Genomic DNA, 72,089 nt, shown 5'->3' with positions numbered 1-72,089 from the left:
GGGGCATCTGTATATCCTACAATGGAGTCCCCTATGATGAGAGCCCTGGAAAGTGTGTTTGCTTGCCTTAGGGGCTTAGTGTTTGGGGCTGCGCTGAGACTGGCAGTATGCATGGTGTTAGGTGGTGTTTTTCATAGTGCCTTTGGGCTTGCTGAGGCACAGCTTTGACAATGGGTGGTCTAGGCAATCTTTGTTGTTTAGGAAGTTTGCTTTTAAATGCCTCAGCATACATTAGTCTATGTATGTGTTGTGTGCTATATGAGGTGAGTGTTGTGTGCCTGGTTTTGACAACCTGATGTGCACTTGTATGTGAGAGTTTAGCCTCCAGTGTCATTGTGTAAGTACAACTATCGCATACTGTATCTGCTTCTTTAAAGAATAAATGGTTGTCAGTAAACATGAGACAATTGCTACCTTGTCTTCGATGTCCATTTCCACCAAGCCAGCTACAGAGAATTTAGAAAATTTCATAGAGGTTCATAGGTGATTGCACATCCATAGTGTCCAGTCCTTTGATTGGTGAGCTACAAGGGTATGGGGTATTGAGGTTAGAAGACTATTAAGGGTATTTTGTTGGCTGCATACTAAAAAGGATGCTTTAGTGGGGCAGATTATGCTAAACAGCACTAAATTCTGCTACCTTTAATGTTTGCATAATAATGGATTCTACTAAATCTGTAGGTATTGCCACTCGATGCCCAACTAGCTGCTCTAAGCTTATTGGCATGCAAGGTATTTGCTCTATATTGCTGCTTTACAGATTATGGACTATGCAGCAGTAACATTTTGTTTTCTAGGTGTTTGCTACTGTGCAGGGCACTGCTAACCCACACAAATGTGCAAAATTTAAAGCAGCACAGAAAAAAGCAGAAACCTAAACAATGAGCCTTCTGAACAATAAAATAACTACACCATGAGTCCTTTTGTATTTTTCCCAACTCAGCCAAACCAAGCAAATGCCTCTTACCACAAGATGAATAAACCATAGATTCATCTATTGGTGAGGCCACATCACCACCCTGTATTGGGAGTAAAAGTCCACCCAGGATGGAGACAGACAGTCCTACTGTGACTTCAACTGTGGCTCAGGTATCTATGTCCTGCCATCATTATCAGCCCCTACACAAGTGCCAGCATCAGCCTATTGTCCTGCCCATCTCAACAGGAGTCACTGAGCAGTAGCTGGCCCTGTACCTACACAACAAAAGATTTGCCAGAATGAACATGACTACTTGTATTAAAACTGTTTCCCACAGGCATCCATGATAGGGGTCTCCATGCAAGCTGTACAGTACAATCCCAATCTACCTTTTCTGCTATCCTAATGTGGCAGGATATCTTATGTTCCTGTAACAAAATATAACAAAAAGTATTCAACATGTGATGTGGTCAGCCTAACTGCACTGGCGTTATAAAGAAATCTCTTGAATTAGGGTTGCCACCTTTTCAAATGGCCAAAGTGGGACATTTTCAGTACAAACATCAGATTTTACAGGCTGACACATACCCACGGTCAGTACAAAGGATATAACTTAACTTTTTTGCCTAAATAAAAGCTTATTCTTGTAGCATTTTAGTTGCTTATTCTGTTTCTTATAACATTTAGGTATTTTAGATACAGAATAACTGATCTGAAGTAGTTAACTTCATTTGATCAGCAACCTGTGGGTATCGGATCCGACCTGGATCCGAGCTGGCAGCTTTCCAAGTTAAAGATCCGAGCTCTCAGCTCCTCCCTCTTACCCATAATACCCTGCTACCTCCCTCCAGTCCTCAGATCTCATTTGCCGCGGCGTCTTGAAGCATGAGGGACGAGCTCTTGGCTGTTTAGGTGAGAGTAAATTGGGAAAATTTCTGTCAAATTTGTAGCACTTTTTGTGTGTGTGTGTGTGTGTGTGTGTGTGTGTGTGTGTGTGTGTGTGTGTGTGTGTGTGTGTGTGTGTGTGTGTGTGTGTGTGTGTGTGTGTGGGTGTGTGTGTGTGGGTGGGTGTTTCAGACCCTTAGTTAAGTTAAATCATTTTTGGTTCTTTTTAATTGAAATTTAGTGTGTTCCCCTTCCCCTTACTGTGTGTGTTAGGGTGTGTGCGTGAGTGCCATGGCTGAGGGCCCTAAGGCCATTTTTTCGAAATGCGCTGAGTGTGGTCATAAGCTGTCCCCAGTGGATGGTCACACTTAGTGCGTTCTTTACCTGGGGGTAGCCCATTTAACATCGGGCTGCCAGATTTGCGTGGCCTTTAAACCCCGGGCTCTGAGAGACAGGAGGAACAAGCTAATCCTGGCAGGACCCTTGCTCGCGGATTCTTCTTCCTCCTCTCCCTCAGTGGCGCCAGTCACGGCTGTGACTGCCCAGCCTTCAGCCCCCCCTTTCCTGGCTGGGACTCAACCTCCCGCTGTTTCCCAGGAAGAGGGGGACTCTTCTAAGAAAGAGAAGAGGCACAGAGAGAGGGAGAAAGAGAGAGATAGACATAAAAGTCACAAGCGGCGGGCTGAATCAGCCCCTTTGGCCCCACCGGCTAAACTGATCTGTTTCCCCATGAGGGTTTCCAGGTCTTCCCCCTCTCGGCTCCACTCTCCACATTTCTCTCCAGAGCCGGAGGAGTCCCTGTCACCTTCGAGGTCATCTAGGCGGCCTTCCCAGCCTGCCTCAGCGATTTCTTCTAGGTCTACTAGGAGTCTTTCCGACGCAGATATGGACCAGATGATGCATCGATTCCTGCAGGCCCAGATGCAGATGGGAGTGCTCTTGCCCCCCCCCCCCTCCGGGAGGGAGCTCGGCCCCTTTCTTTGTACCCATCGCTCCTTCTCCAATCCACTATTGGGTTTCGGAGGTGTCAAATCCGAGTAGTCTTGGAGCCAGGGAGTCGGTGCCGATAGTAGTTACTACTTCGACGCCGGCCTTACCCTCGAGTTTATCGGGTCATTTTTTGGACCCGATCTCTCGGGGCCGAGAGCCAAGCTTCGGATCCGCAGGGGTGAGTGTGTCTTCGGCTCCATTGTGGTCGGAGCACACTTCCCTTTCGGGTCCGATCACGTCGGCTCCAGCGCCGGTCCTCACATCGGAGCTGAGCGGACTGCTCTTGGAGCCCGGGGTGAGTGGTTCACCTTCAGCCTTCGATTTGGTGGAGAGGTTGCTGTCGAAGAGTTCGAAGTTCCCGGTTCCTGCTACGGATCCACCCTTCATTCCCTCGCATATGGGCCTGTCTTCCATCATCCGGCCCCAGGGACATCCTGTGTCTGCACCCCAGTTAGTTCCTGTAGAGGAACATGACCCCGTTGGTCAGCCCTCCATGGACAGTCCCACCAAGGAGGTCCCTCACAAACGAAAGTGTAAGAGGAGGCACTTGGACTCCCCCGAGTCCCTCACGGAGGACACAGACTTAGAGGAAGGGGAAGGTTCCCCCAGGTCACCCCTCAAGGACGTCTCCTTTGAAGACATTATGGAGATGCTGCGCATTAGAGGGGAGTGGTCAGCCCAGAAACCTTCCTTGGATGAGTCTGTGTTTCTGGAAGCATTTGATGCAGGCCCGTCTACCTCTTGGGTGTTCCCTCCGGCTGACCCCCTGGTAGACCTGATTACTACCAGGGCATGGAAGGAGCCAGACACTGTGGAGACAATCCCTAGGAGACTGGATAAAATCCTTAGCCCCTCGCAGACAAGCCGGCGTGGAATAAAGGTTCCACGGTAGATGCCATGGTGGTGGCGCCTGCCACCAAGAAGGAACTGGCGCAAGAAAGTTCATCGGTCCATCCTCCTGATAAGGATTCTCAGATGATGGACTGCATTGGAAAGCGGATGTTTGCTTCAGCCACCTTTTCCATAGGGGCGCTGAATTACCTGGCACACATCATTAGGCTTCAGTGAGATCTGATAAAAGACTACGCTGGGTCTCCCCCAGAGTCCATGGCGGCTGAGGACAAACGAACCTTCTCAGCTTGCATGGCCACTCTAAAATCGATATCTAACACTTCTATGCGGCTTCTCTCCCATGCTGCGGAGGGGGCAGCTAGACCCAGTGGAGCAGGGGTTGCCTTGCGGCGCCACACCTGGCTCTGACTTTGCGACTTTGCGGAACCCTTCAAGGCATCCTTCATGAACTCTCCCTTTGACGGTTCTATGCTGTTCAGCAAAACCGTCCGCGATACGCTACTCCAGAGTGAGAAAGACGGGAAGATGCTGTCTGCCGTTGGAATCCGCTTCTTGGCTCCTCAAAGCTCCTTCTCAAGGAACCAGAGAGGACAAAAGAGATGTGGTTCCAGAAGTCTCAGCAGTCCCGTCCCGCTCTGGACCCTTCGTCCTTCAGAGGCAGGGGTGGACAAGATGGACGCCGGCCCAGAGGCAGAGGGGGGCCAATGAATTTTGGGTCGAGAGACCCCTTCTCCGACCGACCTGTGCAGCAACCCTGAGGGGTTGCCTGACTGCCCCTCTCTGGAGGCAGTCGGGGGCGTTTTTCAGAGTATATAGCAAGTTGGGAGCCCATTACTACAGATCGCTGGGTGCTCCGAATAATATCCAGAGGTTACTCTATCCCCTTCATGAATCTTCCCCCTCTAGGGAAGCACCTCCCCAATGTCCCACTCAGTCAGAGGGAGGCTGTGGCTTCAGAAATAAAGAAATTGCTAGAAAAAAAGGCCATCCAGCACACCCCCCCCCCAGAGCAGTCCGGGTCGGGCAATTACTCCAGGTTTTTTTTGGTGCCAAATAAGATGGGGGACTTAAGGCCAATTCTCAACCTGTCACCTTTGAACCTGTTCATTGCCAAAGAGAAATTCTGGATGGTCACTCTACAATCTACTCTCCCCCTTCTGCAGGAGAATGACTGGATGTGCTCCATAGACCTCAAGGATGCGTACTACCACATTCTCATGGACAGGCGATCCAGGACGTTTCTCCGCTTTCAGCTGGGGGCCAGTCATTATCAGTTCTGGGTCCTTCCGTTCGGCCTCACCACAGCCCTCAGGGTGTTCACCAAGGTCATGGCAGTTGTGGCGGCCCACCTGAGACTTCAGGAAATTCAGGTCTTTCTGTACCTGGACGACTGGCTCCTCACTGCCCCCACCAGGCATCTACTGTGTTCTGTCATGGATTATTTTTTACTCTTGGCCCATCACCTAGGCATTATCATAAATTTCAGGAAGTCATCTCTTCATCCTGTTCAAGTTCTGGATTTCACAGGGGCCAGAATAGACACACTTCAGTCCAAGGCCTTTCTGACAGCGGACAGGCTCCGCACCTTATCACTTCATGTAATAGTGCTTCTACAGTCCCCAGCTCCACCCACAGAATTAGTCCTGAGAGCCCTAGGATCCATGGCGGCAGCCATCAGCCTTTCACCTCTTGCCCGTTTGCACATGAGAGTTCTTCAATGGACCTTTCAGGTCCAATGGTCCCTCCTTCTGCATCCATTGGATACACCGATTCCCCTCAGCAGGGTTTGCAGCTACTCCCTTCTTACATGACATTTTTTCAACGGCTACTTGGGCCTCTTCTCATACCTTCATTTCACACTACAAGCTGGATCTGATATCCAGAGGGAGGGCAGCCTTTGGCTCCGCAGTGCTCCGGAATATTCTTCCTTGAGGACCTCCCAGGTTTTTTGGTAGCTGGGGACTCTGTCCCACAGGTTGCTGATCAAATGAAGTTAACTACTTCAGATAAAGAAGTTATGTACTCACCATAACTTTCCATTTGAGTAGGTAACTTCATTTTTCAGCAACCAACCCCCTCCCCCCTTCCCCCTAACCTGTTTCGTGGTCATAGTCCTGACGGAATGTCTTCCTTCTGTTAGGCATCAGGTTAGCATTTCTCTTTTCGAGTATGGTTTGGCTGTTTGTTGCTTGATAAGTTGGAAAACTTGATCTGAGGACTGGAGGGAGGTAGCAGGGTATTATGGGTAAGGGGGAGGAGCTGAGAGCTCAGATCTTTAGCTTGGAAAGCTGCCGGCTCGGATCCAGGTCGGATCCGATACCTACAGGTTGCTGACAAATGAAGTTACCTACTCAGATGGAACGTTATGGTGAGTACATAACTTCTTTTTTTATGCAACTATTACATAAAATATAGGAAAACATTTTGTCCTAAAATCTCAGGACATTTGCCATTTTTACAATTTTTTGTCAGGACACAACTGCCCAAAGAGGGACTGTCCCTTGCAAAGTGGGATAGGTGGTAACCCTATCTTGAATGTGGTAAAAAACTAGTATATTATCCAGAGAGATGTGCATAAGTGGATCCATCCTGATGTCAAGATTCACTCCTCCAGGGATGACCTAGTACTGTTGTCTCCTTGCAAGGATGTCAAACCTCATCTGGCAATGTTAGCCTGCTGCTCCCAAGTGCCTCCCTCCTTTATGGCTAACAAGTCAACTGCTGTGGAATGTGACTTTGCCTTGACAGGTCATAGCAAATCTGTAAGACAGTTATGACACTACTGCATCCCTCTCCCACCCCAGCATTTATATCATTAACCACTGTCTGTGACGCCTGGTCCTATAAAAGTTTGTTCTCACTCTATCTCCAGCAGACACCACCCATGTTTCCTAAGTGCCGGCAGCAGGATATAATTTTTAGTAGGGCTGAAATTGTCTTGCCTCTTCTGTCCACCTCATCTTCTAGACATGCAGACACATAAGAAAACATGACACAGAGCTGCAGACTGTATATTATGGGGATTTGCAGAAGGACAGACACAGACAAACATTTGAAGGGTTTATGGTATAGCTGAAGGAACACATGTTGGAATACATACAGCATATGTACTTGCCACATAGTGCTACATATGCATTCCCCACACAGGTCTTCTAATTTGTGAGGAGCATCAGGTATGCATAGCATAAAGCAGTCATGTCTGCTGCTAACATTAGCCTAGATTAGGATAAGTAACCAAACTGATTTCAAGCTGAGGTGTATATCTAAGTAGACAAGATCTTCTTCTGGATGAATAATCCATACAAAAGTAGTTTTCAAAAGTCCTGCTTATTCCTTGTGTATATATATATATATATATATATATATATATATATATATATATATATATATATATATATATATATATATATATATATATACACATATATATATATATATATATATATATATATATATATATATATATCCATGGTTGCTTCAAAATCAGCTCCTCCTACTGCTCAAGTGGATAACTTCCTACTCCTGAATAGTGATGAACAGTGTACACGACAGTCTCAGACATCCACCATGCAAGATGACTCAACAATCCCACTTGTTCTTCAGTGACCTGGAGTCCAAGATGAAGATAAAAATCTGGATTAGGATAAGTAATCAAACAGACTTCAAGCAGAAGTGTCAAGCTATGAAGACAAGATCCCCCCCTGGAGAAATAAGGCAACTGAAAGTGGGGGAATACCCATGTGTAAGCATAGGACTGCTATATAAACAACCCTTGGCAGCCTACAGACCCTGGACCCATCCCAGTTTGGCTTTGCTGAGGGAAGGTTTTGTCTTATCAACCTGGTAAACTTTTTTGTGAAGTTTACTAAGGTTATGGATGAGGGGTAAATGGTGTACCCCACCTACCTTGACCTGGCCAACACACTCAGTGCAATACCCTACTCAGGTATTGCTGACAAACTCTCAGAACTAGGCATAAATCCCTACATAACTTGCTGGATTTCTGGCTGTCTCACAGACAGGACCCAAGAAGTCAGGATTGGTGAGACCACCTCCACCAGGAGACCAGTCACCAATGGGGTATCCCAGAGCTCAATGTTGGGACCACTCCTGTTTAGCATCTACTTCTTGGAAATCAAGGTTAATGTCAAAGGCCTGTGGCTCACAAAGTTCACAGATGACTGTAAATTGAGAGCTATCATAGATTCCCCTAATGACACCAACATCTTACAAGAGGGTCTAACAAATAAATGGCTGGTGCCAAAGCCACAGTGTAAAACTCAATGCAATGTAATTCATTATAGTGCTCTTTGGAAAGTAATCCACCCAAGCTAATTACTACAGTGATAAAACACCCCTAAGAGCTGACATGTTAGTAGGGATCAGGAAGCATATATAGACAGTAATCTGGCCGTCAACCAACATGCAGCCAAGATAGTAAGAAAATCACTCTGTCACCCAACTCATAAGCAAGGGTGTGACATCCAGGTCCAAGGAAGTTATAGTAGCACTCTACTCAGCTTTTCTCAGACCCATTATTGAGTACAGTGCCCCCTTTAGCACATACTTAACCAGGTACTTGTTGAACATCCCTTCTAAATAAGACCTAATTAATGTTCCTACCTTTTTTGAAAACAATGGATGGGCCAGGATCCAGAAACTTGCTCGTAAGTTTATTACAAGACAAAATGGACCATTCGTCACAAATTATCCTTTTAATATGATGGGGATCTTTACTGATCCTGGCCCTCCTTTTATTTGCAAATAAGATAGGAACATTGGATCTTATTTAGAAGGACTTTATAGAGAGGCTTGGTACTGATAAACGTGGACTCCCTTTCTGTACCTTTTGTGAGTTCATGAGCTGCAGATATTTTTTTCATCTGTCCCAGTAAAAGTAAGAAATATAATAGTATGGTGACTGGGAACTGTAACAGTGAAGAGATTGTTTGCAGAGCCCAGTGCTGCAAGTGTCAATTTTTTTCTTAGTAGGAAAAACTATTTCTAAGTTTAAAAGGAAGATAGTCCAACACATGTCCGAAATTAAAAATAGACTAAGCAAGAATCCTCTTGCAAAGCACAGCATTGAATAATCATCACTTCACTTTTCAAATTTCCAATATGATTGGGATTGATCCACTTGAGGGGAACTATAATGCCATTCTTGAAAAGAAGGAGCTGTAATGGCAAATTCACCTTCAGTGCCTACAACCTGCCAGGACATAATTCTGCTTGTTCGATTATGTGCATTCTTCACCTTAGGAAACTAGACCACAAATTATTTTATTAATGGTTTTGACATGATGTGTTTGCTCCTTTCTTCACTTTTCTTGGACATTTATTATGCCTGATTTTGATGGCAATTTGCATTTTTTCAACACATTGTTGATTTTCTTCCTATTTTTAGCGTATGATTGATTTTATAGAAACTCAGTTTAAACAGTAATCTGATGAAGCCCTAGGGGTGGAAGCACTTTTCCTTTTCAGTTGTTTTTAATACACTTATGATTACAGTTTTTATTTTGATTGTATCTTTATCTGTGATTTTTTTCATATTGCATCTTTTTCAAAGTAACTATAGTGGGTGCTGTTTTTCTATTCACATGCCTGTTGTCACACACACATGCAAACACAGACACACACTCTTCTTCACTTCAGCTCTCTGATTTTTAGTTTTAATTCTTTTAAGTTTTCTAGTTTATCACTCCTTTTGGAAGTATCTTGTTGTCACCTTGGTGCTAAATAGCCTTTAGTGAAGGGAGTTCTGAGACCCATTGTTCTTGTCTGGAGACAGCCTAGAAGTTAATTACTAGTTCTGCACTTCAGTTTATTTGTTTTATTAATATGCTTTCTGTTTTTTTTTTATTTTAGTTTGGATTGTAAAAATTACTTGTGTTACGTCAGGCTAGCTTTTAGTGATAGGCTAGGTTCATTAAATTAATATTAGGTTATTCCAGTGACCAAGCCTGTTTGAGTTTTTTCTTCAGTACCTACCTTCATAGAAGAGGAATTAACATCTGAAGTTTTGGACTGTTTATTACTGTTGCTTAATATTGTAACATTTAAGTATTTTTATTTTTCATTTCTCACAAATAACAAGGTAGTGAAGTCAGTCCTCTACCTTAAAACTGGGTACAGCTCTCTCTACAGGTTATTGAAAAACAATCTATACCTAGTACATAAGACATTTTCAGATCCAGCTCTGATGGATTTTTTTCATGTCCACAAAGCAAACAACACTAGATCCAAAGACCTGAACTTTGCCTGCAACATAAATAAGGTCACACCACTATTGACTTAACTGCCCATCGACAGGAAGCAGAGTTCATTCCTGACCCTATTCAAAAAGAAACCTTGATCAATGGATAGGAAATTGCAAATTCACCCTTGGTCTGGTCCCCATGTCTCTGATGAAAACAGGTCAACAGTAAGCAAATGAATGCCTTACTAGCATACCCCCCACATAATCCTTAGCTACCTCTTTACTAACATACCCTACCATACAGGCATTCAAGGTACTCTGGGACAAAACTGGGTTGAGTTGCACAGCTAAACTTGTAAATACCCTGGTGGACTTTAGCCTAGTTTATCCTGATATCTTGGACTGTCTTGTTCATAGGTTCATAGGTTTTTACTAGGCTAATGACCACAATGGCCTTTTTAAGCTTAGCCATGCATCCCAAATCTCTGACAAGTTTTGATACCCTTGATAAGTATAAGCATGGGCCTGGGAGATGAACCATTTACAGGTTACCTGTGTCCATTAAAGCATAGGTGCCAAACCAGGGATGGATTTCCAGTTTCCCATCCAATTGTCAAAGTTGTACTTGAATTGGGTTAGGGAGGAACTCTGCTTCACATAGATGGGGAGCTTGATCCAGAGACAGGGTAGTCTCTGGGATACATACCTATCTTTCCAACAGGTCCTATTTATATCACAGGCAAGGTTTAAGTCTTTAGAATGGGTAATTCTGGTACTGTTTGTTTTGTGGATATGCAGGAGGTCCATCAGAGTGGGGTCTGACAATGCCCTGTATGCCAGGCATAGATCTCCCCTCAAAAGCCTGTATGAGACAGATTGTTGTTAATACAATCTGCATACGTAGGCACATATAGTCATAGTGTGCATCTAAGGTTGACAGAATCAGCTTATCATACACATTCAGAGTACAGTACCTCCTCAGAGCTATAACAAGTCTGCAAAGTGCTGCTGTTCCTCCTTATACTGCTATCTAGATAATCAACAGAATTTGTCAGATCTACTCAACTTAGCATGCAGAATGGCATTGTGTTTCTAAATGCAGTGCAACTTTATACCTGTTTGCATGACACATAGATTAGGTCAACTTCATGCATGTCAGTAAGCTGCTTTATTGTGCTGCCATGCATCTGTGACTAAAGTGCAGCCTATTGCCTATGCTCACTTCTGGCATCCCATGATGGCAAGGTCATGCTGGAGATTTGTGTAAGCATACATATCATACTATTTCACAACTACACTCTGTGCTAACCATGACTCAGAAATCTCACTGTAGGTGTGATTCTTTTTTCAAATATAATTTTTATTTCTTTTTCCACATTTTTTAACAAAAAATATAGTACAGTAACAGAAACAGAGAAAATATATAGCAAGGTACATGGAAATATCTAATGGCATTCAAACATAGTGACATCTACATAACATAATAACATCATTTTATACTTACAAAGATAGCTTAAGTTGTTGAAAACTTTTTACTGTATATATACATTGGTAATATAAACAATCCTCTAGTAGAATTTTTAAGTCTTATTAAAGTCTTTCTTTGAGTAAGAAAACCGATTATTTAAATAGTTTTTCTAACCTTAATAGTACCTTGTTAAAAACTATGTACAGTATATGCAATTGATGTCATCTTTGATATTCAGTATGTTTGCACTTAGTGTATCTTTTCTATTCTATTATAGGTATGATTTTACAACATTTAGATTCTTATGTTTCCCCTTGTTTATTAAGAATAATAAAGATGTTTATAGTCCCTTATCTGTATTCTGATTTCACCTTAAGATTTCTATAACCATTTTCCAATATTTCTAGTAGTACAAAAGTTTTTTTATGGCTTCTTGTAATTAATTTACTTGCTAGTACATATTTCATAGCCATTCTTTTAAATTCGTCCCAAGTAATATTTGTCCTATATAACCATTTTTGAGCTATATATGATTTTATCATTGCACACAATGTTACTATGATGTGTTTGTTTTCATATGTATAAATTGTGGGAAGTATATGAAGAACTTCAATTTCACATGACAGGGTAGATTTAGGGCAGGATTCACGAAGGCTTGCATGGAGTGTAAGAGACGTGCAACACTCCATGCAAGCCTCGCGATCCAGGAACAGCCCTAAACTCCGTGTAAGAGACCAGCTAAAACATCTCTTACACGGACTGGGCGTGGACATGCTAAATACCTCACTTGCATCCGAAAGGTATGCAAATGAGGTATATTAGCGATCCACGAAGCAGAAACCAGTCCGTGTAGGAGACGTTTTAACTGCAGAAATGTACTCAGTTGACAACTGAGTACATTTCTGCAAAATCCACAACGGAGCGATGTCAGCTCCAAAAAAAGGTTGCATATGATTCAGGCAGCATGCCAATGGCCAAATATGTGGCCATTGGCAAGATAACCCGATGCAAAAATATTAAAAATATGTTTTTTTTTTTTCGGCAATCGCCGATGTTTAAACCCAGCGCAGCCCCGCGCAAACGGGCTGCGCTGTATAAAAACATAAAAAAGAAGGTTATAAACCCACAAATGTGGGTTTCATGCAATACATGGAATGACAATGCAGGGACCAGCAGACCAAAACCAACATGGCCACCGTGTAGTGGTTGCTAAGGGGGGAAGCTGAGTCTAAGACATGTAACTAAGCATTAGTAGGCAATCTCATGTAAATGAGGGTTAGGATACTGAATCTCACAGTCACATACCAAATGAGCACGGTCTGAGTAGTGTAAGAGATACAAAAGGGGGAGGAATAGAGTAGGAGATAGGTGACATCACAGGGGGGAATGGTAGAAAGAAATGCAGTTCATTGGAGGCCAGTGTAACATGACAGATGACAGGCACAGATCATGGAAAGAGGTGTGCCACTAGATAAGTCATGGAAAGACAAGAAATGGAAGGTGTACACTGTTACCTACACCAAAGTTTCTTGCTGGCCGTGCATGCGCACGTGTGCGCACAATGAAGCGCGAGTAAGGCAGTGTGCGCGCGTGTAAGGCAGTGTGAGCATGTGGGAGCGTGTTGGGAGAAGTTTAACACTGTTTGCGCGGGTGTGCGCGTGTAAGGCAGTCTGAGTATGTTGGAGGCTGTTGGCAGACGTGTAACGGTGTTTGCGCGGGTGTACGCGCGTTTAAACCTGAATAAGTAGATTCTTAACCGTGGAAGCACGTGTGCGCGCGTGTAAGCCACTGTGAGCGTGTTTCAGATAGTATGCAAGTTGCTCCCCCCTGAGGAAACAGAAAGGAAAAAGGAAGCAACAGAATTAATAGGAAGCTAGCAGGGATAACTGCTGAAACTAGCAGGTGAAAATAATTAGAAGCAGGCAATTACACAAGCAGAATAGTAGCCCAGCCCAGCACTTAAAACTCTGCAAACAGTAGTGCAGGATGTTTTCATTAAGAGACACTGCAAGACAGGAGTAAGCTAATAGAAGTGAAAACTGAAAAAGCTAAACTCAGAGCAGAAATGTTAGGGGCTGCCATAGCTGTCATAATGAGACATAGGCGACTTGCTGAGGGTGGTGACAATGCAGATGGTGCCAGACAACCCACAGTGAGGAGACGGAGAAGAGTGTACAGGCCCAGGGTCACCTACCACGGGTTACATGAGCTGGAGATAGTAGAGCGCTATAGAGTGGACAGAGAGCTCCTGCAGCAGATTGTCGAGCTGTGCAGGCCATGCCTCACACACAGAACCAACAGAGGGGAACCCATCCCAGTGGAAACCAAGGTATGTGTTGGCCTAAGAATACTAGCAACAGGTACCTTCCAGAGACCAACTGGCGATATGATGGGGATATCACAGGCATCAGCCTCCAGGGTACTACACCAGTTCCTGGATGCCATGTCAGCACATGTCGGTGATCATGTATATTTCCCCAATGCCCGTGAGGTATTGGCCAGCAATATGCGTCTCTTCCAGCAAATAGCGGAATACCCTGAGGTACTGGGTGCTATAGACTGCACGCACATACGCATCAAAGCACCAGCAGGTGAGCGGGGTAGGGCCTACATAAACCGCAAGGGCTTCCCCTCCATCAACTGCCAGGTCGTGTGTGATGCCCAGGGCATAATAATGAATGTGTGTGCTGGCTGCCCTGGGAGTTATCACGATTCCCACATCTGGCATTTGACGCAGCTGTACCAGACATTTGCCAATGGGGACATCCCACACGGACACCTAGTGGGGGATGCAGGTTATGCACTGGAGCCGTGGCTGATGACACCCATCAGAAACGCACACACACCTGAACAGGAATGCCATAATGAGGCACAAGCACAAACACGTAATGTAGTAGAGCATGTGTTTGGGCTGCTCAAGTCACGGTTCCGGTGTCTGGACACATCTGGTGGAGCCTTGAAGTACACACCAACTACATGTACCCAAATCGTCATGGTATGTGCTATGCTACATAATATGATCTTGCAAAAACAGTTGCAGCAGGACCAGCATAGGGCCGGGCCAAACAGCCCCCCACCATTGCCAAGGCCATCACAGGCAGAGCGTGACTCGGAGGAGGAACAACCTGAGCCTGCCCCAGTAGGCAGAAGAAGGCGTGCCCAGTATGCCCTGGCCTTGGCAAAGAGGCAAAACATAGCACATACACTGGCACAGTAGGAACCCTGGGAATGATACCCCTCTCTGACTCACTCATATAGTAACAGGGATGCCTAACATGACACAACCTGCTCTCAAACATGTACAGGGAGTGTAGTATGTGCATCCGACAGAGACAGCCCTGCAGCACCACCTGAGGCATGATTGCCATGTGTCAAGCAATGTAACATCATCTAGTATATGCAAACATGAAGACCCTGCCTAACATCTCACCCTCACCAAGCATGATGCCACACTATGAAGACAAGAAGATCAAGTACAATAATCGGCTGAAGTAATGCAGTCAGTCAAAGGGGAGCCAATGTGTCACAGGCTGGGAAGATATGCGGAGTCTGACATGATGCACCACCTGCTAGGGGTGGCATGCACCTAGCATGCCATGCCCCATGGATACTGGCAAAGGCTGTCAGTACCCACAACATGCCCTGAATAGGTAAGTCGCAAAACACACTCCCAACCTCATAGGTTCTACAAGGGATAGGAACCTAGATGTAACACTACCCCATGACAGATGTACAACAGCAAGATGTGTGCAGTGTAAATGCACACAGTAAGGAGAATGTAGATACCAGTCCTGTAATAGAGAACTGGGCAAGGCTCACAGCAGCACCCTAGCACTACCAGGTCACACCTCATACTGTGCTGTACAGCCGCAAAACATGGAACAAGCTACAAAAGGAGGGTGACTAGCAAGAAATGGCAAGGATAACCACACCCCCATGTTGGTACCACAACAAGAAGCAGCATGGAATAGCCATGGTCAAATACCAATGGCTAAAACTGCCTCGCAGTAGATAGCCTGCTGCAGACCACTGTCCTAATACCAGGAACATCACCTGGCCTATGTCAGAATACATGAATATATCAAGCCCCCCAAACCACATTATATTGCTCGACTGAAAATACCCAGACAAACACCGGTAGTATCGTACTAGCACCAACACAGTAGGGGAAAATTACCCAGATGCCATAAACCAAACTGCCCAGGAACAATGTACTACCCCTACAAGAGGGGTAAGCATACTGGATGTGATAATCAGCAACATGTGTACTGGATGGCAAGATGAGAAGTGTACCCCTCACTGGTAAGACAAGACCATAGAGTAAGCACACTGGAAATACACACCGACCCCAGTCCCTGGCCAGAATACCACAGTGCAAAACATGTGTAAAGTATAGGTTGCAGCCCACAAAACCGATGTTGAATCCAGAAAAGGCCCTGTGCAAGTGCAGAACATGGGACACACCACAGAACATGTTATACAGGCATTCCATGAACACAGCCAGGAATGCTTGGAGTATGCAATCACAAATAACAACAACACACAATGCCATACACGCAGACATCTGGCATGTTGGGCTCCAGCCATTACCAAACCATGCAAGAGAATGAGGAAGATACCACACGATAGAGCAAACATAAAAAGGGAAGTAATCACTGACCAGTAGTATGGCAACAACATATGTCCACACATACAATCCACTAAGTTCAGCCACAACAAGTATAACCTATGAATCCAGAGGAAATGTGACGCCTGTCCCAAGTACACAGACAACCACAACACCCCCGAATAAATACAAACATATGTGATAGATGCATCCATGTATCCAAAGCAGAGGTTGAGCTCCAACAAGCCAGTACTGTCAACACTAGTCAGGAGGAGAAGGTAACCACATACACCACGAACCCAGTCCCACATAGACCTACCACAACTGTAAACCAAACACATAAACACAGACAAATATGCCCGGAGGCCTCAATTACAAACACACCACACCAACAGACGCCTCCAAAGTAGATCACAAGCAACCACAACCTTCAAACATAGCACATGCAACGAATAGTACGCAAAGCTGGTGTGCCAAACAGTCACAGGCCCGAAGGAGAAACAAATGCCTGATACAGTCGTAACAGCTGTCCCACTCACCAGACTGAACAAGGGAAAGGGTAGAGTAAGCTGCTTGTAGGTAGCCACAAAATGCCACGTAACACAAGTACGCAGGTCACCCCAAAGCAAGCAGGAATATGATGCACTTAATGTCCATGCTGGGGTGAATTACCTGAGATGTACCTCCCTGGTCACCAACAAATGAGACATGTATGGTCCCTCCGAGTATGTACCCCAGGGCGGGATGACACTGGCTGTGTGCAGCATCCAACCCTCACCAAGAATGATGCCACAGTACAAACACAGAATGCTCATGTTTAACAGCTGGCACAGTTACAGCTGTCAGTCCAAGAGGGTGTAATGTGTGTCTGCTGGAGATGTCAAGCATGACAAGCCATGCTGCTGTTCCAGGGATGGCTTGCACCTGTCACCCCTGGGCGTCTGGATACTGGATAAGGCCTTTTCCACCTCCATAGAGCCGTATGTAGGCAAGGCCAAAAAGACTACCCACCACCCTAGAAAACATAAGTGGTAGGAAACATAAGGGTAATGCTGCCCAATGCCAGATATGTAAACTGCAATATGCATGCCCCTGAGGCACTTCCCATTATGGAGAACATTGATGTCTGTCCAGTGACAGAAGCCTGCTGCAGGCCTAGTGATACCACACCAGCACTACTAGGTTATACCACATACCATGTGTTATGGCCCCAACACCTGCACCAAGACATCAAAGGAGGGGAGTATCCATATGCAGCACAGACACCCATATAGCCAGGTAACTGACAATGCACAAAGCAGCGGACACCACCCATGTGCACATAACTGTAGTCAAAACTGCTGTACAGTCTGTAGCATGTGACAGACCACACTCTCACACACAAGAACCCCAGCCAGACATCCGAAGACACTGGACAGTATGGATGTCCCACCAAATACCAGACAAGGTACACAAAGTACCACATAGGTGTCAAACCATTATGTATGCAAGGAGTCATCAGGGACCTAGGGACACAGGTCGACATTAATCTGTCATGTGACAGCCACAATGCCAATGTGGCTATGAAGACTGTTGATACTGGACACCGTATCATGAAAGGATTCACACCAACATCAACAGGGGTCACTGTGCCGCTGTACTGTCCCCTTATCAGACCCACAATCTAGTACAATGACTCATATGGGATGTACCATACGTAACACCTGCAGCGGTTTGGAAGACTTCATAGTTACCCCACCAACAGGATAAAGGGTGCGAAATATATGTCATATGCTGCCTGGCTGTAGACACCCCATCTGACTGCAGCCACACACTGCCTACACAGAGGCATTGTATGTCCGTTGTACCAGGCCATGTCCAACACAGGAGTAATGGACATGCTACACCACAGGAAATCAAAGCCATTGGAGCTGTGAGAGTCACAGATGTCAACCTCAACACATAATGAAATAAGATGTGCTGGAGGGACAGATACATAACCCATAGGCCCCCCACACCCAGAAACAGGATCCCAATCCATGGTAGGCAGAGCCCTCACTGACACCCCTCAACAGGAATATTGCCAAGTGGATGGATGACCGTACATGTATACTGGGGGTCCCCACTGTGTCACGACTAGACAGAGGCACAGTGAAGAACCTCATAAATGGCCATAATTAAACATAGCAAGGGGTGGCGAAAGACACACACACTCTAGCTAGGCTTACCAATGGCCTAGGGTGTCTAGCCTACTATGAACCCATGAACCTATGAAGATACAACACGTACAGGACACTAAGGATAATCACAAGGCTTACCCAACTGATGGTAGGAGCCATGTTGGGCATCCACAGATATGCTCCGAATCACACAGATATTACAAACAACATACCAAACACACACACATATTGCTAACATACAACCTGTCAGGTGCAGTGCAAACCCCCCCCCCGAGTGCAAAATACCTATCCCAGCAGATGGTCCCCTGACATTGCAGATGCTGAGGTAGCAGCCATCATCTGCAAAGCAGAACACACAGCAGCAAAGGTATGTGACGGTGTCCTGTGCTGAGGCCAACATGGACCCCAAGAGTAATGGAATGCAAAATCACACTACTGGCCAATGTCAGCCTTACCACAGGGTATGTACCCAAAGAGCAGTGTACAACAACAGTGGTCCATCACAACAAAGGGGTTGCCTGAATAGATACTCCAAACTAACACCCCAGGATCCTGACAAGCTTGTTCTGTACAGCTATGGAAAGGATCAGTATGTACCGCAGACAGAAGGCTAATGTGGACCTACTGATACCGGACCCGACACACTGTGGCTGTTGTAACTGCAGAACTGGCCCCTAAACATGTCTGACCCATTTGAAGCAGTCATTAAGGTCAGTGATGAGGGCTATGTGGTCCACACAGCGTAGCTGGACCGTGCACATGCTTCTAGACCATACCGTATGTGTTCAGTATGGATATGTTCACCAGCTTAAATATACACCCCTATGTCAGTAGAGGGGTTGCAAAGCAGACCAAGGACAGAACTGACATGGTCAGACATGCTGCATCCATGCCAGACTACAAAGCGGATATGAGTGGCATCCCACAAGGTCTGGTCTTGTCCCCCCCACCCCCATTCTGTATACATGTCCCATAGGTATAGGCCAACATGGAAGGACTGTGACTGAGCATGTATGCAGAGGAGTACAAACAGCCCACCGTATCCGACCCCCAGCTGACACAAGAAACCCACAAAAGGGCCACCCACAAACAAACAACTGTAGCCATAGCCAAGTCAGCAAGCTAATCGCAGAAATGTGTATAGACAACCACTGTGGATATACAGTAAGTGCCCACAAAATACCACGCAGGTGTTAACCCATGAGGCACCTAACATGTAATGTGAGACCTGGGTACAAAAGGTGATAAATAACCTGCACTGGACAAACATGTGTCTGTAGTGTTCGCAGAAACATGTACCATATACCCACCCAAACATGAAGGCTGGCAGATGTAGATAAGGGGAAACCACTCTGGCTCTGCAGCCATCCTCCATCAGCATCACAACTGACTACAATAGCCCTTGTGGGATATACCGCAGCAGACACCTCCAACGACTGTAAAGTCCACAACAGTACCCCACCAGGGGTAGCAAAGAGCCTGAACAGATGCCATGTGTTGCCTGAGTAAACAAACTGCAGCCCCACACACGTCCATCCTTCCCGGCTACAGGAAAGCTGTGCCTGATGTATGATGCCATGTCCAACCTGGAATGAATGAACATGTTGCACCTTGTACAATCTGAATGGCAGTGAGCTATGCACATGAGAGACCTGAACCCCAGCACTGACATACATAGGACAAGCTGTACAGAATGATCCATAACACAGAAGGCAACCCCACACTGCAGTAAACTCCTGGTACAGGACAGCCAGAGTGCCACATATCGACACCCCTCTAGAGGCATCCTGATGAGTGTATGGGAGATGGTAGGCTACCCTGGGTATCACTGTTATGTCAGAGGTAGACAGAGGCACAGTATACCAACCATGACATATGTAATGGCAAACCCCAGTTACAATGTGTGTCAAAGGACAAACACACCCTGTGACTACCATCAGCAATGGCCTACAGAACATCACTAGTGTTTGCCAATGCCCACCCATGTTGTGGAATACACTAGCAATGTTGGACGAGCCTGGTGTAGGTAGTCCATATCTGAACATATTGCAACATGGTCATATGTGCACAACTGGCCCCTACACAGTCTGTCGTGCTCACTATGAAGATGTCAAGCAGTGATAGGACTAAAGCCCAGGATACTGTCCACTACAGTGAAATACCGAACCAGTACACTATACGGTACTACAGTGGTAGGTCATTATGAAAGTATGTTGAGAACTGTCTGCAAAGTATCCCATGCAATTCCTGCAGGCACAGTATAATCCCTGTTGTGGCAAACACGAAGCAGTTGGCCAGTTAGTACACAACATGACACCCAGCACACAATCATAAACGTGTAATAATGATGAAGGTCACACACACCCAAATATGTGTTGGACTTCAGAGTACAACATATGGAAAGCTCACACTGGGCATGCTCGCACACTTTGATAAATGAGGCATATGTCAGACAACATAACATGGAAAGGCTGAACTGGGCATGCTCACACACTTAGGCCATATCTCTGTGTAGCAGTTGGCCACACATATCTGGTATTTGTACGTGTCAGTCCAGGAACCAACCACAACACAGCAATCAGCCCAGTGCACACAGTAAATGACCACAGAGACATAAGTGATATAGTGGATCACCGTCATATGCAAACATCTGCCACAGATACACAAGTTGGTCATAGGAACAGGGAATGCTATGGCAATAAAGACCTGCAAACAGTAGAACAGCACAACAAACATTGTGCATCCGACAATTGAACATATGGGTGTAGAGGTCAATACTAGGCTTCTTGCCCCAGGGAATGGCAGCTCAGCCAGAGTGTGCTTGGCATCTGCATCCCCAGGATAGTAGGCTACCATGCCACTGTACAGTATGTCACAGAAGGTGACATGTGAGGCTAGTGAGCTGTGCCTCTGTCAAGCAGGGGCACCGTGGAGGTCTCAGGGATTGAATGTGCTAAGCCACAGCCATGTTGTCGGTGTGTGCTGTGAGAGGGTTGCTGAGGATCTCTGACAGTAGGTGTCCATCAATAACAGACTGAGGGGAGCCCTACCTGCATTCTCTGGACGATTCCACTGTCAACACTGTGTTGTAATGAGTATGTGTGAATGAAGTGCCGTGCTGGAACCGTCCACAGATGTCCTCCCTCTGTGGGCTACAGCTCTGCAATGTAATAGGTCGCTCTGTCTGTAGAACAGCGCATATATGGCCGGTGTACAGCTGACAGGTGACTTGTTGTGGAGCAGTCATGGGTATATGTGGGATAGCATGACCAATGCAAACTGTACACATGCTCATAGGATGCAAGTGTCAAGGATTATGCTGAGTGGCCAGTATAGTCCTCCAGCATGGGCCCACTGAAGTCATCCACCCCAGTCTACACAAGTGTAGAGTCTGCTTGTGCTAAACACAGTTTGTGTGCAGTGACAACCTTGCCTGGGGGTGGAGATGAGATATGGATGTCCAGGGAAAGGTGGACATGGGCAGGTATCAACAATGGTGGTGTACCTCTGGTGTGGAACAGTGAGTACCCACGTTGCAGATGGACAGGTGCAATATGTATTAACCCATGTGGCTGTGGTGTGTGGTTCTGCCATAGCACATGGACCCACAAATTGTAGTGGTGGTAGGGTAAAGTGGTAGAGGCCTGAGTAGTTCTCACACACAATATGCCTGTACCTGATGTTAACAACTGGAATGGTGTATGTAAATACCTGCATATCCTGGCACTGTTCCCAGGGAAGCTAAGTGTGTGTCCTGGATGTGGGTGTGGTGTGCTGGACTGGTTGTGTTGTGTGTTACAGGTCCTGTGGTCCCAAAGCATGGTATAGAACATAACCTGCCAGTGCGATGTGCACATCTGACCCTGATGTAGGTGGCTGCAAATGCATATACATGCTATCCCCCACCTGACAGGTAGTATGACATCTACAAAGCTCTGTGGAAATGAAGATGTCAGCACCCTAGAAATTCTACAGGTGCAGAACAGATGCCCAGTAATTCGGATAGTGCGCTCTGCTAATGCGTCACCCTCAAGTGTCATAATATAGTTAGGTAGGGGTTCGAATCCTGCAAATGCTCAGTGTGTGTGTATGTGTGTGGGTGAGTGGGGTTTGTGTGTGTGAAAGGCTGTGAGAGGGAAATGTTCCTTTTGGCAACTGGGAGAACACACTACAGGATGCACACCCCCCTTTCTAAACACAGATGATGTCAGCACCCTATAAGTACAGCAGGAGAAGGGAAGCCTCCCAGTAATGCGAATAGCGCTCTGCTAATGCATCCGTCTCAAGTGTCATAACATAGTTAGGTAGTGGTTTGAATCCTGCAAATGGCAAGTGTGTGTGTTTGGATGAGGGGGGTTATTGTGTGTGTGTGAATATGTATGAGGGATGTGCCCCTTTTGGCAACTGGGAGAACACACTACAGGATGCACACGCCACTTTCTAAACACAGATGATGTCAGCACCTTATAAGTACAGCAGGAGAAGGGAAGCCTCCCAGTAATGCGAATAGCGCGCTCTGCTAATGCATCCGTTTCAAGTGTCATAACATAGTTAGGTAGTGGTTTGAATCCTGCAAATGGCAAGTGTGTGTGTTTGGATGAGGGGGGTTATTGTGTGTGTGCGAATATGTATGAGGGATGTGCCCATTTTGGCAACTGGGAGAACACACTACAGGATGCACACTCCCCTTTCTAAACACAGATGATGTCAGCACCCTATAAGTACAGCAGGAGAAGGGAAGCCTCCCAGTAATGCGAATAGCGCTCTCTGCTAATGTGTTTTCCCTGCGTATCGTAATGTAATTAGGTAGGAGTTTGAAACGTGTAAATGACATGTGTGTGTGTGCATCTCCGTATGAAAAACATGTTAGTTTTGGCAATCAGGTGAACACACTACCTGATGCACATTACCCTTTCAAAGTACTGTTGTTGTCAGCACCCTATAAGTATAGCCAGAGATGAGGAACTATCTAGTAAACCGAACAGTGCGCTTTGCTAATGCGTCCCTCTCACGTGTCATGACTTAGGTAGGTAGGGGAATGAATCCTGCAAATGGCAAGTGTGCATGTGTGTGGGGGTAGTAGGGTGTGTGTAAATGCAAGTGTGAGGGAACAGATCCTTTTGGCAAATACTACAATACACCAGATGCTGCATACTCTACCAGTAAACACAGGGGATGTCACCACACTATCAGCACAGCCAAACAGGGCTAGTTGGCTAGTAATGCCAATAGTGTGCTCTGCTACTGTGTCTATTACCATCGTCAGAGTACAGATAGGCATGTTTTGGTAACCCACAACTGTCACGTGTGGTTGTGTCACACAGTATGACCTTGTGCGGGTGTTTGTACATAACAATGCATGCCATTGCCTAACCCAGCAATGGCATTGCACACATGATGTATGTGTGTGACACATACACATAAATACCTGTGACCTGCAGTGGTTACCATGTCTGACACATGCTTTGTGTGGATAAATGGTATTAGCAATGTATACCAATATGACTGTGTCTTACTGTGCAGGGTCCGCACGTGGTATGTCCCTATACAGTGTGGGTGTCTATGGTGAAAGACCTACAGCAGGGGATACACATCTGGTCTGGGCCATATAGTGTACATGTAGTCAATGTACAGGTGCTGCATGTTCCCACCTGTTGTGGTAGTGGTAACATGTCATTCCACTGCAATTCGGTGACCACATGCTGTGAACTCTTCAACTAGAGTGTTGTAGCTACAGTAATGCTCGCACACAATGTTCGGCTGGATGCAGTATGGCCTTATAAACACAGTTCATGGGACTGTCATATTGCCGGTGTTGTTATGGAGGATAGGTGGTCTTCCTGTGTATGTGAGGGTTGTGTGTGCCATGCTATGAACCAGATAGCAGTCCGACACACTGTCAGCTGCACATGAGTAGGCCCTGATGGTTTGTGCTGTGCCAACAACCTGGAGGTGTGTGTATCTGTGTTAACTTGGGATACCACCCCCCTATCCATGTGTGTTACATGTGTAGGGGACGACAGGCATGGTATGGGGCATAACCTGTCAGTGATGGGTAACACCTGTGAGCCATGAATCATGCATCCGGTACTGCACAGACATTGCAGTTCACCGTGCTGAGGGCAGTGTCTGCTGCATGCATCCTCCGGTGTACACTGCTGTTGTTGTGTAGCAGCACTGTTAGTGTCCTAACCTGTGTGATACCCACGGAGGTCGCTATGTAAACCATGTCCTGCAGCATAAGGCAGTATGTGTGTACCAAGGAGCCTTGCCAGTATACATCGGGCCATGTGTGTCACATGCAAGATGACCCGTGAACATCAATGTGGCTTCCCTAGCATGTAAGCACACGTTGACAGCCAGTGGATACCCTATGAATGACAGTGGAGACTGAGCATAATGTAGACATACAACAGCCTTCCCACATATAGTGGTAGAATACCTAGGGAGGGTATGTTGGCAACCAACATCAGGCTCATACTGGCCTGTGCCACATGATGAGAGATCCATTCTATGTTCCCTATCATGTAGTCCAGGGAGGTATGTCCCAGGCAGCCACACTGGCATGGTCAATGAGTGAGTCATATCTGTCCATGCCTCTGTCTGACCTGTATGCATGTGTGCTGTGGTGGACCATAGTGCCCCTGAGTCATATCACTGTGACCTTCACCAGATACAGCCTGTTGAGCGGGACCCCAGTGCAGCACACGTGACAGGTACCTCACACGTCTGTAGCAGGTGTGTTGTGTAGCTCTACAGGCTGTGGGTGTGTGGCACAGGGGATGTGCATGCCATGTGTGGCATGTGCTCTGTTCCGACGGAACATATGCCTGTGTGCCAGCTGCGGAGGTGTGTGATGCCCAGGCAGGCTGCTAGTCTGAGTCCCCACGTATGCCCCAGTGTGTTCAGCATGCTGTCAGTGTGTGTCAATGTCTGACTGGTATTGTCGTCACTGTAATATCTTGTATTAATTTATTTATTTATCCTACATTTGTTGACTGGGATAGCCCAACTGGATGCATGTCCATTTCCAGGGGAGGCCCGTGGAGACAAGCTACGAGGGTAGCAGATACAGCATTACAGAATACTAGCATTACATAGTACAAACAGATTATTTACAGAGATTACATAAGTAAGCAAGTCAAACATGTTCCACAGGTTAATGTTAGACCTGAGCACAAGCCAGGATTAAATTGAAATTACACAGTACAGTGGTTCACAGAAGTTACACATTCGAGTCAGCCAGGCTTGATACATTGACATAGCCAGTTACGTGACAAATGTTGTATGAGTCTACTGTTAAATGACCTAAGGTGGACATTAGGGTAATATCAGCTGGAAGTGAGTTCCAGGATCTACTTACAGGGTTTGCAAAGAGAGAATCACCAGCTGTGTTATTAAACTCGCTAGTTTGAAGTTGTACATTGTTAGAGGATCGAAGCGGTCTAGGATTGTTATAGGGGGTGATTATAATTTAAGTGCAGGAGTATTGTCTGGATTATAGAGGGTTTATAGGCCATAATCAGTTGGTTATACTGTATTAGGCTGGGTATTGCAAGCCAACCAAGCTGATTTAGATTGATGCAATGATGTGTCCTAAAAGGCGGGCCAGTGGCAAACCTGGCAATGTGGTTGTAGCAAATCGAGTGCTTGTTAAGGACAGTCTTGTTCATATGTGAGAGTAGAGGGGATGCATACAGAAGGGCTGAAACAAGGTGTGAGCGAGCTATGGCACCTTTAGCTGGAGGGGCTAGGAAGGCTTTAATTCTGTAAAGTGACCCTAGCTTTCTATTGATGGCTTTGCTAATCTGGTTAACATGTATGTCACATATGAGATTATTGTCTATGATGACACCTAATAGTTTCGGAGATGGGTCAGGGGAGATTATTGTGCCATCAGTTGATGTTATGGTAACGGTGAACGTGGTAGACCTACGTGTTGGTGGAATAACAGCAGTTTAGTTTGATTGGGATTTAGGATCAGATGATGTTCAGAAAGCCAGTTTGCTATTGTATTAAAGGTGGTCTGGGTAGCTGACCATAACTCTACTGGAGATGTGGCTGAGCAGATCAGAGTAGAGTATACAGCATATTGGATACAGCTGACTTTTGGGATGACAGTATAACGGTCGTTAATGACGATGGAGGACAGCAAGGGCCCTAGGATAGAGCCTTGTGGTACTCTGAGGGTGTTAGGTAGAAGGTTAGAGGGTTTGTTCTGCCAGAGGCCGGCCTGCTGTTGACCATGCAGGTAGGATTGACACCATTGGAAGGCTCCAGTATCTAGACAGTCTGTGCAGGGTGTGGAGTCCAAGTTGGTGATCAGCCATATCGTATGCCTTTGAGTTATCCAAAAAGAGGGCTGTGGATATATAATTAATGTTGCAAGTATGGCTTATGGTGTTAGTAAAGGCTAGGAGGCCTGACGTAGTGCTGTGATGAGGACGTAAGCCATGCTGAGTGTCTGCCATAATGCGAGTTTGGATTAGGTGGTGCATGACTTGTCTATGATGAAAGTTTCCATAATCTCTGCAAGTGGAGAGAGTATAGCTATTGGCCTATAAGTGGAGACTTCAGTAGAGCTGCCTCCTGTGTGAAGTGGGATTACATATGACATTTTCCAGATGGTGGGAAAGTTAGCAGTCTACAGAAGCACTGTAACTCTGCATTGCAGGTGTAAGCAGTGTTCCAGGGGACCCCAGGTGAACATGCATGCAAACAAAGCTACAGTACACAGGGCTGGAAGTACTGCATTATACAACAAAGAAGGGGTAACAATAACAGTAAGTAACAATGCAAATATGTAGGCACTATCAACATGTACCCAGGTATACGCAGCACAGATGCCCATGGTAGAACCGATATTATGTCATACTTATTTGTGATCTGGACAACATTGGTACTGCACACATATCTAGATGCGTGAACATACACATGGTATAGTCGTTGTGGGCATCTTGACACCATTACTGTACATGTCCACCATTGCATATCACTACTTGCGTTAGCTTTCCCCCTGTGCTACCCATGTATGCGGCTATCTGTTGACAACGTTACCACCGGCATGCAATTATGTGCAGCTGTTATACTTTGGTATGTACTATGGGTGCAGATAACAATTCAAGACATTCATACAGTTACTACAGCAGGCATGCTGGGGTACACACACAGTCATAGCAGCACACTGTACTGTTACCAACATGATACTACTAATACACGTCTATGTAGTCACCCTGTGCATCAGCAACGTGTTTACCTGTTCCCGCAATGATGTTGGAGATTGCAGGAGGTGGCACAGTGTCATCATATGCACAGGGTGTGGATTAGGTATGCCTGAGTCAGCCACTGATACCACCAATTAACATGTGTGTGTATGTGTGTTGGTGAGGGGCAGCAGTACAGGGTGGGGCGGTGTTGGTGCAGTGTGTGCATGTATGTGGTTGCCCTAAGTGTTAACATTTCGCATGTGTGTATGCACGCACACAGTTCCACCTCATGGCTGCCATATACAGGGGTTTGTGGACAGCCACAGACTGCACCTGGCAGGCCATACAGATCAGTGTCTGTGTGCACGGACACAGTACCTGTGCCTGGCAGGGGTGCTACGAACCGTATCCAGTACAAAGCCGGACTGGGTACTGTCATCAGAAGTGGGGGTGTGTTGACTGGACACATGTCCCTGTTGGGACTGTCCAGAGCCATGTGCACGTGGTCTCCTGGGGCGTTCCGATGACAGCACAGACCCTGGCACTATGGGGGCGTGCGCGAGCCTGTTGCCATCCACGCCGACTGCCAGCTGCTGCCGGCATACGGCCACGTCGACGCCGCAGACGCCCACCATTGCCCTGGCTCATGGACATCTGGTTGTGGAACTGCTGTAATATGTCCCCACAATGTCTGTCTATGACATCGGTGAAGTTACGGATAGCATCCGCAATGTCACGCATACTGTCTGTCATGGCTGTGCGACATGCTCTGAGCTCCCTCAGACCCTGTCTGGTGTACCTTTCCATACGTGACTGAGCCTGCATGACAGTCCGAAACATAGCTGAGGTTGACAGACCTCTTTGGGCACGTCGGACAGAGGCAGTACGCCCACGGATGCTCCCACGAGAACCCATGGGCAACTGTCTGTGTGGTACCATCGGAGGACCCTGCCCATGGCTGCTGTGTGGGGACGCATGTGCCACAGGTACCACATTACCCTGGTCTATGCCCGCTGTATCCTGTCCATCACCTAAGGACAATGGTTACAAAGGATGTATAGGCAGGATGACTGTGTGCAATGATGGGGTTGACAGCTGTGTACTGTCAATTGGCTGACCAATGGCAGACCCTGACACACCTTCCTGTACCATTACACATATATCATCATTACCAGTATCCGTGGCACAGGATTCAGGTTCCCTGCTGCAGGTCACCAGAGCAGCCCCAGAACCTGTGGGATGAAGACAGGAAACACAGTTTACAGTCTCCAGACATTGTTACCAGTGATGAACTTATACACACATGCACACATGGACACATGCACACAGGCACACATGCACACATGCACACAGGCACACATGCACACGTGGACACATGCACACGTGGACACATGCACACATGGACACATGCACACATGCACACGTGTTCACATGCACACATGCACACATGGTCACGTGTACACATGCACACATGCACAGATGCACACATGCACACATGCACACGTGGACACAGGCACACATGCACACGTGGACACAGGCACACATGCACACATGCACACGTGGACACAGGCACACCTGCACACATGCACACGTGGACACAGGCACACCTGCACACATGCACACATGGGCACAGACACACCTGCACACATGCACACATGCACACCCTGCAGTATACACACAGAGCACTACTGAGTTACACTACTGTTACTAGCATTATCAGGACTATTATAGGTTATGTTAAACACACTCACCAGCATGGATGGCCTGTCTCTCTGTAACCCTGGGGGGACCTGCAGAAATGATGAGATTAATGTCAGTGGGCACATCTGTGCCATTGATATTGCATATGATACAGTGTACAGAACAGTCAGGTGTACATATGGCATATTACCTGCACGCTCCATGTCGTGCTGCTGTGTGGAACCAGCCTCCATCATAATGCAGGTGTACTGCTGTTGGTGTTCTGGGGCTGGAGCCACACCACTTAGGAGTAGCCCCTCCGGTCTGGTGAGGGGGGGATGTGTGGTCACCCCACCTCCTGTGGCGACCTGTTGCCTGTGGATATCTGATGCACGCTGCCGGACACTTTGGATTAAATCACTGCAGTGATGTCGTACCTGCTCATATGTCCTGTTATGCATGCCAATATCATTTACCCTACGGAGAAGGTCTTGCCACAGTGCGGCCCTCTCCTGCTGATTCTGACTGGTGCGGGAAAACAGGATGTCATACTCCCGCACCAGGCTCTGATGGATCTCCTCATCTTCCGCCACAGAGTAGGTGGGGTTACGCTGTCGCGCCATCTCCCTGGAAGAGAACACAGACAGGATATCAGCAGACCATGTCAGCAATATATGGCACACATACTATACATGATACTCATGTGTAGTGATATACTACTACTCCCATATGTTGCATGTGTGTGTCGTGGTGGATACACAGGTACATGGCCAGATATCAGTGCTCAGCCAGCACCTGTGCAACAATACCTGCCACATTCCACACAATGTAGTAGCATGCCCCATCGGTCAGCACACACTGACAGGTGCAATGCACAACCTCACTCTGGGGGTTCATCCCAAGGTACTGTATGTGGGACACCGTCCACTACTGTGATGTGGACAGACGTTACTCGGCCTGGATATACATATCCCACCACCACCACCACCAGCACAGTAGACTACTTTGATATGTATGTGGTTAGACAGTTATTCACTTGCTGGGACTGGGATGGTATCCATGCAGCACACTGGGCCAGTGGAAGCCACAAGCCACACTGCTGACCCCTTTGCAAATGCTTACCACGGACATGCTGCGGATTGCATGACACTTGCACACACATGTCTAACCCAGACCCTATGCACAAAGGTTAGGCATCCTGTCCGGTGGACCCCAGACAGAGGCAGATTGTATAACAATAGCAGGAGGCTACTGCAGGACAGAGCACATTCACATTAAGGGTAGGCATCTGTGGTCAGCACTGGTACTATGCTACAGTCCATCATAACAACAGCCACAGCCTACTCTGGGAGGGAAATGGACAGAAACACTATGGATGACCACAAGGCCTTCTTCAGTTATGTTACACATATGGACCACATGCCTCAGATATGCTCTGTGTTAATCCACACCTACTTAACATTCACCAAACACATGCATATTGGCAACAATCCTGCAGACATGTTCGGTGCACATATCCCCCCTCCTTCTCCCCCACCTTTGAGATATTTATCCCGGCTGGATGTAACCTCCCTAGCATCGCACATGTCCAGGTGAAGGCCGACCTCAGCAGAGGAGAACACACAGCATCACTGTGACCTCGTGGTCCCCTTGGATGTGTGCTACCAGCACTCTGAGAGGACATACCACCGCATGTAACACTGATAGTTTATCTTGGCCGTGCTACAGGATATGTAACTGGACAGTGGCATACAGCAACAGTGGTCCCACAACACTAAGGGGGCACCTCGACTGACCCTGGGAATTACCACATCATATGCATAATGGGCCTGGTCTGCTACGCTATGGAATTATGCAGTATGGGATGCATATGCAGTGACATCAGGTACCTGCAGACACTTGTTCTCAGCCAGTGTGCCTTTGGGATGGGCTGATCCTGACTTTTGGGCCTGGCTGACATTTCAAAGCAGTCACTACAGCCATTGCTGGGCCAACGCACAGACACATGCTGCCAGGATCCTGGCCTATGACTGCTTGACATGTGATGTATGGTCATCCCCTTTTGGTGGAACTACGTACACACAACATATCACATGGACATACCTATGGATACAGACCTATGACACATTTGGAGGGTTCACAGTATGCACACTATTAACCTGCTACTTTGCATTACCTCTGTTTGTCGCAGCTGGTTGCGTTACCACAGCTTCTGCTTGCTGCTGCTGCTACTGTCAGTGCTGACAGCTTCAGGTTACAGAGAGTCACAGTGTCTGGTGTTTTTTTTTTTTTTTTTGCTCTCTCTCTCTCTCTCTCACTTCTCGCTCTCCCTCTGTCTGCTTACAGACAATGCAATGAATGTATTGCATGTGGGGAGTGTTAGCACTGGATGCTTTTGTAGGTATCTGCATAGGTCCATGTGATGGCCTCTGCACCAATTGTAAGCCAGCATTTGCTAATTGCATACAGCCAGTTGTGTACTGATTGCAGTTCTCACTGTGATTTCAGGTCAGTGCTATAAAAGGGTATGTGTGATAGGCGTTGCCCTTTCAGATTGTGAGGGCGGGGACCATGCTGGTATGCTGTGGACAGTGTTCTGTGACTGTAAAGGTTAGTATCTCTCTCATGCTTCAGGCTGTGTTGTATATTCACAATTCTCCATTCCTCTTTCATGTTCCCTGTAGCAAGTGTGTATGCACATTGACTCCTACAACTATATATATATATATATATATATATATATATATATATATGTGCATATGCATACATATATCTATGTACTTTAACTGACCTTATTATCTACAGGCTGCCAACTAGCATGGCTGTTTCTTTTCACACACTACTATTATGGAAATCCAGTAGTTTTGACATTTATTTTAAATGACATGCTTTGTGTACTACACATCCTATATTCCCTTTACATTCATCCCTACTTTTACAGGTTATATTTATTTTAGCACAATGTTTTTGTATAAGAGTCATGGCTTAGTGGTAGGTTGTACAGACTAGTGTTTCCAAGGTCCTGGGTTCGGGACTGACAGTGGAAGTTTATTTTTCTTTTGAACTGAGTACAGGACCTATCAATCACAGTGACTAAGGCACTTTTAAGCAGTTGTAACCGGGCTAGCGCTGGTTTGCGCGGAGCTCACGCATGTGCACTGGCGGTTAGCTCCGTGCACACCCGCGCTATTTTCTTTGAAAGAAAAGAAAATGGGGAGACAGGAAAGTGGTGAAAAAGGGGTCACAAAGAGGGTAAGACAGTAGGGAAACAAGCTTGGGATGTGCAGGAGGGATGTAGGTAAGGCCCATAGCTGCCCATTTCTTCATCAGCAACAGCTGTGCATATGTATGTAATTTGGTGTGACATTTGAAACCTTCCACCCCTGAAAGAGGTGTCAGGACAACAATAATACTTGTTGTACAGCCAATTGTAATTGATAGGTTCCATGTCCAGTGGACATGTGTGCGGAATGGGCAGCTATGTATGGGGCGTAATTTTTTTGTGGGTACAGAGTGCCCTCTTTATTTTTTGTTTTTTTTCAGGTAAGAGTGGTATGTCAGGTGAAGGAAGTCAGTTCAGCTGGGGAGGTAGGTTGGGTAGGTAAACAGACAAGACAAACAAGACGCATACAGGGGTGGTGTATGACACGTGTGGGGGTTACACAATTGACGGGACGGAGGTTTGGATATCCAGTGCCCATGAGCCCACAGATGGCAACAGTGGAACTGATATCCCCACCCATAGGCAGTTGCCACTGTTCCTTCACTGCCCAGGATGGGGCTGTGCTGGGGGCTGTGTAGGCAGGGCAACAGGCATGCCCGTTAGTTGCGCCACCCGTGCCTCGAGCTGGCGTAGGGGCTCAAGGACAGAGTCCCGAATCTCCCTACGCACCACAGTCCGGACGCTACGGAGGGTGAGTGGTGGATCTCCTCCGGCCACACTTGCAGAGGGGGGGCGATCCCCATCCCCTGCAGCGCTTCCACCCACAGGTGGCACAGGGCCACCGGAGGAGGGTCCGGACTTGGCACTAGTGCCAGGTGCACTCGCCAGCTGAGGTGGGAGAGGTGGGTCCGCTGGAACCCGCCTTCCCTGTCGTACTATGTTTTGAATTATGTCATGACAGTTTGGGTTAGTGACATATAATACCATTCACAATTAGTTGTAACAGCATGCATTAGTATTCCCATTAACCAAACACCCAGATATTCACACCATTGAACAGTGTGCATAACACATGCATAATTTGAACAGGAATACACAGTCCAACAACATGCAGGGTTAATTGATGGCAACAGGCCATCAGGTGTGGATGTATGAACAGGGCAGATGCATCAACGGACATGCAAATATATATGACCCAACAGGACAAACATCCAGGGGTGTTAATTGTGATTGCACATACCATTTTCACGTGGAATGGGTTATATGTGGTTATAGGGTGGGGTAAAGAAAGTAATATTAACACCTTCGAATAACAATACATATGCTGTACATTTCTAATAGCTACAGTTATATACACACTACTGTTCTAACTACAGTTTCCTATATGATAACTATTTCACCTTGCTGATAGGACTGTTACTGCAGCATCAATATACATTTTAGTGTTCTTCATACACATTCATATCTAGCTTTGTTCAGCTACATCATCTTGCTACTTTTGCTTTATATAGCTGTAGACAAGTGTGGATGTTTGGTATATCAGACAATCATCCTATCTGCGTATTTCAGACTGAGGGCAACATATCCAGATTTTGGGATACACATTCCACATGCAGCAACACTTTGAACAGAATTCGCTGTTTGGTTTTGAGTCTCACATGCATTTCATTCTGTCTTGACTGCAGTATACTTTATTCAGGGGTTATTACTACTGTATTGCTGGATTCATGACACTTTCTCACACTCTCTCACTTGCTTTCATTTTACTATTCAGGATGGTACTTCTAGGCTTTATTGACATGTTTTAACAGTAGTTATTACAATCCTTTCCAGCAGTCTCACTTCTGTCATGTTTCAGTATTTCCACAGGGATATATTTCACACATGTGATTTCATCATCTTCTGCAGCTATACTTTTCAGCCTGCTGCAGGTTGTGTACTATTTTCTTACAGTCAGGGCATTTTTATTTCAGAATATATGTCGGACAGTTTCATGTTTAGTTTACACTTACAGGCTGGGAACTCTTGTAATCAAGCAATACTTGCATACACTTTCACACTGTTACTTGCAGATTTTATTCCTTACTGACTACACTGCACTCTTTTGCTGACTGTCATACTTTTATATTTCTTTACAGTTACTGGTAGTGGATTACTGACCTGCCTGGTGGCGCAACCGAACCAGCCTATCGCCATAGGCTCTGCGGTTCGCAGAACGGACACCTGCAGCTGTAATATAAATGAAGTAATATTGGAATACACATCTCCATAATATCAGCTAGTTTAATTTTTTACATACATAATTAAATGTTACTTACTCAGTAGTGGGGCGTTGGGTGTTTGCCGGGCCTCCTGGATCCAAAGGTTCAGTTGGTCCTGCTTGCGTCTCTTCAGGTCCGCATGGTGGTGACGGACCTGCTCACCAGTCCTTGGAATCCCTGTGGCACTGGTGAGATCATGAGCCAACTGGTCCCACGCCTCAGCCCTGTATGCTCCCTAGAGGACGTGGCCCTGCATGAGTTGGGCCTCATGATTGTGGACTAGGAGCCAGGCCATGTACCTGGACTCCTCAACACCCCACCTCTGTGCTCGAAAGTGACTACCCTCACCTACTCCTGACATTCTGCCTGCAGGTCTGTTCTACAATCGTTTATGCTGTGTATTCCTGCCTATGGGGCTTATATAGTCCGTTTTTCCCGCACATATCTGTGATTGGCCATTTTGGAATTGTATCAACTTCAGTAAACCTGCATTGTCATGCTGTAGTTTGTATTCATTCTATATATTAGCTATTATTGCATTTCTAGGTACTGCTGTCATGGCTTAGTGGTTCTGTACCTTGACTATGGTGTATAGTATCCTGGGTTCGACCCTGGCCACTGCTTTTTATTTTTCATGACTGTCTAGACATGCTGAGGGGTGTGTCTGTGTAAAGGCAGTTTTGATATGGCTTGCTCAATGTTGCCCATCGGTTAGCTTGTTTGCGCGGTGCTCAGCTCCGCGCAAACGGGGTACACTGCTTTAAGCCTCATTTGGCTATCGGCACACATATTACGCTTAGCTCAGTTAGGGGCACATAGATTTAGCGTGTTAAACCACTGCTCAGCTACGGGCACTCATTTTGCACCAGTTAAACCACTGCTCATCTACGGGCACATGCACTCACCCTGTTAAACTGTAGCTCATCTATGGGCACATCTGGCATTTTTTATTCTTTTGTTACCTCACATTTCTTCAATATAAATGGGCTATTTCATTACATTTTACATAAGTTGTGGTTTTATGTCTACATATTTGTCAGGGACTTGTTTCCTGCGTATTTTACAAAAAAATTGGTGTTGTGGGGGCTCGAACCATGAATGCCTGCTCTGCAGCCAGCATCTCTACCGCTACGCTATTGCTTCCTGGTTTATTTTGCATATTTAGTTCTTATCTGCTTTCCCACTGACTGCTAACTGTAGCTGCGCTTACGCACGCCAGCAAATGAGCGCACTCACGGTTAAACATCTTTACAGTTTAAAAAAAAATTATAAAATGTTCATTTATATTTATTTTATGTTCATAGTCTGTGGGGGCATGTGTTGTGTTCTGTTTATTCACATTTCCGTGGACTCTGTCGTGGGTGTTTCCTTTGGGTACTTTTCCTCTTCTGGGGGCGTGTCCGCTTACAGGGCTCGGACTACGGACACGCCCCCTACTGTCTTACACGGACCGTGTTGGCCTTCAGTGTGATTCAGCATGCTCTCATTAATATGCAGAGCATGCTGACATCACTCCGTTTAACTGCAGCCTCCGTGTATGAGTTATAACTCTTACAAGGAGGCTTTGTGAATCCTGCCCTTAGTGTGTCCCTTTTTTTCTAATTTGGTTCGTAACGAGCACCAAAATTTGTATACATTTTTACAGCTCCAGAAGATATGAAGTATATCAGCTAGGCTATTAGGACAAAAGGGACAAAGAGGAGATATATAGGGATTGATTTTACTTAGCAAGAGTGGTGTATGGTAGGCATTGTTATCAATCATAATTTGGGTATAAATTAATTTTTTAAGTAGAGTTAATTTTAAGGTGAGTTCAATTGCAGCCGTTTTTTGTGTCTACAATAATCTTGTCATTTATTTCTTCCCAATATTTTGAATGAAGGAGTAAGTCTTGTTTTTTTAATGTTTGTTATTAATCTATATGTGTTAGATAGCATTTTAGATCTCATGAGTAATAAGTTTATGATTTGTTGGTGTAACTGCATATCTTGTTTGCCTAAATTGACATTTGAAGTAATTGTATTAACCAAGTACAGTATTTGCCTGATGATATTGTTATAACTTTTATTTACTTCTAATCTTTCCCTTATATTCTCAATTGGTAGGTTTTTACCTTGATAGAAGTCCAGATGGTAGTATGTTTTATTAGTGGGTATTGGTTTATATTTAACATAGTGTTACTTAGTTTAACATTAGGGTTTAGGTGTATTGGTTGTCCCAATATCAAAGTATCTTTAAGATTTAGGGAGGATATCAGCTTTTGAAATGATAATACGTTTCTTATAATTATGCAGTGTATTTTAAGACACCTCAGTGTCTTACAGTCTAAAAAAGGTATTGCTTTAGGGTTTATGTTTGATGAAGGTAGATGTTTATGATATATTTTAATCCAAATAGGATACCATGCTGCATTACATAGTTCATAGTTAGCAGTTTGTATTATTCGAATGGCGCTTATAATGTAATAAGTTTGAAAGTCTGGCAATCCTGGACCACCATTCTGTTTGGATAATGTCAGTCTCGAGTACATTATTCTTGTATTTTTTTGGATGCCAAATAAATTTCCTCAAAACCATTTCAAGCTTGCAAAATATTTTTTTTGGTATATTTTGATTTCTAGCATTAAATTGAAACAGTATTACTGGAAGTATATTAATTTTGATTATGGCTGCCTTAGAGAGTGGTGATATGTTAAGATTTAGCCATCTTTTAGTGTCTTATGTAATGCTTGCCCACGTTCTAAACAGATTTTTTTTATTAAATCTGATTGGGGGTGAGTAAATGTGATGCCTAGATTACTGAGATTATAATTTACTTTTATTCCAGTGTCGGGGAAGTAGAATTCTTTGTGTCCTAGAGTGTTTAAAGGAAAAATGACAGACTTGTTTGGATTAATGGCATAGTTGGAAATTTTTGAACATTTTTCAATGGAGTTTAATATCTTGTTTAAATCTGTGTTCAGGAATTCAAAATAAATATTAACATCATCATTAAAAGCAGTATACTCTACTGGGATTTTATAAATATTCATAAAGTGGTGATATGTTGTTTGTGATATTTTAAGAAGGAGAGTTTCTATGTATATATTAAACAGGTATGGTGATAGTCGGCATCCTTGCCTTGTATCATTTATAATTTGAATAGGTTTTAATTGCTTTTTATTTATATATAGTGTTGTCGTAGCATTGTTATATAGGGCCTTCACCATGTTTATATATTCTTTGAGAATGCTAAATTTTTTGAGTATCTTAAAAAGAAAAACTAGGTTTACCCTGTCAAAAGCTTCAGAAGCATCTACTGATAGAGCATAGCTAGGGCATTTATCATTAGCTTTTAAGGAGATGATTGAATCAGTGGTGAGTGTCTTATCCCAGACATGTCTGTTATTCATAAAACCTAGTTATTCAGTGGATATAATGAGTGGTAAAGTTTTTTTGATTCTATTAGCTAGGACTGTTGATAGGATTTTAATATTAATGTTTATAATTACTATCGGTCTGTAATTGTTTGGATTTAGTGGATCTCAGTTGGGTTTTTGTATGAGTATTGTTTTTGAGTTATTAATATACATGTCCTTTATTCAAAATTTTATTATGTATTTGTATACTTTCAGTAATATTAGAGCTATTTGTATCTTAAAAGTTTTGTAGAATTCCACCACATACACATCTAGCCCTGTAGATTTACCTGATTTCAGCTTATCTATAGCAGCTATGATTTCCTCTATATTAATTCTATAGCAGCTATGATTTCCTCTACATTAAAGGGGGCTTTAAGAAAATCCATTTGTGTATCATTTAGTACTGGAAACTTTAAATCATCAGTAAATTGATTATATAGTGTTTCACTATACTGGTCATGTGGTCCATATAATTTTTGATATATCTCTTCAAAAGCTGCCATAATCTCCTGATCCATTTCTAGAATATTATTTTTATAATTTAGTTGCTTTAGTTTGGTGGAGGAATGCTTAATGTTTATGATTCTTATGAGTGCTTTTGAAGGAGTCTGCACCCATTCTCCATATTTGTGGAGATTAATTTCAGTGAAAGAGTATTGTTGTGTTTGAATTCCATGCAGTTGTCCTTGCAAGGTAAACATTTGACTTTCAAGTAATGATGAGTGCTTAGCTTGTAATTCTAGCTCTATACTTTTTAATTTTGATTCTATTACTGCAACTTTATCCTTGTTTATTTTTTTTGTAAAGAGTAGCTATTTGAATTAATATTCCCCTTATAGTAACTTTTATTGCTTCCCAATAAATATTGTATGGTATATCTGGTACCTCAAAATTATTTTTAGCCTGAGCAAGGATGTCCTTTATTTCCCATAGTACTTCTTTATCCTTTAATAAATTAGTGTTTAAGGTCCAATTTGCAGAAGCCAGAGATTTTTGTGTGGAACTAACCATATATTTTAATGTTTATCTTTGCATGGTTTGATATTGTTCTAGGTTCAATATTAGCCTGACGAGCCTCGTCTGCAAGGCCATGGAACGTATCATCATGGAACTCATAAACAAAGACATTGGAGATCTCCAAACCCTGGACCCCACACAGTTTGGGTTTGTAAAAGGCAGATCATGACTCCTAAACCTGATAGATTTCTTTGAAGTAGTCACCAAGGCCATGGATGAGGGTAAGGTGGTTCACAAAGCCTATCTAGATCTCGCCAAGGTATTCAACACCATCCCCCACTCTGGATTTATAGATAAACTCACTAAACTAGGTATAAATCCCTATGTCACAAGATGGGTGCAACTGGCTTACTGATAGAACCCACACTGTGAAAGTAGCAGACTCCAAATCAGACTTCAGACCAGTGACAAGTGGAGTACCACAGGGTTCAGTCCTGGGTCCTCTCCTGTTTGGTATCTACTTCTCTGAAGTACAGGCTAACACAGAAGGTCTTTGACTAACTAAATCGCAGATGACTGCAAACTAGGAGCCATAATTGAAACTCCTAATGATGTGGACATCCTACAAAAGGGCCTCACTGAGACAGATGCCTGGTGTCAAAGACATGGTCTCAAGCTCAATGCCAAAAAGTGCATTGTCATCCCCTTTGGTAAAAATTCTGTACCCATCAACTACCACATAGACGGTAGTCTACTTTACACCGAAAGTGTGATAAGAGACCTTGGGACACAGGTGGACAGTAGTCTCTCCTTTGATAATCACATTGCCAAAGTGGTCAGGAAATCCTTCTACGTGGCACACCTCATCACAAAGGTTTCTCATCCAGAAAAAAAGAGGTCATTGTTCCCCTCTACTCATCACTCATTAGACCCATTATAGAGTACAACACCCCTTTTGGTATGTACCTCACAAGACATCTACAACAACTGGAAAGGCCGCAAAAATGCCTCACAAAGAGGATTACTGGCCTCAAACAGATGCCTTACGCAGACCGTCTCAAAAAACTCCAGCTTTACTCCGTCTCATATTGCCTGCTCAGAGGCGATCTCTGCCTAACATACAAAGCTATGTCAAACCCAGAGCTGTTGGACATGCTCCACTTAAAGAAATCCCAATCCATCCGAGCTACACGCTCTAGGGACCTAAATCTTGTCACCACAATAAACAGAACATGCTGGAGGGATAGATTCCTGTCCCAGAGACTTCCCATACTCTGGAACAGACTACCTATCTATGTCAAACAGAGCTCCTCATTAGCACTCTTCAAGAAAAATCTTGATGATTGGATGGGTAATAGGAAATTCACCCCGGGGATCACTTCTGTGGTTCTGCTTGACAGGGGCACAGGAAAATAATTTTCTTGGGTGGCAAAAGCCAGGGTACGTTTTTGGCTAGGCTTGTATAGGCCCTAGGGCCAACAGCCTAGTACCTACCTATGAACCTATGAACCTATATATAACTGTATTGTTTAGAAAGATTTCTGATATTAGAAATAGGTCTATTCTGGACCAAGACTTATAGTATAGGGAAAAGTAAGTAAATTTACTAACTGATGTATCATTTCTATAGATTTCAAAAGGGTCATCTAGCTTAAAATCTTCTATTATTACTATAGGCATGATTCTGAGGTTACCATTTCATCCCTCATGAGAGTGACACCATTTTCTGAGGATATTCAGGAGGTTGCTAGCTTCTGTTAGTGCCCACTAAACAGCAACTGCATTGTGAGTGAAGAAGGGCTCTGTCTCCTTCATGGTCACATAAGGGAGTGCCTACTCAGCCTCTATGATGTGAAGGTGTCTTCAGCAAAGACAATGCCTGGTATGACCTGACCTGTCTAAGGTGTTGGCATCAGCCATGGGCATTACTAGGGCAGGAGAACAGTGGATGCATTGATATGATGACATGTAACAATGCAATTTCAATAAGCTCAATGTATGGGAAATGGAGGTTAGGCAACATTGTCCCAAATAGAATTTTAAGTGGATAGTGTTGTATTTTTTATCCTCTTTTGTTTTTAATTGTTCTTTATGTCAGCATGAATATGTCAAGTTCAGCTTAGGAAATATGCATAGGCTATAGTGTGAAACTTCAATGTCAGGTGGAGGTGGTGGTAACACTTAAGTGAATGTACCAACTACATTTAATGTGGTTTCTGCAGAGATCTGTTATGCTATGGAGATATGCTGCATCATCTCAGGGTATATGCACACCATCTGCAGTGTCCCCTAGGTGTAACTATCATTTTTTTCTGTGTAAGTTGGTTAACTTAGTCACAGGGGATACATGCCTAACTGATGCCAGTCGCATAAGTAAATATATTTATTTATTGACAAATTGCATTTGTTGACTGAGAGAGTCTAACTGGGCACAGATTCCCCTTTTCAGTAGAGGCCCAGGAAGAAATGCTCCAAATGATAAACACTTAAACATAGTGCAGAAAAAATGTAATTTAACAAGTGTGTACACAGTCCAGTGAACAGTGTAAAAAATTGAATTTTACAAGTGCATACATAGTCTAGTAAATAAAGAAATTCTGTAAAAGTTTATACATGGTAAAGAAAAGTCATTCAGCAGTATTTTGAAAAGTCTGCAAAGTAACGGAATCATTGCAGATAGCACAGTAAGGCACAGATTCAGATTATTGTTTTGAGCAAAGGAAGGTAATGACCATACTTCAATATACATTTCAGTGGACCAGTAGCACTGTATATATACAGACATTAATTTTAGTGGACTAATAACATTATAAACTTCAATAAGCAGTTTCATAATAAAGACATAATATAGATAAAGTTGCAGAAAAGCAGCATCCTTTTATTCTTTTTTATTGTTTTTTATGCTAGTCAGTAGCTGGTGTAGCAGACTAAAGAGTGATCAAAGAAAGAGAAGGACTAGAAATAACCGAAGTTGTGAAGAAGGAGGAGATGGAGGGGAAAGAAGGTTCTATAGGTGAATGTAAGAAGGAAGGAAGTGAGCAGAAAAATGGGGGGTGGGTAGTCAGTTATGGTGAGTGAGTGAGAGTGTAGAGAAGAAAGGTTGTGACAAAGAGATGAGAGGAAGTAGTTGAAGGGTAGGAAGAAGTGTGGAATCGTGGTTTAGTCTAGGGGCACTTAGCCAGGATTACTGCAGGGGCAGAGCCAGAGATTTTGCAGGTGTGACTTAAGCTTCTCTTGAAAATGTCTGAGATGTTGTTCTGTTTTTGGATATGGAGGTATGTTGTTCCATGCTTTGGCAAAATAGTTTAAAAACAGACAGTCATCAGCCATATTGTTGGATTTAGTGACATGGATGAGCAGCATTTGGGTTGAGCGAAAGAGTCTATTTGGTTTGTATGGCTGGATTAGAGTTTACAAAGATGGACAGTTTATAGATTTATAGATGAGGTTATGGGTTGTTGCAACTTGGTAGTAAGATAGTAAGTGTGGTAGTTTGAGCCAGATAATTTACTGCAAACTTTGCTACTTTGTGATAGTATTTTTCAAGCTTTGAGAGCTGAGAGACTTGTAAGTTGATGAAAATAGGAGCTGAGTAAACAAGTGTTAGAGTAGTAGGATAAAGGCTAAGTGTTTTCTGATTTGGTCAGTGAGGAATTTTTAGACAATAGTACAGTGCAATGGTATAGCGGTAGCATTGTCATCTTATAGCCAGATGTTCTCTTGTTCAATTCTCGGCTAGGGTTCCTTCTGTGCAGAGTTTGCATGTCCTCCCTGTTTTTCTGTGGGTTTCCTCCCACTTTTCAAATACATGCATCTGGAGTGTTTCTCTCCAGGCCTCTGCTGAAAATTGTTTTTGTTCCAAGTCAGACTTTCCCGCTTAATAAATAAAATATATTCTGGTGAGGTGTCATTACTGTATTTTGGATGTGGTAGTCAAATTTTAAGCTATTGTTAATTTAGATGCCAAGCAGCTTAGTATGTGGGATTATTTCAGTTTTAGTGTTATTTGCTGAGAGAATATCAAAGGAGGGTTTCTGGGCTGTGTGGAGTTGTGGGGTAAAAAGAATGTTTGCTTTTTTTGGGGGGGGGGTTAAGAGAATGTTGTGAGTCAGTTAGCCAGACTTCAGTTGATGAGAAGGATTCTAGAGTCATTTGCCGCAGGTTGTTAGGGTTTTGGGTGCTACATATGAGGCTGGAATCATCAGCATACTGAATTATTGTGGCTGATTTGGAGGTATATGGGAGGTTATTAATGAAGATGTTGAAAAGAATGGGACCAAGAATGGATCCTTGGGGGACACCACTGGTGACTGGAAGGAAAGGGGAGAAGTCTTTCTGCCATTATATGGCATGTGATCTGTTAGCAAGATGTTTAACTATGCATTTGAGGTTTCATCAAATCCTAGAGTTTAGAGCTTTTGTAGGATGATGAGTTGTGAGACTGGGTCAAAGGCTATGGAGAGGTCCAGAAAGAGGGCAAATACTATCCTTCCTTCATTCTTATGGGTATTTACATTATTACTGAAATGTAGGAGTGGTGTAATAGTGCTGTGATGGGGGATGAAGCCATGTAGGGAGGGAAAGAGATGATTTTTGGCAAGATGTTGTGAGAGCTGGGACTGAATGCATTATTCAAGAATTTTAGAAAGGGAGACAGGATAGCAATAAGGTGGTAGTTATTAAGTTTGGTGATGTTTCCTCCTTCATGTACTAGTAGGATATAACTTCTGTTGGATATAACTTCTGTTCCTTAGTGTTGGGACATATGTTTCTGTGGCAGAGAGATTTATAAGTGTGGAAATGGGATTGGCTGTAGCCTAAGCAGCCATTCTTAGATATTCAAAGAGAAGATTGTTGGGTGTTAAAGTAGTGAATTTTAGTTTTAAGAGAAGTTTTTTAATGGTTGAGGTGTCAACTGGATGCAATGAAAAGGGGGCATTGTCATGGATGTTGCTGGAGATGGAGGGGTGAGAAATGTGGTGTTTCATTAGGGATGTGACTGAGTTTATAAACTGCATATTAAAGAAAGTTTAAAAAATATTAATAAGTAATATTAAAAGGGTTTTCTGTGTTGTTGGGCAGTGTGGGTATACATTGGCTGGCATGTCCTGGTTTGAGGATTTTGTTAATAGCTGACCAGGCCTTTGGGTTTTAAAGGTTATTGGGCTGTTGATTAGTATAGTAGTTTTTTATGTATTTTGATTTCATATTTACTGTGATTTCTGAGTTGCCAAAATATTTTTAGGTTGTTTTATGTTTTATTTTTGATTCAGAAACTCCAGGCCTTGTCTGTGAGTTTCATCAGATGTTTTGTGGTTTTGGTCAGCCAAGGGATGAGTATGCCTGCTACACATTTTGTTTTGAGGGGAGCTAAACTGTTTAGAATGTTAAGAAAAGTTCTGGAGAATTCTGTAACAGCATTATCTAAGGGAAGATCCTTTACATATTGCCAGTTACAATGTCATAGGTTCTGGAGAAATGTTTCTTTTTGGAAGTGGGTGAGATTGTGTACTTCAATAAGGTGGTATGGTTCAGAAGTGTGGTTTTGAGCTCTAATAATGAAGGTGGGAAGGTGGTCACTTCGAGTATTAGAAATAGAGTCAAAGGAGAATATGTTGTTGGAGAGGAGGTAAGTATGAAATCAATTACTGAACCTTTGTTGGTATTGTTTACGCAGTAAGTGGAAGAGCTAATTCATTGGGCAAGGCCATTTAGATTGATGGCATTTTCAGGATAATCACAACTGACATATAGACAGATAGTTGATACTGACATCCCTGAAATGCTAATTCCACCTAAAACGTGGCTTTTCAATGCTTCTGTGGATCCCTAGTGACATCTGCATTGCTTACTGTACTTATTTCCTAGTTTCACTTGAAAGAAAGTTACTGTTTGTCATTTTTGCATTTAAGTTACCTGTAACACATTGCATTGGCACTTGCTCACTAAAGCAATTATAGAAGTCAGCACTAAAAATTAAAAGCACTACACCCTCACAAACCCCTCTAAATTATAAAGGAATTCCCAATACTATTCTAGCATGTCCAAAGGTCAGTTGTCAAGCTCCTCTCTGGTCCAGCTGGTGAATCTGGGAATCTTAAGGCAATGTTACAACTGCCTCATGTACACAGACAACCCTCTCCTCCTCCCAACAAATTCCAACACATGTGAGAGATGCAACCATATAGCCAAACTGGAGGCTAAGCTCTCTCATCTCAGTACTGGCGAAACCTGTCAGGAGGAGAAGGAAACCACACTCCCTACAATTCCAGTCTCACATAGACCTACCATGACAGCAAACCAAACACATAAACACACAAAAACATACTCGGAGACTCTAAATAAAAATCTGCCTAAGCAGCAGAGACCTCCAAAGCAGACACCCAAGCAAAACACATGCAACACGGATATTGGCAAAGGGTCTAAACCTCAAGATGCATGCTCAAAACTCTCCTTAGCATGGCGAACATCGATATCTGTGCAGTAACAGAAACCTGGTTCAAGCCTCCTGAGAGCACCCCAGCACTACCAGGTTATACCTCATACCATGCTTTTCGGCCCCAAAACTTGGACCGAACCAGAAAAGGAGGGAGTATCACAAAGATACCCACACCTCCAGGTTGGTGGCACAGCACGAAGCATCAGAGACTATCCACGTGCAATTAACAGTGGGTAAAACTGCCTTCCAGTTTATAGCCTGATGACCACCCTCCCAAACCCAGGAACCCCACTCGGCCTTCCTGAGAACACTGGAAAATATGAAGGTCTCTCCAAACACCATTATATTGGGCGACTTCAACTACCCAAACATAGACTTAGCTCAAAGGTTCCTAGAATTTATAAACTCAAATGCTATGAAACAACTTGTTACCACTCCCATACTGGACCTGATCATCACCAACATGGGGACTCTATACTCCAGACCAGAAGTGTATCCTCACTAGTAAGATCAGACCATAAACTAATCTCACTGGATATTCACATCCTGACCCCACCCCTGCCCAGAAAACCCCAGTGAAAACTTCTAGCAAATTTCACACTCCTCAAAACCGAGGTGGAATCCTTCAAAGCCCCCGGCCTGTGGAAAATATGGCCCAGACATTCTATGAACACCTTCAGGAATGCATGGATCATGCAATCCCAAATAAAACCAAGACCCAATCCTCCAAAGGCAGACATCCTGTCTGGTGGACCCCAGCCATAAACAAACTATACAATAGAAGGAGGAAGCTACTACATGATAGAGCAAAATCCCAAAAGGGAAGGCATCTCTGATTAGTGTTGACATCTCAGATGCTCAGGTAAGAGTCGCCCTCCAAAGCAAAACACAGCATCAATGGAGACTTACCACATGATATGTACCCAAACAGTGGCATGCAGCAACAGTGGTCCTGGAAAGGATCATCATGGACCGGGACCTACAGACACTGCAGTCACCATGGCCATTGACGAGGTGAAGGTGGTCCACACAGCCTACCTGGACCTCATAAAAGCCTTTGATACAATACCCCACTCGGGCATTATAGATAAGCTCACCAGCTTAAATATAAACCCTATGTCACTAGATGGGTTGCAAACTGGCTCAAGGACAGAACACACATGGTTAGAATTGCTGGAGCCATCTCAGACTCCAAACCAGTTACAAGTGGCGCCCCACAAGGCTCAGTCCTGGGACCTCTCCAGGTACAGGCCAACATGGAAGGACTGTGGCTGACCAAGTTGAATGACTGCAAACTGGATGCTATAATCGACTCTCCAGCCGACACAAGCATCCTCCAAAAGGGCCTCATAGAAACAGACAACTGGTGCCAGAGCCATGGCCTCAAGCTAAATGCCAAAAAGTGTATAGTCATCCTACATAGGTTCATAGGTTAGGTTCATAGGTTCATACTAGGCTATCTGCCCTGAGGCAATTATAAGCCTAGCCCGATTCTGTATGGCTTACGCCACCCCTTGATTTGAGTATACTGTGCCTCTGGCTAATAGTAACACGGGAGTAATCCCTGGGACAAACCTATGATCCCCCATCCACCTATCGAGATTCTTCTTGAAGAGATTCACTGAGGTGCTCTGCCTCACATGAACTGGAATTCTATTCCAGGAAGGGAGAAGCGAAGAGCCTCTGGGTTATGAACCTGTCCCTCCAGCAAGTTCTATTTTTTCTGTGCTGAGGTTCAAGTCCCTCAGTGTGTGGCTCGATTTACTGAGGTGGAGCATGTCCATTAATTTTGGATTTGACATAGCTTTGTATGTCAGGCATAGATCGCCTCGAAGTAGGCGGTATGCAACTGAGTAGTGAAAAAATTACATGGAGCTGCTTACTGCTTGGTGTGATGGATTTGCAGTGTTCTTTGGCTGGATTCTGCTAAAATTCAAAGTCTGATTATATTTGCATTCACAGTTTGTTGCATACAGAAACTTGCAGAATATACACTGATGAGAGAATGTACTTTGCAACTCAACTTTAGCAGTAAACAAATAACTTTTTATAATAAATCAATGTACTGTTCCAACTTTGCTTTTCATATAGTACAGATGATGTAGAGATATAACATTTACCTCAGAACACCAAATGTGTTCCTACCATATCCTAAACAACTGGATTTATACAGCTCTTTATATACTCTTTTAGTCATGCATAAACATATTTTGGAGAATTGCTTATCCTGTAGAAACAATACTAAACTTCCTTGTTTAACAATGTCTTGTAAGAGACCAGCTTTTCTGACAGTGTGAATATCCTGTGAAAAACATATTTTGAGGAAACACATTGTCCTGTATTCTATTTGAATCTGTGTATAGAAACATGTGTTCTTATGTCAATGCTGATAAGCATATCCTGTTTTATGAAGAAAAACATATTTTTGAGAAAACACATTGTCAGAGATCAGCTTTTATTTGGATCTTTGTATAAAACATCTGTTCTTGTGCCATCCTGTTTTTCCATGCAGAATAACATGTCATTGTTCTTAAAAGCAGATTTTGCATTTTGTTCTTGCATACATCCTGTTTTGAGTCAGTAAGGAAAAATGTCCATTCTTTAAAAGCAGATTTTGTATTTTTGCTCTTGCATACATCCTGTTTTGAGTCTGTAAGGAAAAGTGTCCATTCTTTAAAAGCAGATTTTGCCATGGTAATTTAGTATGGATGCTGATTACATATTACTAAACTCTATTTCTACATTTAAGCAAGCTTTATCAGTATATTGTTGAGCACACTCTAACAATTCCGTCTTTTTATTTTAAACTAGAGAAATAAATTCAGCATTATTTGGTAATACTTTTCATTATGACAATTAACAACAGTAACTTGACTAGCTTTTGCTAAGCAGACTTTAATACATGTAAAGATTTTCCTGTCCATCCTGTAAATAGATTACTAAACCATTCACTCCAGTCATCATTCAGTTTTTCTAGACAGATTCTGTTTTGTCTGGAATAAATGTACAACACTGTTCTCGATGCTAATATGTAATCTAATGCCATTCGATTTTGCAAAACCATAATGTCAAGGACTGCATTGAAAGTGGCATTTGCCAATACCTCAACTAGTTTAGATAGTTTTCTCAGTTCCCAGATGGCTTTAAATACCTGCTCCAGAGATTACATCATCTCCTAAATCCATATCTTTTAATTTAATATAATCAAGATTTTGATGATATATACGTGATGTATCTAAGGTGTCTACTGGATTTTCTGGACTTTCAATTACAGGTAATATATCCCTTTTCTTTTTTGTATTCCTAATGTTTCCTTTTGGTAACTCTTTTACATGATGCATTGCTGGTACCACTAATCCTATATAACAGGTGCCATCCCATCCCTTTGGTAACCATTTAAAAAGCATATTTACCACAGATGTAATATAACCCATCTGATAGAGCAACACTGCTATTTACCAGACTGCCATTTACTTGCCCCATAGTAGGAGTTTTATCATGTACAACTGTAAAGTTTTTATCTGTTTTACTTCTCCAACATGTAATATTAGTTTTACAGTCATTTTTGTCATTTTGTGAAAAGTGAAATACTGCTGTGTCACATAATATTAACTGACCCTTAATTGGTATTAAAATAGGAAAACCATGTGAAAATACTCCACGTACTGGTATGTGGTTGTGAAAATTTATCATTTCAATTGTTTGAATACAATTGCTATTACCCACTGGAACAGTTCCATTTTGTTGAAAACATGTGATCCCTGTACTATAGCAGATAACTGTACTCTTGCTACGTAATTGTACATTTATAACTTGATCTCCTGTTTCATTTATTAATACTCTCCAACTACTAAGAGAATTTAGTGGAATAGGTATTAGAGGCATTACCCTGTTATTTTTGGTATTAAACTACATACCCAACAATTAGAAACATTCATGCTTTTTGCATACCAACATTGTCTTGCTAAGAAAGTGTTAAAAGATGGTGACCAGTCTTGTTCATTTTCCACATTTCTTTACTCTCTCTCTTATGTAACTTTACAGTTTGATTAACAGGTTGTAAGTATAATTTAATACTAAGCAATACAATAATAGTTAGTATAATAGCTATTATCAATTTAAAAAAACATCCTTTAAATAGAAATTCCATTGTTGAATCATTTTGCCTTTGGTCATCCGAAACTGGATTTCCAAAAGGATGCACTTTAAACCATGTCAATTTCATTAGGGTTTTCTCTGTTAGAAACCTACAAAAGAATACATTTAATCAGATATACATTGTTCACTATTTTTTATCATTCTTAGTTGATCTTTATGTACCAACATTGTTCTGTTTTTCTTTTTTCCTTTGATTTTGTACACTAATGGTCCAATTTGTTCCACTACTTCAAAAGGGCCTTGCCAATTGCTAGCCCATGGTCCTTCCATTTGGAATGTTTTTACCAATACTTTGGTTTCACAGGGAAGGTTTTCTTCAGCTGGTATTATTGGCACCTTTTTCCATAGATGGAACGCTTGCTCCCTTGCATTATAGTCACATATACTAGTAAGTTGTTTTAGCCATTCCTGATGTTTGCTAATTTCTAGCATGGGCCTACCATTAGGTAAATCTGGATCAAATGGTAATTGTATGGGCATTTTGCGGCCTGTCATTATTTCATATGGGGAAATACCTGTTTTGCTGTTTGGTGTTGCTCGAATACCCATTAAAATACCAGGCAGATGATGTACCCATGTATTGCCCTTTTCCAAGCATGCCTTTTTTAGACGTTCTTTTAACGTCCGATTCATACATTCTACAATGCCATTAGATTGTGGATGGTATGGTACATGAGACCTTTGCTGTATGCCTAACAAATTACACATTTGTTTAATGAGATCACTAACAAACTGTGGGCCATTGTCTGACTCTATAACCCGTGGCCATCCCCAATGACAGAAAATATTTTCCCATAAGGCTTCTGCTGTTGCCATTGCTGTCATGGTTTTGGTAGGAATTGCTTCTACCCATTTTGAAAATACGTCCACTACTACTAGTAGATATCTGTAACCTCCCTTTGTTGTTGGTAATGGACCTGCATAATCTATTTGAACTGCATACCATGGCCCATCCGCTGGCTGTACTCGATGTAACTGAGGCCTTTTGCTTTTAGCATTTACCTGAAGACAGATTAAACATTCTTCTATAATCAGTTTGCAGACCTTTTTTAAATTTGGGTTCCAATACTTTTCTTTTACAACTGCCCATAACTTATCAGTTCCTATATGGCCCAGTATTTGGTGATTTAACTTGACCAACTGGCGTGCCAACTGAAATGGTACATATGGCAACTGTAACCCTTTGGAGGTCGTGTATGCATAGTACTCCTTTGGTGGTATACCTGCCAATCTGCACTGATCAGTTTCTTCTTTTAAGCCCTGTTGTTTTTGTATATTTACAAGGTCTTTCTCTATTGACTCTTTATCTAGCTCTTTTAAGACACTAACTTCTACATTGGCATAATCATATTCTGGAAGTTCTTTTCCATTTTTTGCTGCTTGTTTGGCCAAGGTATCAGCTAACACATTTAATCTGTAAGTTTCACTGGTTGGCTTTTGATGTGCTTTTACTTTTAAGATGCTATACTGTCCTTGTTGTTTTGACATTGTTATAACTTTATATATGTCTTTTAATACTTCAGCATGCGCTAATGGTTTACCTACACTATCCACAAATCCTCGTCTTACAGGTTTCCATATGTAGTCTTAAAGAATTTACTACATAAGCACTATCTGAAAAAATGTTAATAGGATTGTAATACTTTAGCACATACAATACTGCCTCCAGTTCAGCTCTTTGAGCTGACATATGCCCTGGTAACTTGATTAGGTCAGGAGAACCCAATTGTGGATTCTCTGGAACTATGGCAAATCCTGTCCAGTATCTGCCTTGGTCCCAATATCGTGCTCCATCCACAAAGATGGATGGCTTAAAGTGATCAAAATCAGATGCTAAAAATTGCACCTCAGGTGACATTATCTTTTCTAAACAGTTATGCTGTTTTCCTTCATATCCCATATGGTTTGACAAATGGTATTTATCCTGTCTGTATAGTAACAGTTTTCATTCCAAAAGTGCCATCCATTTTGCAAAGACTGCCTGACTAATACCATCTGTAATTTTATTCATTTCAAAACTGTCTATCAAAGCTTTTACAGCTTGATGTGGTGTTTGTACTATAATGCTGGAAAATACGGTCAAATATTCAGTTTGTTTAATACCCCAGTAAATGGCTAATAACTGCTGTATACATGGATGGTAACCCAATTCCACTGGAGTCATCTTTCTGCTAAAGAAAGTGACTGGGCGTAATGTTTTCCATTCTGTTGTCACTACCATGTGGCCATTGCTGTAGTAGTACCACAGACAGTGTTTTTGTCCCTGCTGCTGCTTGTAACACAAATGGTAACCTTGGAGTGGGCACTATTAGTTCTGTAGCTTGTGCTAGTTTTATTTTTATCTGTGAAAATGCCTCCTCTTCATGAGATCCCCACTCTAAAAGGTGGAGTTCTTTTGTTCATGTAACATTTTGTATAGGGGAGCAGCCACGGCTGCATAATCCTCTATAAATTCCCTATTGTAATTCATGATTCCATGAATTTATGTAAGTCTGCTATAGTCAGTGGCTTTTCCATTTGTAAAATGCCTTGTACACGTACAGGGCAAGGAGATCTTCCTGTTGGTTTTATAATAGTACCTAGAAACTTAACTTTTGTGTCATAAACTGAATTTTTCACTTTTAACCTTAAACCCTGCTTGCTGTAGAGTATGAAAAACTCTCTTAAGAAGCCGTACATGCTCCTCTACTGTTTCTGACTGAATTAAAATATCATCAATGTAATGTATTACTGAATCATCCTTTTCCAAATGTTGTAGAATGGATCCTACTGTCTGATGAAAAATAACTGGACTGTTTTGAAACCCTTGTGGTAACCTTGTCATAACATATTGCTGGTTTTCAAATGTAAAGGCAAATCTTGGCCAATCTTTTTTCCTGAGTGGCACTGCAAAAAAAACATTTGCTAAATCTATTACTGTAAACCACTTACTTTGTGGCTTAATATGTGCAGCCAACTCTGGGACTCCTGGAATCAAGTGTGCTCTAGGAGTGGTATATTGATTAACCTTTCGTAAATCAATAACAAGACGATAACTACCATCTTTTTTCTTAACTGGCCAGATTGGTGAATTTGTAGGACTGTTGCCTTTTTGTATAATCCCTTCTCTTTCCATTCTGCAATACATTTTTCCTGTTTTTTTATATATGATTTGAAATGCAAGTCTAAAATGATCACTTTGTTCCATTAATTTATCTGTGATAGTAATTTTAAAATTATCTAATAATTTGGCTGTGAGAGGCTGCCCTTGTGTAAATGCCATTAAAACGGCTGTCATACGTCCTACTTTAGTGTTCAACTGATAATCATCTTGCTTTAATTGTATGAAAGTTTTAAAACATTTGGGAATGAAAATCCAGAAACATCTAAGTAATGCATCTGTCCATATATCAGATCCTGCTGTATATGCCACCCATTCTTCAAATGTAAGCATGTTATAAAATATGCCTTTTTTATCATTCCACTGTGGTAAACTCTGTAATAATCTAGACTGCGTATATAAATCTGTAGTGGTTCCCTGTCCCTGTTCTATAATTTGGACTGGTTTTGTGTTTTTAACTCTTCTTTAAGCTGGGATATCAAAATAGTATTTTGGAGGTTAGTCTCTGTTAATTCATCTAATTCTTCTTCCTTTTCCTTCAGATGCTGTTTAAGGTCTGTCATTTCTACCTGTAAGTGTTTAAGGGATATATGATACCTGTTATTGGATTCCTCTGTTGACTGCAGAGCTCCTATGCACTTTTGACAGAGATCTTGAATGTCAGTTTTGAACATTTTAAATTAATTTTGTTTCTCTTTTAAAAACTTATTAAAGTTTTCTGTCAATGTATCATAAACTTTGTTTCTGTCCTCATCTGTATGTGTAGCCGTGGCATCATTCCATGCTTGTACATAATTTTTAAAGGGAGTTACAAGATCTACAGGGGACTCTGTCAATAACAGATTTGATTGCTGTTGTAATCCTACTTTAACCGAGCAGCATATGGCATCTGTTTGAGACCCTTGATCCTCTTGGTGAGATATTTTTGGGGTCTGTCTAATTGCTGCAGGTGTCGGGTAAGGTACATCCCAAAAGGGGCATTGTATTCTATGATGGGCCTGATGAGGGATGAATAAAGGGGCACAATTACCTCGCTTGATCTAGATGTGAAACCCTTCGTGATGAGGTGGGCTATGTAGAAGGTCTTTCTAACCACTTTGGCAATGTGGTTTTCAAAGGAGAGATTGCTATCAACTTGGGTCCCCAGGTCCCTAATAACTTTCTCTGTACTTAATTGGTTTCCGCCTATGTGGTAATTTGTGGGCACATTGTTTTTGCCGAAGGGTATGACTATACATCTTTTGGCATTTAGCTTTAAACCATGGTGCTGGCACCAGTTATCTGTTTCTGTGAGACCTTTTTGAAGGATGTTTGTGTCAGCTGGAGAGTTGATTATGGTGCCAGTTTGCAGTCGTATGCGAACTTGGTGAGCCATAGTCCTTCCACGTTTGCCTGTACCTCGGAAAAGTATATACCGAACAAGAGTGGTCCGAGGACAGAACCCTGTGGGACATCACTTGTGACCGGTTTCGAGTCTGACATGGCTCCAGCAACTCTCACTCTGTGGGTTCTGTCTTTGAGCCAGTTTGCGACCCATCTTGTGACATAGGGGTTTATATTTAAGCTGGATAGCTTATCTATGATGCCCGAGTGGGGTATTGTGTCAAATGCCTTTGCAAGGTCCAGATAGGCTTTGAGGACTACCTTCCCTTCATCTATGGCTTTGGTGACTGTTTCGAAGAAGTCAACCAGGTTCAAAAGGCAGGATCTGCCCTTGACAAAGCCGAACTGGATAGGATCTAGTGTCTGTAGGTCCCCAATGTCTTTGTTTATGAACTCCATGATGATCCTCTCCATAGCCTTGCAGACTAAGCTAGTCAGGCTTATGGGGCGATAGTTTCCAGGGTCCGTAGAGGCTCCACCTTTGTGGAGTGGGACCACTGTTGCTGTCACGCCATTCTGTGGGCACATATCCTGTAGTGAGGCTGAGATTGTATAGCTGTTTTATTTGAGGGATTAGTTCCTCTTGGAGTTCATGAACCTGGGGCGCCATCTGGTCCCACGGAAGCAGTGTTTTTTGCTTTGGAGAGGGCAGCCTTCACCTGAGCATCAGAGATGTTTGGGAGGCAGCCCTCTGCTGGGATAGATACTTGCTCTTTTGGGGCGGGGTGGAGAAGTTTGCACTGAACCTGTCTGCCAGGATATTGGCGATGTCTGTGGGTTCAGTGCATTTTTGTCATTTAGAATCAACTCAGAACAAGTCTGGGAGTTGCATCCCAGGTTTCTAACATAACTGAAAAAGCCTTATGATTGTCTTTGGTGTCCTGTGCAATTTTTCTCTTGAAGCTGGCCTTGGAGGATTTTATGAGGGATCGTAATTTTTTGCTAGTACTGATCAGAGATGCCTTCCCTATTAGGGATTTTGCTCTATCATGTAGTAGCTTCCTCCTTCTGTTGTACAGTTTATTTATGGCAGGGGTCCACCAGACTCGACGCCTGCCTTTGGATGATTGGGTCTTGGTTTTGTTTGGGATAGCATGATCCATGCATTCCTGGAGATGTCCGTAGAATGCGTTTATATAGGATTCTGCAGTTTGGGCCGTAGTTTCCACTGGCCCTGGGGCCTTGAAGGATTCCACTTCAGTTTTGAGAAGTGAGAAGTTCACTTTTGAGAGGTTTTTCACTGTGGTTTTAGTGGGCTGGGGGTGGGGTCAGGATGTGGACATCCAGTGAAATTAATTTATGGTCTGATCTTACCAATGAGGGATATACTTCTGGTGTGGAGCATAGAGTCCCTATGTTGGTAATGATCAGGTCTAGTATGTTGTCCCCTCTTGTGAGAGTGGTGACTAGTTGTTCCATAGCATTTGAGTTTATAATTTCCAGGAACCTTTGAGCTAAGGTGCTGGGGCTTGAGTAGTGCTCCCAGTCAATGTTTGGGTAGTTGACGTCACCCAATATAATGGTGTTCGAAGAGATCTTCATGTTCTCCAATGTTTTCAGGAAAGCCGAGTGGGATTCCTGACTTTGAGAGGGTGGTCTGTAGGATGATATAAACTAAAAAGCAGTCTTGCCCACTGTTAGTTGCACATGGATGGTCTCCGATGCAATGCCACTAACCTGGAGGTGTGGATATCCTTGATAAATATGGAAACTCCCCCTCCTTGTGTGGTTCGGTCCAGGTTTTGGGGCCGAAAAACATGATATGAGGTATAGCCTGGTAGTGCTGGGGTGCTCTCTGGAGCCTTGAACCAGGTTTCTGTCACTGCATAGATATCAATGTTCTCCATACTGAGGAGAGCTTCTAGTGCCTGCATCTTGAGGTTAAGACTTCTGGTGTTTAGCAGCATTACTCTTAGTTTCTTGTTTCTTGTGCTGTCTATGGGGGTGGGTTTGACTTTTGAGCCTTGCCTAAAAAGGCACTATGGGGAGCCTTTGCCAATATCTGAAAGCCCAGTGGTGACAGGTGCAAGCCGTCCCTAGCGAAGCAACGTGGCTTGTCGAGCATGTCATCCCAGGCTGACAGATACTGGATCCCCTTTGAATGACACCAAAATTTTAGCCAATTGTTAAAATCGATAATTTTTTCTTTGTACTGTGGCATCATTGTAGGTGAGGGTAAGATGCTGCTCAAGGTCAGGGTCATACCAGCCTGGGCTACATGATCAGAGAGCTCCTCTATGTCTCTTATCATGTAGTCCATGGAGGTACGTCTCAGGTCATTCACACCAGCATGTACAATGACTGAGTCATATTTGTATTTGCTTTGGAGTGACCTGAGTGCTTGCGTTATGTGGCGGATCCTAGCATCCGACAGGCAGCTCACCGTGACCTTCTCTTTATTCAGCCTGGTGAGTGGGACGTCAGTGTGTCTGACAATAGAGTCACCTATTACAAGAGTATCAGGTGTGTTATTCAGCCTTAAGGGCTGTGGCTGCTTGGCACACTGACTTTGTGGGCTATGTGTTGTGCGTGTTTTTTTTTTTTGAGGTAGCATTTGCTTGGATGTCTGCTTTGGAGGTCTCTGTTGCTTAGGTAGATTTTTATTTAGAGCCTCCGAGTATGTTTTTGTGTATTTATGTGTTTGGTTCGCTGATGTGGTGGGACTATGTGATACTGAAATTGTGTTGTGTAAGGTTACCTTCTCCTCCTGACTGGTTACACCAATTTTGAGATGAGAGAGCTCAGCCTCCAGTTTGGCTAAATAGTTGCATCTCTCACATATATTTGAACCTGTTTGGAGGAGGAGAGGGTTGTCCGTGTACAAGAGACAGTTGTAACATTGACTCAAAATTCCCAGATTCACCAGCTGGACTGGAGAGGAAACCATTGACTGACCTTTGGACATGCTAGAGTAATATAGGGAAACTGAATTTAAGACGGACCAATAGAGGACAGGGTAATCGTAGAGAGTATAAGAGTAAGTAGTGCTTATGGTTTAATAGTGCTAACTTGTAGGATTACTTAATTGGACCAGTGAAGGGCCTTAGAATGAGAATATGGTGTTTAAATTGAGAGATAGAGCAGTTCTAAGGGAAAAAGTGAAGAGAAGAATTTGTGGAGCCAGGAATAGTTTAAACCCAATTGCTGTTGCACTATGCACAAAACACAAGAGAGTTTTAAGAGAGGAAGATGAAGGAGTTTTGGAATTGACCCAAAATGGCCACTAAAACTACAGTTTCAAGTCAGTAACCACTCCCACAGGGGCAGGCAGGCTGCTCAATGTTTTTCACTGCCACTGATCAACAGAGAGACTTCCCTTTAGCCCAAGCAAAAAATGGCCTCACAGAAACTTACAAACAGTTCAAGAACAGCAAGCCTGTAACTGAACTTTTTTAAATCTCAGAAAAGTGGGAAAAAAGCAAGATTTTTTTTTTGTTTTTTTCAGAGATAGTAGAGGTTCACAAGTATTAACAAGTTATAACAGTGCAGTAAATGACCCCACACAAAAGTGCTAGGCCAAAGACAGATAAAATGCAAGTTTTGAGAAAAAAACGATTTTAAAAATAAGTGCAAACAGGTGGTAATCCATTAAGTACGGAAGAAGTAATTAGGGACCTGGGGACCCAAGTTGATAGCAATCTTTCAATTGACAACCACGTGGCCAAAGTGATTAGAAAAACATTTTATATAGCCCACCTAATTATGAAGGGATTCACATCTAGATCAGAGGAGGTCATCGTGCCTCTTTTCTCATCCCTCATCAGGCCCATAATTGAGTACAATGCCCCTTTTGGGATGTAACTTACCAGACACCTGCAGCAACTGGAAAGACCCCAAAAGTACCTCACCAAGAAGATCAAAGGGCTCAAACAGATGCCATATGCTGCCCGGTTAAAGAAACTCCAGCTCTACTCAGTGGCATACCGCCTGCTCAGAGGCGATCTGTGCCTGGCTTATAAAGCCATGTACAACCCGGAATTAATGGACATGCTGCACCTCAGAAAATCCAAATCCCATCGACGAGACTTGAACCTCAGCACTGAAATAAATAGGACATGTTGGAGGGACAGATTCATAACCCAGAGGATCCCTTCACGCTGGAATAAAATCCCAGTCCAGGTTAGGCAGAGTCCCTCATTGACTCTCTTCAAGAGGAATCTTGATGAGTGGATGGGGGGTATCACTTCTGTGTCACTGTTAGACAGAGGCACAGTATATTAACCTCGAAAAAGGGCATAGCAAAATTAATTTAAAATGGGTGGCGAAAGCCAAACACACTCTGGCTAGGCTTATAAATGCCCTAGGGCAGATAGCCTAGTATGAACCTATGAACCTATGTCCTAAAATTATATTTTCTTGTAGGATATTAAAGGCTACCCATGATAGAAATTTTTTGGTGGTACTAATGTTATTTCCAGGAGGATGTAAGTTCCTGTTATGGATAGGGTTTTGTTGGAGTTTACCTTAAGTAGAGCCCTAATGATTTGGCATTATTAAAGGTTGAGATGGGAAGAGGGGAAAGGGTAAGTTGCAGAGCATTTTTATACAAGATAGGTACGCCTCATGCTCTTTTGCTTTGCCTATTTACCATAAGTATGTTTTAACTCTCTTTAATATGGAGCTGTAGCCACATTTATGTAATTATTAGCATGTCAGGAAAGTGTTGGAATATCAATACATACAATTCAATTATTTTGTTGCAAACACTTTGGATACTGAGGTGGAACATTTGCAGTGAGGATGTTTTGTGGAGCTGAGGGAGATGTATATGGTTTTGGACAGTGGTGGAGTTGGCAGTGGATGTGTTCATTTGATAAGATATGGGGTGCATGTTGATGGAGTATGGGTAACAAAGTTTTTTTAATTGTATTTTTGTTTTTATGTTTATAGAGTTTGGATTTTAAGTATGAACTAATGAATGAAGGAGATGGAATATAGTGATGGGGTTATGGAGAGTTGTGTTACAGCCCTGTTTGTGGTGGTAAATGGGCATGTGTATGGGACTGTGACTTGTGCTGTTTTTTTTTAAGTCATCTTAACTTGCACCTATGACAATTCTCCAAAATGCCCTTTCTCTTTCAGCATCAGAAGAGCAAGACAGCAATTGTGTTTCCTACAGCAAGAGACAAGTGAGATAAGTGACCAGTCAGTAATTAGTTCTACTCACAAATGGTGACGTGTGTTTTAAATACATTGTCAGAATAGAACCACTTATGGCAGACATCCCACAGCTGGTACTTTAACCATAGTCTGCTGTTGCTTAGGTTGTTTTGAGGAACATGAAGGATATGAAGCTGGGAGTGCTCCACTGGAAGGGGGAGGGCACTTGGTCCTTCACTGAAACGTATCAGGACCACTTGAAGCACTCTTTCAACTACAGCCTTGAAACAGGCTATGTTCCAAGTGTATGGAGGAAGGCAAAAATCATCCCCCTCCAAAAGAGTAGACAATCAGCTGACCCATGGGAATATAGACTCATCAATTAAACAAGTCTATTATGTAAAGCCATGAAACAAATTATCATGGAAATGATAAACAAGGACACTAGCAACCTACAGACATTTACTGGACCCATTCCAGTTTGTCTTTTTTAAGGAAATGTCAGGCCTACTTAACCTGGTATACTTCTTTGAGAGGGCCACCAAGGCAATAGACAAGGGTAAAAAACTGCATACTGCTTATCTTGACCTAGCCAAGGCATTCGATACACTATACCACTCAAGCATTGTTGACTAGCATTCTGAGCTAGGCATAAATCCCTACATAACTCACTTTATTGGCAATTGGATAACAGACAGGATGCAAGAAGTCAAAATCAGTGAGACCACCTCAAGACTGGTCACCAGCCGAGTATCCCACAGCTCCATGCTGGGCCTGCTCCTGTTTGGATTCTACTTTTTGGAAGTCAAGGCTAATGTTCAATGCCTCTAGCTCACCATGTTTGCAGATGACTTTAAATTGGGAGGTTTTAGAGATTCCTCCCAAGACAGCAACATCTTGAAAGAGGATGTAACACAGACAAATGTCTGGCACCAAAGCCATGGCCTAAAACTCAATGCTAAAAAAATGCATTATGATGCCCATCCAGAGACTGTTAACCAAAGTTAAATACTCCATTAATAAAACACCCCTAACAGTTGACACAATAGTAAGGGGTCTGGGAACATATGTTGACAGCAATCTGGCCTTTGGCCAATGTGTAGCTAAGCTCCACCCCCTGCCCCACCTTAGTAATGGGTGCTAACCCTAACCCTGACACTTCACCCAACCCTATCACTACACCTAACCTTGGAAACATTTCCCATTACACTGCAACTCCACAAGACACACACACACAATCATGCACAAACTCCATGGACACTACATTTATCCCTTACCCAACCCCAACTGTAACCCTAAAATGTACACACTTACGGAGAAACATGCAAAGCCCACCCTCCTCACCTATCCTTGTCCCTAACCTTAACATACAAACATACTCACAACACTTTCACCCCTCCAAACCCCATTCACCTGTCTCAACAAAACACACCTTGACATTTTGACCTTTCAGCTATCCATATGTTCGACATAAAGCACCACTAGCAGTTGTCAACCAAATGGATGCTCAGCAATAGCCATGTAAGCCACATACATATGTGAAGATAGGTGAAGGCTGCCAGCCAAGCCAGATAGAATTTTGTAGATTTGTCATTTGTAAATATTAATATAAGCCACAGGCTTGTTCTCTTAAATGGAAGACAATGCTGTTAGATGTCGAACTGTAAAAATGTAACAACAGTGCACTCTGCTGTAACAAGGCTGATAAGTCGATTCTTTGATATCAAAACTCGGAGCTGAGATGTCTAGATAAAGGCATTCTGCCTATTGTTTTGAGGCCAGAGTTAATGGCTAGAATTTACATGTATAATTTCTTTTATTGCCCTGGCTACATGACCAGCTGCAAGATCAAAAGGGCTATTAACCTCTGGGAGTCTGTTAGCCTGGGAACCAGAAAGAAATTATGTAATCTGAAATGAATCAGTGGTACTGCATTATCAATTTAAGGACAGAAAGAATGAGAGCATTTAGCATTTGTCTTGAGAACATCCAACTCGCCACTCTGCCTCTGTCTGTATGTAAGTAGGATCTTAGACTTTAGTGTTTCTCTTAGAAATAGCTAGGAAATAGGAAGACTAGACTAAGTGTTTTTCTGTGTTGATGTCAGAACTATTTTACTGTATTATTTTAAGCATTTTCCTGTGATCTCTGAACTCTTGACTAGCACTGTGTAGTAAGAAGTATTGTCTTGTGTTTTCATTATTTATTATTAAATATTTTTAAACCTTTCAACTGTGGCTGTTTTGTGTAGAGATAATTTAAGCTCTAGAGTACATTGCATGTATATAGTGATACTGTCCAAGTCACACCAATAAGCTTTGCTGTTCAGTCACACTTACCATTTGGATAATAATATTGCACAGTAATAATTGGACACCCTTTGTTAAGGGCCTTTTTAGTAGCTGATATTAGTGGGTGGTGGCAGCTGGTACTACCTTTTAGACTGGGCAGAAAGGGGGCACAGCTGGAGAATCTGTGCCAACCTTCCCCAGGAGTGTATGTGTGGTTGTATATAACTCATATCTCAAAGTGTGTGTGTGTCGGCTACTTGGGCAGGGACATGAAGCACTGGTTGGACAGAGAGGGTGCTGGAGGTTTTAGCTTGCCCATTATGCTGAGATCTGGACCCTATAGCTGTGCCAGTGGGGAGTCTTATTGGGGACCTGGAGAGAAAGGGAGAAACCAGCCCCAGACTGACTGTGATCTCTGTGTGCTCTTAAGGGAAATTGTACTTTACTGTGTGTGTATTTATTATCCTTTCCCTATATGGATGCTCCTCATTGGTGTTAGTGGTGAGGATTGAGGCTCCTTGACTGCTGGGCCAGTGCTCAAGCATCACAACATATACACACACACACACACACACACACACACACACACACACACATGCACACAGCCTGAAAGTTCTTGACTGTTAGAGTGATAACATACCCCCTACTGCCATAAGCAGCAGTTGGTGAGCAATGTAAAATGATGGTGTACATTCTCATCTTTCTGCTCCAAACCAAGTGGCAGAGCTTGTCCATGAATTTCTCTACTGCACTATTTCAGTCATACTATAGAGATTCTGGGCAGAGAACATGGCTACTTTACATTTGTCATGGCACTCGACTGCTGCATTACATGCAGTGATATCCAGTAAGACCTCCATAGTGCTTCTTGCCAGAGCTTTAATACTGCTGTATTTCTACAATAGTCTTTGAATTACTGCCTTGTAAAGCACAGAGCAATCCTGCTAGAAACATGTTTGCAGTGTGTTACACTATTCTAAATACACAGCAATGTATATCTGTATTTGATTACGTTTTTTTTCTAAGCATTAAATCAGTTAACTGTTGTTAACCTTTGCTTGAAATAATCATGATCTCTCAGAGGAGGGCTGGCATTTCATTGAGCATTCAGAAGGTGGGGTTGCTGCTCACCAAGCCATAAATTGGTGGTATCTTTTATTACTAAGTGCAAATAAATATGCATTCACAGAAGAAGAGTATTGTGACCGTTCATTGAGATGCAGATAACACACACCCTGCTGAGGGATGAGGATAGGGACTCGTACAAAAGGTGCTGTCATCCCTGGGATGCTGATCACAGCACAGACTCTCTGATGTTTTCCTGAATGACAGCCAGTCTGGGTGACTGTTGCCCTAGTATATCTGAGGATTCTGCACCACCAGGGAACAAATGGGTTCATGTGCAATGGCGGTGGCTTGATATTTAGCAGGCAGAGTGGGTAAGAAGCATCTTGAAAAAATATTAGAAAAATTAATCCAGCATTGAGAAAGCAGCAAGCAGGCAGGTGGAATAACAGGATGGGCAGGAAGAAGCAACACCAGCTTCAAATGAGAAGGTATTGTCCTCAGTTACAGACAGCAGGTAAGCCTAACCAGGTAGGAAGAAGCAACACCAGCTTCAAATGAGAAGGTATTGTCCTCAGTTACAGACAGCAGGTAAGCCTAACCAGGTAGGAAGAAGCAACACCAGCTTCAAATGAGAAGGTATTGTCCTCAGTTACAGACAGCAGGTAAGCCTAACCAGGTAGGAAGAAGCAACACCAGCTTCAAATGAGAAGGTATTGTCCTCAGTTACAGACAGCAGGTAAGCCTAACCAGGTTTTTCTGGGTATATTGCACAAATGAAGAAAAATACTCAAAAATTGCTCAAAATGAATTGCTCAGACATTTGGGAGTGTAATGAGCTGGCAGACTTTAAAAAATTCCTGCAGGCTATTCTGTCAGAAATACTGGCGAGCAGATTGGTTGTAACTCTTACATTTTTTTTTTCATCCAAAACATTTTTCTGCATGTACTTTTCCCACAATTTAATTTTTTCCCTACATAATTTGCTCCTACCCTTTTCTAAAAATCCCACTTCCTGCTCTCTTATCTCTGTTACAATATTCACTACTTCAAGTATGGTTGGTTTAGAGATTCATTTTCATTTTCTAGAAATTGTTTATTTTGGCAGCCACCAGAATTAAACTTAACAAGGCCTTACTATGTCTAAGCAATTCAGATCCTATATTCCAACTCAAGAAAATATTTTCTTAGTTACACTCATTTGCTCACCCTGTATTCCTGACAGAGTACTCTGTAGGGAATTTTTAAAGTCTGCCAACTGATTACACTCTGAAAACACACACTCAGAGGCACTGCTTCCTTCCCCATTACACCTCTAACATTTGCCAGCTACCTGAGGAAAATTCTTTGCAGTTTGCTTGGGGTAAAAAAGTACCCATTAAAGCACTTCCAAGTAACAATCCTAAATCTTCTAGACTTTGTTGCATATTTGGGAGACATACATATGTCCTCCCATTGTTTCTTTGTGTGTATTGTCTATCTATTTTTTCTTCCCAATCATTTCTGACCTCCTCTGATTGATTCCTATATTTAATTGTATATATTTTATATGCCCTACTAATTATTCCTTTTTAAAAGCAGCTTCTGTTCTGGATTGAACTAAAAACTCTGTCAGACCAGATCTAAGAATTTCCTTAACCGTTTCTCTTTACCAATACTGTGATATTAATCTCTAATAGTGAAGGCAATTTCTAGTCTGCAGTCCTAATGTCATCTTGCCCTCTTTCCATTCTATTACCTTCCATCTCTATTTATTTGTTCCCAGTACCTTGGCTCTTTTGCCAGTTTCCTCCAGTAAGGTCCATCCCCCTCTTGCCTGTTTTCTGTACCCTTGATTGCAGTAATCCTTATTGGCATAATCTCTTTTCTCCATTCCTGTGTTGGCTTATTTCTTAGTATACTTTCTGGTACTTTATGAATATTTATTTATTTTATTTTATTTACTCAGTGACATTTGATTTCCAGGAAAGTCTGACTGGGTATGAGCCCATTTTCAGCACAGGACTAGGAAGAAAAGCTCCAAAGTATTACAATACATTTCTGAGTAATAATTTTACAGTCTTTAAAAATAATAGAAAAAATACATTTTAAATAATTATATCAAACTAGACATAATATGAAAACATTGGTAAAGAATAGATACAAGTTATAAGACAATTATTTAATATTTAGAGAAATCTGATCCAGTTTATAGAGAAATTAGAGGTAAGTTAGTATAATTCAAACAGGAATTTCAATAAGAAGTGAGAGGAAAAGCAGCCTTATGATATGTAGAGACAGAGCGAGAAAACCAGGAGAGAGAAATTGCTAGAAATAAGGAAATGAGAGAGAGGAATGAGAGCGAGAGAGAAATGAGGTGTAAGGTATTAATAGGTTCACATTTAGTATATAATATTATATATAATATACAATAATAGTATGCAATATTCTGTATGACTGTTATTCTCCTGGAAGTCTATCTATAATCCCACTCTTGACTTATTTCTTGGATTTCCCCCCACTTCATCATCATCCTTTTTCACTTTGAATTGTAGCTTTCTGTGTTATATATGAGTCTTAACTGTGTAGCTCTAAAATATCCCTTCAAGTCAGGCAATTGTAAACCTCCTTCTTCTGTTAGAAGGATACCCACAGAGCATATTGTTCTTTTGTGGAATAAATCCACAACTAATTCAAATTAGACTGAGCCATGCCCTTTGGTTCTCCCCTCAGAAGGTGAAGAATACTCCTTCAGTGCAATTCCTTGACCCCTTTAACACCTGCACTTCAGATATTTAGCAGCATAAAATATTGGTATATGGCAGGATTCTGTGCCTTCATTTTAGGTTCTAACAGAAACCAGTCTGGATAAAATACTAAAATAATTTAAGTATTGTTAGAAGTTAAAACATCTCTTATCCTTTGAATCTGGGAAGGGCATGACCATCACTCATCTGATTATCTGATTCCCTGTCTAAAACATGCCCTTCTAGTTGTACCACTGAAATCTATACATGATATAAGCATTCTGCAAGCAACTGTCAATAAGATTTGTAGATTGATCTCCCACTCAGACTGCTATGGGCATAACTGCTTATTATCAGAAAAGGTATTTAGGGTCCTAGTTACTGCCAGAGACACCTACAAAGTGCTGTACCAATGTTACTGACTGCTGCTAACTCATCAGCTTGAAATTAGACTTTGCCTTCAGGAAGACTATGTCCTCAATTTATGGAAAAAAGCCATCATCTTACCACTTAACAAAGGTGGCCCATCCACTGATATCTCCAGTTTTTGTCCCATTGCTATACTGTCCCCATCTCCAAAATTTTTGAAAAATGTGTACAAAAACAACTCTTAGAATACCTACTGAAAAACAACATCCTTTCCTCTACACAACATGGATTCTGCCCCGGCCATAGCACATCCACTGCACTTATCTCCTTCCTTGACAAAATCACCAAAGCTCATGATTCAGGTAACTTAGTGTCAACCATTTTTCTGCACTTATCAAAAGCATTTGACACCCTCTTCCACCTTATCCTCCACTCCCATCTATCTGCTATAGGCCTAACTCCCCAATCTGTTAACTGGTTCAAAAGATACCTCACAAACTGAGAGCATGCAGTCAAATGGCATAAATCCATCTCCACATTTCTGCACAATCCAACAGAGGTACCTCAAGAGTCTGTCCTAGGTCCTCTCTGGTTTAATATTTTCATTAATAACCTGAACCATATAATTCAGCATGGGTCCCTAATTCAGTACATAAATATCTCTACTATAGTCTGCTGTGCTAAAACCCTGGATTGCCTACAGAAAGCCACCCAAGCATCATTTACCGCAGTTGAAAAATGGCTTCACAAAAAAATCTCTCCTTAAATCCAAAAATATCCAAACTGATGATATTCCCTCCCAAGAAAAATACCCCTATCCAACAATTGCAACCTTGAAATTTACTCAGTTGACTCTACCAAGATCAAGTTAGCAACCCATACCAAATTACTGGGAGTGATAATCAATGAAAACCTCAAATTTGACCTCCACATTCAGAACTGTAGAAGTAAAACTCACAAAAAACTTGGACTTCTCTACTGGCATAATAAATTCCTCTCCCTCCCAACCAAGCAAACTTTAGCCTCATCATACCTTCTACCCTCACTAACCTATTGCACCCCATTACTACTAAATCTACAGTCCTCACTACTTACAAAACTGGAATCTTGCTATAACAGGATAGCAAAATCCGCCACCAATAACAGCCATTCTGCACACCACTGTCTAGCTCTCAGACAATTACAATGGCTGGAACTCCCCCACTACCTACTTCTCCTATGACTTACAGGTACACACAAACTAATATACAGGCCCCAAGACTGCCCTGCTCTGAACTCTCTAATTACCCATTATAACCCTACTAGGCCCCTACGATCCGAAAACAAATTTCTCCTCCAAATCCATAAACCCAAGTTACCAGTAGGACAAATACTATACTCTTGGATAATAGCCAAAGCCTGTAACAACCACCCTCCCTCTATCCACTCTCAACAATGCCATTCTACATTTAAAAAGGAATTACACCTTCATGTTCTATCCAAATGGATATGCAACTGTTCCACTACTGACTCCGTCATAACATAATTCACCCAAGTATTTAGATATACATACTCTAGCCTATTCTAACGTTGCGAACTTCTGACTCCAACCGACTCTAACATGCCCCAAAACTACCTACTGTTATCGCTACAAAACACTTCCCTGACACTCTCTCCCTAGCGCTTAAGCCTCCCATTCCTCACCCATCCCCCCTCATCAATCTATTCTCCCCTCTCTCTCCTTTCCCATCCTGTTATTTCTCTTCCAAAAAAATGCCATCTTCTTGTAAATATTGCAAATACTACATCTTCTTGTATTTGTCACAACCAAAACACAATTCTTCTATGTAATTACTCTTTTAACATCAACACTCTCATGTTTCTTTGTTATTCCTGTATTGCAACAATCAGAAAACTTATAACCTGTGTACTCACTTTGTAACATCCACTTATAATTTTCTATTGTTAATTCTCTGTTGTTATTTTCAATAACAATACAATGTTTATGTCGATAATTAACTGTATGGAGCTTTTCTCCCCGGGCATCCACCAAAAATGGGCTTCCGAGCCCAGTGGACTTTCCCGGTAAACAAAAGATAATACTCATTGTTATCTACCTCTGGGTAACCTTGTATTTTTTTTCTGCAATAGGAGAAAGGATAATTAGCAGAATGTACCAAGAAATGTGAAAATTGTTTCCACCAAATATTACAAATTAGCAAAATTGTACAACTGCTGTACAATGTTGGTTTAGACATGTGCTGAGGAGGGATGCTGAGTATATTGGGAAAAAGATGCTAAGGATGAAGCTACCAGGTAACAGGAAAAGAGGAAGGCCTAAGATAAGGTTTATGGATGTGGTGAGAGAGGACATGCAGGTGGTTGGTGTGACAAAGCAAGATGCAGAGGACAGGAAGAAATGGAAACAGGTGATCTGCTGTGGCGACCCCTAACGGGAATAGCCGAAAGAAGATGGTGATGATGAGCAAAATTGTACAACTAATGTCTGTGAGTCTGTCTGTTTCAGTCAAAATAGATGGCAGTTGCTGGACTGACAAAATCACATTAGAACATACTGTGTAATGTGCAATCATTTACCTTTTATCTGTCAAACTAAAAAAATTTTATTGCCATCCCATATATTTTTTGTACTGTCTACCAAGACACTTACCTCTTGTTTTTGTACCACTTTAAAACAAATTATTTGTTTTCACCTCTGAGCTCCATATGTTAAAACTCCACAAGTAGGTAGCAAAATACTGTAGCACTGAGTAAAGGTAATATATAATTTAACCTATGTAAAATGTGTATTAAAGTGAAATGAAATTGTTTTACAACACATTTGTAACAATGTGTTTTAATAAAACTGATCCATGCAATTAATGCGGCCATTTGTGCCTTTCTGCCTGAGTCACGTCCACCTATAAGGATAAATGAAGAAAACAATCAAACAAATAAATAAAAATGTGTGAAAAATCACTGAATATTTTGTAAATCAAACTGAGTTAAACTGGACTGCATATTTCACAAAGGCTACCTATAAAATGTAATGAAATGTGCCTGCTAGCTACCAACAACAGTGTAGTCACAGATGTAGTCCCAGACAATGTGACTTGAATAAATGTGCCCAAGTTTCTTATATGGAAATTCCATCTATAGGAAAAAAATTCCATCTATAGGAAATGTTACTTTTATTAATTTCTTTACAGCTAGTTGATCTAGTTTAGTCCCACTAGGCTAGGTCATTTTCATACTGAATAGGGGAAGCTTTGCAAGAATGCTGGCAAATGTACTTTAATCTTTTTGACAGGTGCTGTAAGATCTTTACATCCACATGAGGTAAAATCAACTCAGGCAAATGAGGCCTTGATTTAACATTTCATACGAGGGGCGGTACATCCAGGAGTGTAGCACCTGCCTTGAGCTGCATTGTAGTCTCAATATTGGAACATGAATCCATATATCTGGTGTAAACATAGAATACAGAGTCTTCAGACATTTTCACACCAAAGTAGAGTGTGTGACCTGTTGAGTCACTGACACCACAAATTGTATTCGATGTTTGTTTGTTTTTTTTCCTTCTTAGCTCATGCATAAAAAGATCCATGTATTTTCATCGCACTTACCTATTTACCAAATTAATATATAAAATAATAAACAAAAAGAAAAGTGTTCTAGGTAAGGAATCCTATGATGAAATAATTAACAGCAGAGCATAGTTATAAGTAGGATTAACAGGGATGTTGCAGAATTGTTACAATAATCAAATTGATGAAGATTAAGTTAGTTGACAGATATGAGAGTGCTAGTTAAGTGAAGTTTGGCATTTAGATAACATACATTAAAATAAAAGGGAGTGTTAGAGCTAGCAATGCAGAAGACATTTCAATGAATGGACTGTTGGATATGTGTGTGTGTGTGTGTGTGTGTGTGTGTGTGTGTGTGTGTGTGTGTGTGTGTGTGTGTGTGTGTGTGTGTGTGTGTGTGTGTGTGTGTGTGTTTGAGACAGAGAGAGAGAGAATCAGGATATAGCCATTGAAAGCAATTGTGTAAATATTTAAACAATGTCATCCTGCAATACGTGCAAAAGGTTATACAAAAGCATTTTTTTGCAGTAGTCATGTTCTCTTACACATCAGAACTAGGTCTCAGGAGGAGGATTTGGAAATTTCAACTGTGCCATTCAGCCTGAAGATCGTTTAAATGACAGCCCCAAAATTCTACTTCACACCACTTAAACTAAACTTTTACTGCATTCATCATAAATGGATAAGACTGCTTTTATTCACAGCACTTTTCAGTGACCATGTGATTAGACATCGAATAGCTCAAGAACAACAAAGCCGCAGGACCAGAAGCCAAAGGACCAGAGAGCATACAAAATAACCTTCTTAAGACTGGAGACAAAGAGGCAGTACAGAGGTTCCACACAATCAATCTCCAAATTTGGAGCACCTAAAACATTCTAGAAGGTATGAGGAATCCCAACCATGATGACATATTTAAGTAAAGCAACTGTACGGAAATTAATTTGAGTGCAACTCCAGGACAAGTCCTCACCATAGTCTAATAAGCCAGTATTCTCTGACTGCTGAACAAGTCTAATTACTATTTCATTGCAAATTCAGATCATCTCTGAGAGCAACAGATCTGATATTTTTGCCATACAAATGAAATGAAGTGTCTAAAATAACATCAGGACCTGCTCATAGGTTCATAGGTTCATAGGTTAGTACTAAGCTAACTGCCCTTGTGAGCCATTTTAAGCCTAGCCAATTGTCCCTTGAGAGATTCAAACCCTGCACCTTGTTTATTTATTTATTTATTTATTTATTTCCAGTTTGATGACCGGGGAAGTCCACTGGGCCAGAACGTACCCATTTTCAGTGGAGGCCCGGGGAGAAAAGCTCCAAAAGCAAAGCAAATTCAATCTTAGTTACATGGTGAAAAGGTAGTAATAAAATATATACATTTGAAATTACATTACATTGATACAGATTAGTAAAAAAAAGCAAAAACACACAGTATACTTCAAAAATCATCATTCAGGAAGGTAGATAATAGATTTAGAAGTTTCCTTCAAGTAGCGGGTTAAACTGTATGAGAAGAAGGTCTAAGGTTACATGCTATTTACAATATTTACATATGAGGAGAAGAGAGAGAGAGAGAAAGTACATAGACTGAGAGTGGATTAAGGTTTGATCAAGCTGTGATCGAGAGAAGAAAAGAAAAAAAAAAAGAGAGAATTAGGATAGAGTAGAGAGAAAGCATATAGAGGGATTCAAGGGGAATTTATTTAAATTTAAGTAGGATGTAAGCAGGTACACTTATGTTTAGTGGACAAGTAAGAGAAAAGTTGGGTTTTGAAGGCTTCAGTGTTAGATGTTTTTCTAAGAGTAGAAGGGAGAGAGTTCCATTTCCTGCCAAGAGAGTAGGAGAGAAGGAGTTGGCCACCAGGGCGATTGGGTTTGTGGATGGCGATTAAATTTTGGTGTTCAGATCTTAGAGATCTGTTTGGGGTGTATGGTGGAAGGATGTTTTCTAGGGCTGGGCATTTATCAGGGTAGAATATTAATTTGTGAGCAGTGGTTAGTTGGAGGTATTCTAGGTAGTTAGGGAGTTCTAGCCAGTTCAGAGTTTGTAGGGAAAGACAATGATGAGAAGAGGTTTTAGATTTGGTAGCAAATTTAGAGATTTTATTATAGCAGATTTCGAGTTTGGTGGAGATGGAAGAAGACAGGTTAGTAAGGAGAGGGGCTCCATATAGTAGAGATGGCAGAAGATAGGTAAAAGCTAAGGAATGCTTAGCGGAGTTGGAGAGAAAGCAGTTGTTTTTATAGAGCATGCCTAGCTTTTGGTGGGTTTTCTTTATATTTTGTTGTATGTGGCTATCAAATCTGAGGTGCTTGTCTATAGTGATGCCAAGGAGTTTTGCAGATAGGACCACCTCTATGGGTGACATGGTTTGGCTTATGATTTTGAATGCTGTTTTATCAAATGTGCAAGCCCTGGAGGGATTGAAGAGAAGAATTTTGGATTTATTAGAGTTGAGAGAGATGATTTTGGTGCATCCAGTTCTCTGTAGTGGAAAAAGCTATTTGGGTTTTTGTCAGTAGTTCGGGAATATTGTAGGTGGTGCAGACTAAGGTAGAATCATCAGCGTATTGGATGACTGTTGTGTCTGGGATGGCAGAGTGAAGGTTATTTATGAAGATGTTGAAAAGCATGGGTCCAAGGATGGACCCCTGGGGAACGCCAGTGGGTGTAGGTAAGAAGGAGGAGGTAGAGTTGTTCCATTTGACAGCTTGGGATCTGTCTGATAAGTAGCTAGAGAACCAGGATAGAGTGTCAGGGGAGAGATGAAGGTTTGATAGATGAAAGAGAAGGTGTTTGTGAGAGATGGTGTCGAAGGCTTTAGACAGATCTAGCAGTACAGTGGAAACTAGTAACCCAGAATCCCTGGCTTGATTGACTGTTTCTAAGAAGGATAGTAAGGCAGTGATGGTGCTGTGTCCAGGGCGGAAACCATGTTGGGTGGGTGTTAGGAGGTGGTTATGGGTTAAGAAAGGCATGAGTTGGTGGTGGACACATTTTTCTAGTATTTTTGATAAAGGTGAGAGTAGGGCAATTGGGCGGAAGTTGGAGATATTTGTGTTTTTGCCTCCTTTATGAAGTGGGAGAATGTAGGCAGATCTCCAAAGCATAGGGACATATGACTCTTTTAGAGATCT

The sequence above is a fragment of the Protopterus annectens genome, chromosome 2.part1 (assembly GCF_019279795.1).
Source record: "Protopterus annectens isolate FY-2018-M chromosome 2.part1, PAN1.0, whole genome shotgun sequence".
In the NCBI taxonomy this organism is placed as follows: domain Eukaryota; kingdom Metazoa; phylum Chordata; order Ceratodontiformes; family Protopteridae; genus Protopterus; species Protopterus annectens.
Note: the sequence above shows the minus strand (reverse complement) of the source record.